This window comes from Pelobates fuscus, chromosome 6 (genome assembly GCF_036172605.1).
Source record: "Pelobates fuscus isolate aPelFus1 chromosome 6, aPelFus1.pri, whole genome shotgun sequence".
In the NCBI taxonomy this organism is placed as follows: Eukaryota; Metazoa; Chordata; class Amphibia; order Anura; family Pelobatidae; genus Pelobates; species Pelobates fuscus.
This window is the reverse complement of record NC_086322.1, coordinates 144178857-144250945: the sequence shown is the minus strand read 5'-3', so window position 1 is coordinate 144250945 and position 72089 is coordinate 144178857.

Genomic DNA, 72089 nt, shown 5'->3' with positions numbered 1-72089 from the left:
AATCTTGAATCGTGCATCAACATGTGACATAAGCATTATATATTATAAATTGAATGCAGAAGCCATACTTTCAATACGCATTCAAATAGTTTTTTTGGGATAGCAATAAAAATTATATATAACATATCTGGAATATGCAATTAGATTTTAGATTTTATATACTAAAAAACCCAACAAGCCATTGTAGATTTATGATGTAATTAAATGTATTTTTTTTTTTTAAATAGAACAACGTTCAAAGATATCTCAAATGTTGCATCATGGATTTAATCACATGCTATTTACAAAATATCTTTATAATACTGCCCTTTAAGTTTTATTAGTTGGCATGCATTAATTGCCGCTGTTACTATGTGCACTAATTGCGATCTTTGTATTGTATTACTGTTGCTGTCTGCATTCTGAGGGTAGGATAACTGCGCAAGTGCACACATAACAGAAGAACGCACCATGCATGTGTCTCTGCACTCACCAGAGGAAGAGGCAGGACAACAACTTATACCACAGTCAAAGACAAAGGAACAATTTGAAAGCCCCTTAGGATTACATCTCAAACACCACTTGCTTTCCCATGTGTTATTATCAATAAACATTTTAAGCAAGATTTATATCACAAACATATAACACAATAACTTTTTCTAATTTAAGCTTTATTGCAGGCTTAGTCATGATATCTGGTATCATCTTGTCGATTGGGAATCTAATCAAGGACCAAGACACCTTCAGTGATAACTGGTAGGATGAATTAATATGTAATATCAATATGCTTGAATCTTTTGCAACTAACTGGATTTATTGGAAGAATTGTTGCTCGTTGATTCTCCCCAAAAAATGTACTGCTTCATATTGATATCGATTGTCCATTCCCCTGATCAAGTGCAACATGTACAAACTTCTTGTGTTGTTGCAGCAAAAAACATGTATTTAGTTTCACATAAAAGCAAAGCTACTGCAGACTGTTTCATAGACTACCATGCAATCATTTGACTCTTCTCTGTAAGACTAAAGCAGTATCCAACCATGTTTCTTCTATCATTCATATCAGAAGCCAAAATAACATCACTTGCTTCCATCATGAAGTCTTGGTAGCATACTTCATGATGTAGCATATCATATAGCTAATGGTATGTTTAACTATTGCTAAAATTTGTTTTGTTGATTACCGTTGGTCCTATAGAACTTCTTTAGGATCATTGGCTTGTTTCTCTCGTTGTTTGTTTTTACTAGATTAGCACTTTAAAGACAATGCCTAAGAAAAAAGTTTAATTCTTCCAAAATCTTTCACCTTGAATATTTTTTTATTACTGGCACTTATAATAAGATCATCTATCCATATTATTTGTATTATTCTTCCATATTCATACTGCTTGGATTGGAAATCTTTTTACTTTTCGACATATTTTTCACAATCATTTAGAACATGTAAATAAGCTGTTGTAGAGAATATTTCTTAGTAACTAACTCTCTTTACCAGATTGTAATGCTTAGCAACACATTGTTAATATTTGTTTCTAATCAATCAGGTTTGTTCACGTCAAACACAGTCTCTCACGTACTAAGGCACTTCCCAATTTCTTTTAGGATAATGTGTACCATTATCATCCTTGATTTGACCATTGTCCTCACTTTCTGAGGTTTGGATCTCTTCTGAATACACTACCGGAGCCTCATTTGTTTTTGGTATAGAAAATGTGAATTATCTTCATCATTCAATAGATCAGTCTGTGTTTGCTTTTTAACAGCTTTCTTTGGAATAAATGTCACAAGCCTGTGTTTGAGAAAAGAGAGGACCACAGGCACTCCAAATTGAAACCGTATGCAGATTTATTAGGAAAAAAATGCAACGCCAAGCAACATTTCGACCAACAAAGGTCTTTTTCAAGCTTTGTAGGTCGAAACGTTGCTTGGCGTTGCATTTTTTTTCCTAATAAATCTGCATACGGTTTCAATTTGGAGTGCCTGTGGTCCTCTCTTTTTTCGTGTATTATTCTGGGATTGCTGGTCCTGATCCGGAGCACCCTTGGCCGTTGGGATTGAGTGCGGTTCCCACCATCTACTTTGCGCAAGCCTGTGTTTGAGAACATTTCTGGTGTCAGGATGACCTATTTCTGTTATCTACTTTGAGCAAATTCTCCTTGACTGCACATATCACAGTTTAAATTTGACTTATTAACTTTACTCCTAATCTTCATCATAATTGCTGAGGTAAATTTTAATGCAAATAAAATTAAATTTAATAACATTTAGTTTTATGTAGGTATTTGCTAATCGAGTCTAAAAACGGCTTAGAACCTTGCCAAATAACTAAAAGGTTATCTATATAATGGCATCAAAGAACCAAGTTTGCTCCAAATGGATTATTCCAAATGTATAGACTCTTCTAATAATACATAAAAATGTTGGCTTAACTTTTGGCAAACATGGTGCCCATGGCCATCCCCCTCAGCTGTATGAAAAAGTATCTGTCAAGAGCAAAAAAAGTTAAATAAAGTTAGTAGCCTACAATAAAAATTTTTTTTTCATCATCTTGAATAGTATTATGCCTTTTTAAATTGTCTACTACTGCTTGCAGCATGGGGGCAGGAAGCTTTTAGCCTTTACCTCTCATTCCCAGGAGGCCTGGGTTTCACAGCATTGCCTGGTTCCACATAGTTCCAGGCTTGCGAGAAGGGCATTCACACAGCAGAGGGGAAGGCTGAAAGCCTCTATACAACCACTGGAATAATAGGAAATGCTAGTCCCCCTCCCAGGCCAAAAGTAAGATGCAAAAAAAGGGAAAACATTTTTGCTTTTTTTTAAATAGCTTCTCATCCTCCACATAACTCAGTCCCTATTCTACTCCACCTTACAAACTTTCTTTCATACATACACTCACAGACATGCACAATTCATCCCTTACACATAGAAAAAACAATGCAACCCTTGCACGCACATTGCATCCCTTAAACATCAATTGCATCCCTTGCACACAAAACACTTTATCCCTCACACACACACACACAGAAACACACATTGTGGGGGCATGGATTGGCCTTAGACTAAGATGGCAGCATAACTTTACAGCTCCAGTCCATCCGTACTAAATCTCGCACTTGCCTGCAGCATCGAGACCCACACAAGTCTCCAAAAGCTCTTACCATGGGCAGCACAGGTCCTGAAGGAAAACAGCCCAGAAAGAAAAGAGTGGAACGGGGTGAAAATCCGATTTCTGTTTCCAAAATGTTTGCGGCCTTGCGAGTGACTCCGGCCTCCCAAGGTGGCCACGCAGCACCCTTTCACCGGCCTCCGCCACTGGCGATGTCGCCGACATTCACCTTGGGATAAACAGCCCAAATCCTGCACAAACTCGCAGAAGTGAAAACTTACCTTGCAGGGGAAATAGCCAAACCTCCTATGAGGTCAAATCGGAGCAGAGGGTGGAAATACGACCTGGAGCAGAGGGTGGAATCTGTGGCACAGGCTCACAACACGGTAGTATCCCACGCCGACTCCATGGCACAGCAGATGGATACCTTGGAAATGTTAGTGGAAGACCTATCCAATCACTCCAGGCAGAACACCCAAAAACGAAGAAACACCAAACGAAGGCCCACTTCCACAGAGAATGGAGGACTTTTTCAAACATCTGATCCCTGATGTTCCGTAAGACCGATGGGCGATTTACAGAGCTCACCATGCTCTACATGCCAGAAGAGCGGAAGGGTCTGTGTCCAGAGACATCATAATTTGTTTCCATTATTATTCTACAATGGAAGCCATTGTCAAATATTGCAGAGACAATACCATGTTTCTGAGCTGACAATATACCAGGACCTCTCATCTGCTACCCTGCAGCGCCAAATTGAATGGAGTCCGGCCATGGAGCTCCTCAAGCGACTTGAGATCCAATATACCTGGGGTCACACATTTAAGTTGGTGGTATTTAAGGTGGGTAAGACCCATACCCTGATGCCGGGCACCAACCCACTCCCTTTCTTCAGAGGACTCAGCATCGAGGTGCCACTGGACTTTATACTGCCTACCCGAGTGAGACCAACGCTGACAGCCCTTGCACGGGACTGGCAGGAGGCTGGGGCCGGACGGGACTATACCTCTTGAATGGGTTGATTTGCTGCCATACACCCTATCTGTACCAGTGCCCCGAAATGTTCTCCCATGGTGCAGTGAGACAGCAAGACCACACACAAGTGCAGCTAAGTGCCAGGGGGGCAGGAGTCTGAGGACTCAGGGACGTTTTGGAACCCTCATGATTGTTTTTAAGTTGAATAGTATTATGTTACAACATTCTCAAACAGAATGTGGGGGTAGTCATGTTTCGGAAATGTTACTTGTTAATAAATAAGCCACCCAGGGTCGACAGGGTCGGGAATCCAATCTTGGCAAGCGGAGGGCCGGCAGCGTAAAGGGGAACACATAGGGAACAAAGTGCCGGACCGGTCCGTCAGGAGCGTTTTACTACCAGCATATAGAGCAGTTACACAGCATAGAGCTACTTACCCTTAGAGGGGCCACACACCCATCCTAGGGAAGGGGGGAGACCAACGATTGTTTTAGCACAGGGACAGGTTTGATGACGCTCTCAGATTGTTTCACACTTTTATACACTGTATACAAAAAAAATACATAACTAAAAATACCACTATATAAAATTCCCAACAAAATATCCCGTTCCCAGTTGCATGCTCCTTTCCCTACCCCTAGAGGTATATGAGGCAACACATGGGGGCGGAGAACCGGCCAAGCCTCCATCTTGATAATCTCTAGGCCATAGTCTACACACCCACCCCAGGACACAGACCCGGGAATGAGGCTACACCAACGCCCCTGTCTGACGATAATCTTTGGCTTATGGCACTACAATTATTAGCGGAGACTCAGTGGAGAGAATGGGACTGAGGGGTAATCCCCTGGAAGTCAAGAGGTGCAAAGGGTGGACAAGGGAGTAAAGACCCAGTGGCTCCAGAATGTTCATTTTAATGAATGTTATGGTGTGTGGGTCTTGCACATCGACGCACAGCGGAATGGGGCTGGGAGCTGCCACCTAGCGCTGAGAAAACTTGCTCTCAGTGCTGGAGTGGCTTGCACCCCCAGGCTGCTCTGGCGATCTGTAAGACCAGGCTTCATTATGTATATACTAAGTTTCAGGTTCTGTTTTATTTCAAGTAGTTTGTATGATGTATTTGCAACACGTTCTTATCAGGGAGGCTTTCTCCTAGGGCGAACGCCCTGGACATCACCTGCAGCATGGGAATAGACACCTGATCTAGTGAGGGCTGGGGTGGAACAGGAGGGGATAATACCCTAAATTGCTGCAGGATGAGATGAATAAAGAGCATGCAAGTTTTTCTTTGTATTAGGATGCAAAAAGGGAGTGGTCAAAATGGCGCTCGTCTGTTTCGTGGGTGTACCCAATGCTTTAAGAGTGTGCCCTGATGTCAAGACTGGGGCGGACCTCTCTAATTCCACCCATCCTATGACTCTCACCTTTCCTATGAACTTTTGTTGTTTAAATGTGAATTAATGTTAAAATATTTTGTTTAAATTAGTGTTGAATTTTTTCTTTTTCTAATTCTATTCTAAGTGTTGATATATGATTACTGTTTATGTTTTATATAGGAATGAAATAGCTAACTGAATCCAAAAATTGTAATACTTTTTATCCATGTTGGGGAAAACAGTCTATGTTATATTTGAAATCTGTGTCTGCAGCTCAGATTGAAAATATGCAATACTTATTTAAATATATATTCTGTAATTGTTGATAAATGTATTTGTTGAAAATCAAATATTTATCAAAATAAAATTAAGGTGAAAACAGAACGCATGCCCAGAAGCATTTTGGGTAGACAAAGAGAGATATTTAGGGTGTGAGTAGATTTAAGGGAGGTGAGGCTAGCTGCTGCATGTTCTGAAAATATTCTAGTAATTTATTAATAATATCTGATGCCACTAAATGAGATTTAGACCAATTTTAAAGCATTTTATAATTACAAACTGATTTTAGACTGTAGAATATAAGAAGATTGCAACTGTGATTTTAGTGTAATGTTAAATAGTTTCAGTACTATCCTGGATTAAGTAAGAGTTTTAATTGATAATTTTAGCATCTTGTTTTCAATTAATAATTGTACATTGATTGCAAAACAAATATTTGAAAATAAACCATTTTGATTCCCTTTTTGTCAGCCCTGCAAGGTTATCTCTCTCCCCGAATTGGTTGTTAAAGGATTTAAATGCTAACAGCACAGGGATGATCAAAAATGAGTTGAGAAATAAACCATCCTCAACTTGCAATAAGCAGGATAGGGGCCAAGATGATGTTCCTTCGAGAGACTTTGATGCCGGATAGAAATTATGTTGTTATTACTAGATGGCTATATGTCCCATTCTCAACCCTTGACCTGATAAATTGCAAATCTAATAACCCCTCATATGCTAAGGACCCTGATAGAATAACTGTTTCATTTTACATGATTCTTTAATCATTTAAACATACATGGAGGGATGTGCAGACTTTAAGTGATTTATAGACTCATCAAATAAAATAAATGCCTCTCTCATATGTAAGAGAGTGTTCCAAGATTAAACATTTTGTAACTTGTAAAGTGTATTGCTTAGTTTGCTGACACTATGAAATTAAGTTGTGAGAACATTCATGATTAGAATTACTATAACCAGAAAAAGGAAAACAAAAACAAAAAAACATAAATTTGCACTGTCTAAGAATAATGATTTTGCACTGTCTAAGAATAAATATGTGATCTAAATCTTTATGTGAGATAGCTTTCGGGTGATCATGTCAAGGTTAATTTGCCCACTGATCCCATGCTGCCCATGAGTGACCAGCAAGCACTTAAGGTGGTTCTCTCCAATGTTTCTAGTAGTACTTGGGCAACTGGCAAAACCCGATTACCCAGAAATGTCATGCCTGTGACTATTATATTGAAATAATCAGCCCAGCCTTATAATAGGCTCAAAGGCTGGAGGCTTACAAAGAATTACAGTTACAGTCTGTGATACAGACTTCTATTACTTAGGGATGTCTGCTACTTTTCAAATGAATTACACCTTTAAGCTGCATGCAGACCTAGACTATTTTTACTACAATGGACTTAAAACACGTTATTTTGTATCCTAGTGGCTATGGAAAGTCAATTGTTATTTGCCTTTAAACAAGTAAAAATAGAACAGACACAGAAGTGCCAGCTTACCTGGCCCAGGCTGCCTCACGGATACACAGAGACTCTATCTATTTTTGGTGGAAACCAGAGCAGAGCACTCTGTACTCACACTACTGCCACTGTGCTGGTCCAGTATATGGATTAATTATTGGTTACCAAACCTATCGGACAAGAAAATAATGAATAAAGTGTTTCACTGCTGTAACTTCTATGCCAGTGTGGATATAAAGGTGTTCAAGAAAATGGGCTATTATTGCCCAGCCACAAGTGGAATTTGTGGGATATGTTTTATGTCAAGGACTTTGCAAACTCACTTCAGAAATGATGGATGCTACCTGTAAAATTCTGCTGGCAAAGAAATAACTGCAACTTTTTTTGAGAGACAGGCATTTCTCAAAAATACTTTATGAATATCTAACACAATGCAGTGGGAAAAGTAAAGCTAGACTTTTAAGAGTTAAAAGCTTCCCTACAGAAAGCATCTGTTGTGGCGGTTTACAACAAGGCCTGTAGACTGAGTGCGCATAAAAAAAACGTACTCAGTTTTGCGGAGACACTAACATATGTACAAGGGTACACTAACATACCAGCAGCAAACTCTCCAAGCACCAAGCAGCGTCAGTGGCTAAAGGGTTGCCAGCATGTGTAATAGCTTTGGCAGTCAATAAGATATGAGATGCTACCCTTGTACAGTCTCTATATGTAATTGCTAACCATACAGTATGTGATATGGTAAATGGAGGAGTGGACAAATGTTAACCCCTGCTAGACTAGCACAGTATGAAGCTGTGCTCCTAGATGCATTTACCTCTATCGGTCCTATCCTGATGACCATAATTCCACCTACCGACCCCTACTGATTTTGTATGCTTGTGCCTAGTTATTCTTTCAAAATAAAAGGAGGGATTGAAAAAAATAATCTCTATTTAGCGAAATCATAAGACTCACAGCCTTGTACATTGCAAGGACATTGCATATGACCATACAAGGACATCACATACGTAGTCTTAGTACATGATCATCTAAGTTCTTTCCTCTCCTATTCTACGAAAACCCCACCTAGCAATGCCCTCTAGATAAACTTAGGATTAATGATTTGTTATATGCTTTTACCATGCTGTTAGTTAATAGTTGTCAATATTTGATTGGAAGAAAATTTAACAGCTTTTAGACTGCCTATATTGCTTTGCCTTAAAACATTTGTTCTGTTTCATAAACATTGGACATTTATTTAATTGACTCCTTTATATGTTCTCTCAAGAGTGTCCTCAAGTACTTGAGGGCGTGGTACGGTCTGGATAGAACTTTAAGGCTATGGCAGGTAATTCTGGCGATGACCAAGGATAGATATTCCAACAACATTCCATAAACATAAACACACACACCCTCTACAATAACACACAATAGATTACCTACAAACATACACTTCCTGTGTGTGGACTTATAGGCAGACTCTGGAGTGGGCCCTGGAGTCCCGGGTCTAGAGCTGTGTAAGGGGTGTCAACATTTTTTATGGCAGCCCTAATAGTCCATCACACTCTCATTGATGCCTTTCTGACGGGATGTTAACTTGGTGTATTTATAACTTGGTATATAAACTGTCTACTCTGGGAATTCCCTTCCCTGCATAGTAATCTCTGAATATCTAAAACACATATATTCCATCATCAATTGCTTCCCCCATTATTACAAAATACTTTTATTGACACATAATTTAACTAGATCAGCATAAACATTTTTATTCATATGTGGTCTTCAGGCTCATCATTTAGGATTGCTTTCTTAAGGTTCAGCAATTGCATGTGTCCTAAGAACTTTGTATGCCATAACTAATAGTTTTTCTCATATTCCTCAAAATATATGTCCAGATCCTATCCTGATAACTAAGTTTGTGTTTTATTTCTTCTTTATGTTACCATGATACCTGCTCTCCACCACTAGTGGCCTCCATAACCACTAACTCTGAAGTCTCTTTCATCATCCTCACCTGCCCAAACTAATGACATTCCTACAAAAGGCTACACCCTGCTCAAGACAGGGCATTTACATTGACGTTGTTGGTTTGCCTGAAATACTTCAGAACCTGGCTCCTGTAATTATACTGATGGACATACCTTCTTTGTTATCTTCCTTTTGATACCAACAAGCTCCATACCAGCCTGAACTACTCAACAATCCAGCTTGATTTCCAGCCTGATTCATAACAGTCTGAACTATGCAACCAATCTGATTTATGTTAGCTGCTTTATACTACTAATCTGCTTTTTCTTGCCATCCTGCTTTATACCTACCTGATCCTGTCACAACCGACCTGCTCTATACCAACCTGCATAACACCAACCTTGACTTTGTTACTAACTAATATTGCAAGGTGTTTTTTTTTTCATAAGTTATCAGTACTCCTTTCAGCAGGGATTTAGTGATTCACTAAAGTCTACTTTACCTGTAATTTCTGAAACCTTTCTGTACTGTTTTATTTTACTTGTTTCTCTAAACTGTCTTACTTTCATCTATAGATTTTCTACTAGTTATTTATATCCTTGTTGTTGTCTATTTCCATTTGTTACTAAGCGCTGACCCATTTGTGTGTTTTTTTTTAATTCTTTATTTTTATTGATGCATTGAGAAAGATACAATCATGCAATCGATATCTGTATACATTGGTTCTCAGAAGTCGTTCTGTTGTTTCAATATCACAAGTATTAAAAATTTAGGTTTACAGAGAGTACAGTCATTGCAGCGTTTCCAATGTGTTGACGATTGTGCATCAATTTCGTATCTTAACGGGTGGGGGTGAACTCGGTGGTTACGTTGAGGGGTCTAGTCAGTTGAGGGAGGGGGTGAGGTAATGTCAGAGTCTGAGGTCTCCTGGTGTTTTGAGTGTCTGTCTGATCGGTCTGATTGTGGGTTGTTGTTCTAGGTTTTCTTTGGATTTGTGGGGGCGTCTAGTCCATAGACGTAGTCTGTCGTGGGTCCTTGGTCTGTGCTGTTGAGGTCATCGGTGCGTTGTGTTTACTGGCTGGTGGCTGCTGGCCGTGAGGCCTGTGACGATGGTATTGGGAATTCTGGTATATGGGTAGGGGTAGGGTGGGGGCTGGGGTGGGCTGGGGTGGGCTGGGGTGGAGGGAAGCGGATAGGCAGAGGGGTAAAGGGGGAGTTAGAGAGAGAGAAGGAAAATAAAAAGGGGGGGGGGAACGAGAAGGGGGGGTGTTCCCCAGTCAAGGGTTGGTGGTATTTAGTATTCATATCATGGTGTGGTGCGCCTATTGTCGAGAGAGAAAGGTTTCGTCCTATTATGCAGAAATTGGAAATTCGTAGAACCATGGGTCCCATATTTTGTGGAATTGTGTAGTCGTGTCATGCACCATCGCGGACAGTTCGTCCATTTTTATTGCATCTGCAATTTTCCTCTTGATGGTCTCTATGGTCGGTATGTCTGGGCTGCCCGATTTTTCTGCTATTGCTCGTCTGGTTGCTAGGGCTATCCTAGCTACTAGCTTGTTTTGTGCTCTGGGTATGTCTGCGTGTGGTTTGGATAGTAGCCATATCCATGGGTTGAGTGGGATATCTGTGTGTAGGATGTCGGAAACCAGGGCTGCGACCTGTTGCCAAATCCGTGTTATGGGGGTGCACTCCCACCATAGGTGGAGGTAAGTCCCCTTGTTGCCGCAGCCTTTCCAGCATGCATCTGATTCCAATCTGCCCATCTGTTTGAGTCTCAGGGGGGTGAGGTACCATCTCATTAGTGTTTTATATGCCTGTTCTTTGTGGGTGACGCATGGAGATTGTGGCTGTGGCCTCCCAGATATCTACCCAGTCTGATGGGTCCTCTACTGGGCCTAGGTCCCTCTCCCAAGCCGACACGTAGGATAGGGCGCCCTCTTTTATGTTCCGAATGATGTGGGAATAAAGCATGGAGATTTGGCCCCTCTGGATTGGTGTTTGCATACATTGTTTTTTAAAGGGGGTTAGTGCGGAGTTGCTTGCTTGTTTGATTGCTGGTGAGTCGAGAAAGCTTCTGATTTGGATATATCTAATGTGGTCGTAGGTTCTGAAGGGTGTTGTTTGTGGTAGGTCCGTGAATGGTATCAAGTGGTTACCGTTGAAGAAGCGGTAAATGCGTGTGAGGTTGTTATCCTCATATCGTGAGAAGTCTCTGGGTGTCATCCCTGGCGGGAATTGTGTGTTATGGAGCAATGGAGTTAATGGGGATAATGGGTTTGTGAGGCCACTTTTGTGCACTGCCTTATCCCAAACTTTGATGGTGTTAGTTAATGCTGGGGTCGTCCTGGGCATGGGTGGTCTGGCCTCTTTTGGTAGCCAGATGTATAGGGAGGGGAAGTCGTTCCCGAACATGTCGTGTTCCAGGTCTACCCATCGTTTGACCCCGTGTGGGGCGTGCAGGTTTTGGGCTTGCGCGATTTGTGCTGCCTGATAATAATAGGTGAGGTGTGGTAGGCCCAGTCCCCCTGCTCTGTTGGGGTCGTACAGGGTTTGCCTCTTTATCTGTGTGCGCCTATTTGACCATATGAACTTATCAATAGAGGTCTGTAGCTTTTTGAAGTCCGGTACCGAGATGGGAATTGGCAGCACTTGAAATAGGTATAATAGTCTGGGCAGGATATTCATTTTGACCGAGGCCAGCCTGCCCAGCCAGGATATCGGCATGTTTTGCCATGTTTGTATATCTCGGGTGAGTTTGTGTATGATCGGCGTATAGTTTAGTGTGTAGCATTGTGTTAAATCCGCCGGTAAGTTGACTCCCAGGTAGGGGTACTGTCGTTGAAGCGTTTCTAGTGTGTGGGCGTCTATGTGTAGGGGTATAGCTTCTGTCTTTTCGATGTTGAGTTTGTACCCAGATATGTGGGTATAGTTTTCTAACGCCTGTAGGAGCGGAGGTAGGGAGTCGGTTGGTTCTGTGATAGTTATGAGCAGGTCATCTGCGTACGCTGCTGTTTTGTATTCTTCCTCCCTGATTTTAAGGCCTTTTATGTCTGGGTTGCGTCTCAAGTTTTGGAGAAGCGGCTCCAGGGATAGGGCGAATAGGATTGGGGATAGGGGACATCCTTGGCGCGTGCCATTATGGATTGTGAAAGCCGGTGGTTGTGTAAGTGGCAGTAAGAGGTTAGCCTGTGGTGTGGCATACAGTGTTTTTAGTGCACCTATGAAGCCCGCGGGGAAGCTAAATTTTTCGAGTGTAGCGAACAGGTAGGGCCAGAGCAGTCTGTCGAAAGCCTTTTCAGCATCAAGGGAAAGTATGAGGGTTGGGATGCGTCTTGTGTGTGCGTGCCAAATGAGGTCGTATGTTCTCCGGGTGTTGTCGCTTGCCTGTCTTGTGGGGATGAAGCCCACTTGGTCGGGGTGGATGAGTCGGGGAAGGTGGGGGCAGAGCCGGTCTGCTAGGAGTTTGGTGAATAATTTTATGTCGACGTTTAGGAGGGAGATGGGCCGATAATGTCCAGGTTCTAAGTGGGTTTTATTGGGTTTGGGGAGGAGGCAAACGGTGGCCTGTAGCATTTCCTTGGGTCGGGGGTTTCCCTGCAGGATGGCGTTGTATAAGTTGCATAAGTGGGGGGCTAATGTGGGGGCGAATGTTTTATAGTATAGGCCGGTGAAACCGTCTGGGCCCGGGCTTTTGTTTGGTTTTAAGGATTTAATTATGCCTGCAAGCTCTTCCGGTGTTACTGGTTCGATCAGCCGTAGTGCTGCTTCCTTAGTTAGGGAGGGCAGTGGAGTCTGGGTCAGATAGTGGTGTATCCATGCGTCGTGTGCCAGGGGGTTCTGGCGTGTTTCGGCATCATGGTCGTATAGATTCGAGAAGTAGTTTTGGAACACCTCTGCTATTTTGTCCGGGTCTTCCGTGATTGATCCGTTCGGGGTGGTTATTTTGTCTATCAGTTTTTGGGTCGTTCATTGTCTGAGTTTTCGCGCTAGGAGGGTGTCGGCTTTATTAGCCTTGTCATAAAAGAGCTGTTTTGACCACAACAGGGCTTTGGTGGAGTCTTTCGCCATGTATTCTTTGATGTCTGCCTGGCATTGTTTGATTTGTTCGATTATAGCTTGTGTGGGCTCTATTTTGAGCTTGGTTTCTAAGGTTCGTAGTGTCGCTAATGTTTGTTCCAGGTGCGCTGTTTTTTGTTTTTTTTAGTATAGTCGCTTGGTTTATTATGGTGCCCCTGAGAACGGCTTTGTGAGTTGCCCAGAGGGTACATTTGGACTCTACCGAGTCTGCATTTAGGGTGAAATATTCCGTCATGGTCTCGGCAATTTTCTCTCTGATCTGTGGGTTATGGAGGAGGGTGGGGTTGAGCCGCCAGGACCATGGGCGTGCAGTATTTGGGATGTTGAAGGTTAGTGTGGTGTCTGCATGGTCCGACCAGGTGATCTGGTCAATGTTCGTGGATTTTAGCATGGGTGCCATGGCTGGGGAGATCAGGAGAAGGTCTATGTGGGAGTGCGATTGATGTGGGTGCAAGTAGAAGGTATAATCTAGATCTGTGGGGTGTTGGGATCTCCAAGAGTTTATCTGCTTTTGCCGTCGGTTGGTGGCGGCGTGTGTGTGTCCGTGAGCGGTGTCTGTCTACTGCCGGTGATGGGGTGGCATTAAAATCCCCTCCAATCACCGAGTGGTGGGATGGGAAGGTCGTCAAGTGGGCTCTGAGGGTGGTCCAGAATGAGCTGGTTGGTGTGTTGGGTGCATACACTGATGTGAACGCGTAGTGTTGGGGGCCAATTCTACCGGTGATCGGGAGGTATCATTTGTGTGGTTTTTATCTGTTTTATAACCTGTCTGGGGCATATTGCCTAAACCTCTTTTTCTATAATTTTACCTTCTCGCCTATAACTCCGTTTATAGGTTCTCTTATTTTCCTTCTTCCTATAATTTCATTTATAAGATTTCCTGTTATTCTATTATGTATTAACTGAGCAATAAAGAACCTAATGTTAACTCTGGCCAAAGTCTCATATCTGACCTTCTCAAGATCATGACAATATAGCTCCATAGATTTCCATTATCCATTCTGGGTCCATATCCTGTTGCAATCCTCGTTCCGAGGGTAGGATATCCAGGCAAGTGCAGACAATAATGGAGGAACAAACCACACGCGTGTTTAAGGCTTCACTGCTCCAAACTCAACAGAGGAAGAGGCGGTCAACAATTGTATTGTGTAACAGAGAAAGGAACATATTAGAATCACATCTCAGACAATTATATTTGCAGTATAATGTTTTCCTGTTTATCTTTTTTTTATCTGTGGTACAATTCTGCTTTTGCAAACCTTGCTAAATATTGATTGTCTTAAAAAACCCTTTATATTCATGTACCATATCAAAACTTTAATGGGAATTATGTAACAATAATTCAAACATAGAGACTCAAATAGCAAGGTATTACATAAATTCAAACAATTAGCAACCTAGAGTTCAGAGGTACAGACTGATCAAGTGATGTTGCCAAAACAGGAATCCAAATCTTATTTACTGAACATTTTCAGTGCCCACAAAGAATAGGAGTACACACTTTAACTAAACAAATGTATATTCATTGTGGACCACACACAAATATTCATACAGCATTTTATACCCAGAGGCCTAGAATTCAGATAATGTTTACACAGCTTTCCCAAAGTAAAACCTACACAACACAATTGACTCATAAGGATTCACTTTAAAGTACAGTATTTGCTCAGAACTGGTATCAGTATTATAATAGCTAACTTTATTTTACTCTTTCTTGTGTGAACAAACATGGAGCATGCATAACAAGCAAGCCTGATATATTGACAGTATGCGAATACATCCCATGTGAGTCTGCATGAGTAGAGAAAGAAACATTAAAAGAGTTTGAAGCGAGGGGCGGGGCCGGACCGCCGAGCTGGACGGCCGCAGGCTGGAGCAGCTCCTGCGCCAAACTAAAGAATTGACTGCTAAAACACAGCTTTTCTCACCCAAAAGCAGAAAGACAGCGAGGATGCTTCTGGCAAGGGGACTGTTGGATCCAGGGAGAGGCTGGCTCATCGAGCTTCAGTCCCCTGGCGGAGAGACTCTCGGTGTCCTGACTGAGGCCATCTCCGGCGGTGAGTGGGGCGGATGGCCGCTGCCCCACTATCCTGCTTCACGGACCCCGACCAGAGACGCAAACCCGGACGGTCCCGGCTCTGTTCCCCCCCCTATGGACCGGGGGGGTGATCCCGGTCCTCACCCGGTGGCCTGCATCGAGATACCACAAGCGGGGCCGGAGGGCCCGAGCACTGCACTCAAGATGGCGGATGCCACGTGCGCGAGAGGCCGGGGGAAACCCTGCTCCCTCCCCGCGCTTCCAGACCATAACGCGGCTCCGGTCCTCCAGCCCGACAACACAATGAGGCGGAATAACCCTCACCTGCACCAGCAGCAACCCGGGCCAAAGGCGAGCTATGCAGGCGGCCTCAGCAAGTGGACAACGGCGGCGGCACTGAGGGGAAGGAATGCTGTGCAAAGACCACCCCCGCCTGAAATAACCAAGCCAGCCATCAAGCAACAACGGAGAGGCAAACAAACAGCTTACCCATACAGGGCGACGAAACATCGACCACAATCAAGACGCGACATGGGCATACCTCAGGCTCCCTCTACTACAAGGGAAACTCTACCCCAGCCTACTGACTCACCCAAGCGACATCCATCACGTCCAAAGTCCCACCGCTGAGACAGAAGAGGCAACCGTGGAAGATACCAACACAACCCCAACGAGGCATCAGCTGAAGAATCTGAAGAACACTACATACCTGGGCCCACGACCAAAAGGCCGGCCGCAGCATGCTACACCTCACCGGGAAAACGACCAGCTTTCTGCAGGCAATCCTAAAGACGGACTTAAGCCTGTAACATGCAAGTACCTCTCATGCATAATGTATAACGCATTGCTACAGGCTATAGCACGCTAAAGGAGGAACAATAGCTAAAGATACGCGAGGCTACACTGTTAATTTCAATGTCCCACATTGCTTTGCACTGTGTAATAATTGTTACCCCTTATTCAGTTTATGTTTTAAGCCATTGGTTTGCAAGCCCTGATTTTATTTATTTAGCATGCATACTCTTCACAACAAGCGAGATTAAGCGAGTAAATTTAACTGTAATGCGTAACCAATAGTAATCTATGCTCTGTTCATGCTTTTCAAAAAAAATTGTGCACTGTTCAAATGCCATAAATGTAACATCAATGTGAAATATCTATGCTCACTAACGCTATTGTGGCAGAGCGAGCTGTCTTGTCTAACCATGCACTCAAAAATAAAGAATTTAAAAAAATAAATAAATAAAAAAAAAAAAAAGAGTTTGAAGCGGTCATATTTTGCCAAAAAAAAAACAACAGAAGCACTGTCCGTGTTATTCACTTAAGTGAGAATTCAATAAATTAAAAATCAATGTATGGGTTTATCATAATGATGGATGGCAGCCACCAACATATTGTGTTGGAATTTCATTGAAATTCTAAAAAGCTGAAAGGTGCACAAAGTCAAAGTGGTTATGCTCTCCATTTGTTTTCCATATGTTCCTCTGATTCCTTATCTACATCTGCTCTCATATGTACAAATAAGGCACTATAAGATTCTATCTCACATCACAGATACATTTCCACAGAGAAAAAAATGCACTATATGCAAACCAGTTTCACCCCATATATTTATTCTGTATTTTAAAGGTTTTATAATTGCACATCTCCACTCAACAGTTGTTACAAGTCCCTGTAGCTATACAATTGTTGTACATACTTAATAACTGGTTGGAGCAAACTACAGACCATTCATATAAATAACTACCTGCCCCTTGCCCCTCCTAGGTTTAATATCATTATTTGATCTAAATATATTTCTCCACCTCCTAGTTGCAGCATACTCTTACCTTCATCTAGTTACACCTGGCCTCCCCACCATTTCCCTTTTCTCTAGAGTCTGTGATCTTGTCCCAAATGACCAATACCTCCTTATTCAGACTCTCTCCTGTTTCATTCCCTTCCACTCTTTCTACCATACCTTTTATCCTCTACCATATCAACCTCTAATTCAATTCTATTTTTTATCCAAATTGGCTTCCATCCTTCCTATTAACCATAAATCCTACTCCTCTTAGTATCTTTGCTAAAGCATCATATTACAGGGTCTACTCCAATCTAATTTTCCTTGAACGATCAGCTGGGTTTAAAACAGCCTATTTCAAAAATCCATTCACATTACCTACCCCTTGTACTGTAGCTTGTATTAAAATCAACAAAGCTTGGCTGAAGTCCAACCTGATTTGTTTTTTATCTGTGTGCTATCTCTTCACCTCTTCCTCTACCCCATTCATTCTTCACTCACAGTTTGCAAACACATGTTAATTTCTGTCTCCACCTTCCCTTTCAACAAACAATGTGAAACAACATGATTATGGATGTTCTTTGCTGAAAAAATCTTGTTCATGCCGTGATTTGTTTGTTTTTGCGAGTTTGACTACACCAATTAATACCTCCTAAGCATACCTCAACACTTTATAATTCAACTTTAGTTAAAATCCCTTGGTGCTTTCCTTTTACATTCACTCCCACTCTAAATGCACTAGAACTGGAATAAACACACTCACATTCAGTAAGATTCCTTTCTCCTAACACAATATTCTGGGTACATACCTATTCATAAAGCTTTCTTTTACTCATCGTAAATTACAATAAATCAATCCCTTTATTGTACTTCAATACAACTGACCATGTCCCTTTTTCAATTATTCCTAATTCCTAACTACAGTACTTACCCTAAAACTTACCATTTGTAAATCCCAACTTACTGTATGAAAATATTTTATTATATAGATTTTATACGCTTTGCTTATTTTTATTGTGGTATAATACTTCATGGCCTGTTTGTAGTATCGGTTTACTTGTATTATTTCTTAACTATGTGAAGCATTCTTGATATGGGTGTTATATAAGGATTGTTTAATAAATAGCTTATACCTCAACTTTTATGACAAACAAAACACCCATTTGGCTCTAGCCCAAGAACTAGCTGGAAGGAAAATTAGATGTATCTGTCCATTGTATTTTAAATGTATTACATTTATAGGCATGCAGCCATTCCCATAGTAAGCTAAAACCTTGATGGGCAATCACTGTAAAAAAACAGTGATCATCTAATTAAGTATCTTACATTACAGGATTAACCAAGGGTCTGACTGAGATTTCAATCAAGAAATCAATGTGATGTTCAAGACCATGATGGCAAGAGACACCTCTCTCCATGCTTGCCAGGTACACAGGTGCATGATCAGTGTTGGCTAATACATTTTTCATTTTAAATGGTGATGTCAATGTACATATTTGTGGCATACACTTCCTTGTCTCTTTAGGTTAACCCTGTCCAGCTTTTCAGAGTATGACAATCGAAAAGACAAGATAGCTTGTAAGTAATGATTTGCAATTTATTTGAAATGTCAGATGACAAACTTGAACATAAAACAAGGAGAAATTAACTCCATAGCGTGCTTAGATTTCTTTTAAAAGACACCCAAAAATGAATATTAGCTTCCTTTACAGAATGTATTTGTATTTAGTTATTCAAGCTATATTGTTCTGACGTACAAGGACTAAGTGGTTATAAAGTGTTATAGATTCCATGGAATAACTTTCCTCGCAGGCCTAACAGCAGCCCAGAAGGTTAAATATCAATTTCAGAACAGTAGGTGTGACCGTTTAATAGCTTAAAAGATGTCCCAATGTTTAATATGGTATGGTGAGTGATTTAGACTCTTTTAGATCTGCAATGTTCCATATTTCTATACATAAATAAGATGGCAGTCTATACCTTTATTCAAACAATGTGTGTTCAGTGCTGAATTTTAATTATACTAGTGGGCTGTAGGACCTGATCCCAGAGAGCCTGAATTTTAACAGTTGATGTAGAAGGCTGGACAATATTAGTGTTTTTTATTTTTGAATTTACATTAGGCAGCTGCTTCTCCAAGCAGCTTCCTACTATAGAAAGTAATATACTGGCCTGTCGGGGTAATTAGCAGGGCAGGGTGGTGCCCCCCAAGTGACTGTCAAAGGGGGTGTTGGGGAACAGAATTTTGTTGCACACCCCTCTATTAGTTATGTAGAGTGGAGTTATATTGAATAGTTGACTATGCATTTTGTACTTGTTTATGCTTTTATAGAGTTCATGGAGAGCATCAACAGCACTCTTCCTTGTGGAGAGAAGAAGACATGACATAAAAAGTAGGAAATCTCAAGACATGTGTACACCTCCCTCTGAGTGTTGGAGTCCTTGAGTTTTCCATTGGGGTCAAGCCCCAGGTGTTTCTAAAAATCTAGCAACACCCCTGTATAGCACTCATAATAAAGTCCTTAAAATACTGAGTTTCCGCGCTAAGCACTTTGTGGAAACGGCACTGACCAAAGTATCCAATGATCTACTCTTCTGGTGCTCCTCCTACCTCTCCCAGCACTCTTTCAGTGTTTTTTTCTCTGGCTCGGCTTCTTCTCCCCAACTCTTCTCTGTTCGTGTCCCCCAAGGTTCAGTCCTTGGTCCCCTACTGTTCTCTATCTATACTGCCTCCTTTGGTAAACTCATTAGCTCCTTTGGCTTCCAATATCATTTCTATGCGGATGACATGCAAATCTACCTGTCCTCTCCTGATCTCTCCCCGTCCCTCTTGACTAGTGTCTCTGACTGTCTCTCTGCTATTACTAACAGGATGACTGCCCACTTCCTTAAACTCAACTTGACCAAAACAGAAATTCTGGTCTTTCCTACCTCAAGTGTTGCTACTTCTGTGTCTGTCTCCCTCCAAGTCAACGGTGCTACCATCAGCTCCACCACGCAAGCTCGCTGCCTAGATGTTCTCTTTGACTCCGACCTCTACTTCACACCTCATGTTCAGTCTATCACCAAATCCTGTCGTTTCCATCTCAAAAACATTGCGCGCATCCGACCCTATTTAATGCCAGGTGAAGCATGCAAGGTGTGGCTAAAACAGAAAAAAAAATTGAATTTGTGTTGAAGCGCTGCTAAAATACTGAAGAATAGAAGAGGTACACAAAATATAAATAACATGTTTTAATAGTAGAATAGATATTTAGAGTAAGTATAAAATATGAAGACACAACACCAATACGTACATGCAAGTGATATAAAATATATGTAAGACTGTGCTTCCTGTACTAAATCTAGATGCACTTTGATGTTTTCTGGTTACAAAGTCCACCCAGTATTGGGTAAATTCTCCTTTATCGTTCCTTATGTATTTAGTTGAATGCATGTAAATACCAAAGGGGAGGAGGAGACAGAGGACAAGGCTCATAGGGTAATATTGTTTAAAACTAGTAAAATGTATTACTGTAAGAAATTATGACCCTCTTACAAGGTTATTCTTTAGGGAACATGTGACAAACAAGACACAAATACAAGTGTATAAAAATGTATTGTCAATATTGACTTAGGCTACTGTTATAGATTGTCAAAGAATATATACAGTACACATTGTAAAATCAATAATCATAAACACATAAAAAGACAATATATGGAAATTTAAAAGAAGAACTTCTTGCACATTCATCTCCCCAAGACGATCCTCCTTGGCTGATTCTTGCAGTCCTTAACTAAATATCCCACAATCCCTTATACCTCACAAAAAAGGTTTATCCAACCCATTTGTCCAGAGAGTTTCAGCAAAGCCTTTATCACTCAGTTGTGAAAGAGACAGTCTATAAGAAAACTGTTAGTACATAAACACTGGAAAGACTTGTTCCCAAAATCTAAAGAAGCCATCTATGTTGTACCCTTTGATGACAACATCTTTTGATAGGTAAATGACATTCCATTGTGAAACCAGAGACCGTATCCAGAGACCTTATCTTACCTTACCATAGTTTATTATAAACCAAACCTTCACAAAAACATATGTCCATATATTAAAAATAAAATAAACATTTCAAGGGCATATATTACAGTCCCCACCTAGATATTAGTTACTTTGACATTCTGATCTCCTGAGAACATGCATGGAAAACTGGTTGGCAGGAGAACTGCAGGAGGGATATAAGCGTTTGTTGTTTTACATGGGTGCCGAAAAATGCAACTGAAAGATTTAATAATTAGCACATTTTTATTAAAGGGACACTGTACTCACTATAATCATTTCATCTCTTTGAATTGCTTATGATGCCTGGAATCTCCTGGCACTGTCTCTCCATACAATGTTAAACCATTTTAGAGCAGTTCAACACTAAATAAGGGATCAAGGCCACCCACAGTCCGGCCTCTTTTAAAGGTGTGGCCAAGGCAGAGATTACACACTTCCTTGAAGTCATACCCTTCATACAGTTAGTTTGAGCTCTGATAGGTTAAAAACAGACAGCTGACACTCTCAGCCAATCATAGCTGCCCATTGTTGCTCATGCTAGTACTTCCTCATTTTCCGAAGCAGCACATAGGAAGGGGGCTGCTGGGGACTCTAATTTAGCATTGAAACATAAAAATATGAAAAACTGTTTAATGCTGAATGACGTTATGGAACTTGAGAACTCTGGACACTGTAATCAGTTTAATGAAATTAAGCAGATACAGTGCCTACAGTGTCCCTTTAAGTGGATAACCCTAAGTTGTAAAACCAGTCACATACCCAGAAAGATGTATACAATATTGCAGTGTCTTGCATATCGTTTTCTTACAGTACTACATATATAATAAAAAGCAAGTTGGACATGTTGCTAGGATTTTACCAGCATAACTGTGCCAAAGAGAGCTCCCATTTGCAGTCCCCATATGCCCTGCATCTCATCAGTCTCTGGGTAATGGGAGTTGTTCATGTATAATAAAGCCCGGTCACTGATCCCTCATTTCAGTTAAAGTTCAAACTATGCTGTTAAAAGACATTGCTCCAAACGCGTTTCACCACTCAAGGTTTTATCAATTATACAAAGTTACTTACTTTCCATGGTTACCCATATTTTTAAGGTTTGGTGGTCAAGACTACTCAAAAGTGCTTCCAATTTGTCTGCATCTAATACATTTGATTTAACTTTATTAAACTTTATTAAACAGTCAATGTTCTTACCCTGGAGCATGTTCTCCTCATCCAGATGAACAATTTCACTGAACAGTGCCCTTCTAAATTGTATAGAACCGAACGCAGGCGATGATGGAAGTCCAGCAGTGTTCAGGAGTTTCTGTGTCTAATTTTAGTTCCATGAGATTCATGCCCCAACACCGCTGCCTGCGTTCATGCAAACAAGATGGCCGCCACCTCGTGGTTGTCCATAGGAATTGCGGCCACCCAGACGAACAATTAGAACACTGCGGTGAGAACCAATCCAAGGTGTTAATAGGTGTTAACAAGCTCCCAGGTAGTCCCTGGTTCGTGCAGTTGTTCGGTAGTCAAACGGGACAATGTTAGAATAGAAATGCAATCTACCGAACAGAATAGAAAAAAGGCATGAACAAGGTCTTTATGCCTTTTTGCATGGCCCATAGTCCTGAGTCAGGAGGCTGGCAAACAGGCCCCTCCAAGAACCAGTGGCGAGGTTACTTTCGCCACATCATGTATACCAAGAAGTACAGCGTGACTGCACTCCGATTGATCAGGAACTGCAGGTATCATGACTCCAGTCATCAAGTTCGCAGGGTCTTTTTATATACAATTTTTTTTTATGTTCACTAAGCTTTTGAGCTTCTTTTGTTTTTAAGTTTGGCTATTCAATATGAATAATATTATTATTTTGCTCGTCATACTACTAGTTGTGTGGGGGGAAAGACTGCTTAGGCAACAAGAGCTAAACCTACAGAGAATACTAACAGGGCAGTTCACTAAAGGGAGAATTCAAAGTGAATTTCAAGTGAATTTAACATTTCAGGTAAAAATATCCAAACTGGAATAATTCTCTAAGTCAAGCTATGTTTTTAATTCAGCTACACTGGCTTTAAAAAAAAACTATAGTTTCAGGAATACAAACATTGGATCTGGGGTGGCTGTTTTGGTGACTGGCCCCTCTCCAAATGCCCTGAAAAGGTTCATTTACTAACCTTTTCTCCCACGCTGGTCTCACCGCAGTTAACCCTCCTCCAAGGCTGGGATCATCAGTCTTGATGATCTTAGCCAATCCAATGCTTTCCTATAGACTATTGCGCTTGTACAGCAAAATGCTGCATTGTGCCAATCACAGAGATGCATTGAAAGAATGCATCTCTATGGAAAACTTTCAGCGTTTTCATGCAGAATGTGGAGAAGCTGAAAGTAGGTGCTGCACACTGACCTAGTAGACTAGAAAAAACTTCTAGTGACTGACTGAGAGACTGCTACTAGAGATGCTACTAGGCCTAATGTAAACAATGCATTTTCTCTAAAAAGGCAGCGTTTACATTAAAAAACACCTGCAAAGACCGGCTATGGACACCAGAACTACTACATTAAGTTGTAGTTTTTAAATTCACTTTAAATTCTAACTTTAGTGAATAACCTATGAGTAAGAGAAGAATCGGGGCCCGGGGACCTCTGTTTCATTCTTTATTTGCTTATTTATTAGGTGACCATTTGGGAATTGTTTAGGATTTAGTCCCTGAGCAATTCCTGAGATATATAGCAGGTACATTTTGGATAGATTTGAATAGGTTCCAAATCCGAACTTAGGTGATTTTAACATTTTTGGAGACTGTTAAATCCTTCATTGATTTACCTCCGAACTACCTCAAAATGTACAATTTTTGACAAGTTTTGAAAGAAAAATTGAAGCTTGCTGAACTGTATTGTACTGAAAAAATCATAACAGGACTGCAATACATTTCAAATGTTTTTTTTTCTAATAAAAAAAGATATGACATTGATAACGATTATTGTTTAATGAATAATTGATGTCTCTGTTCAGTTTGAATACTGAATTAGAAATTGTATTGCTAAACCTTTGAGATTTTACTGTGATGTGTAGTGTGTGATGTAATTAAGTGATTGAATAAACAATATTTGATGCCTATGTATTTGATTACCTAAAACAAAGTTATTGCATAAAATGTAGGAAACGCCAGCAGAAAATGTTATTTGTAAAAACATTTGTATTGGTAGCTTTAAAATGATATACATGTATCACATTGTTTTTCTTCCACTTATTAACATATATGGATGTATATATTAAGAAGTGAATTGTAGCAATTGAAGAATAAATAGTAGCTTTTGCATAAAATAATCTGAGATGAAAAGAATCTTAATTTTGCAGTTTTGTTTTCAAATCAGCATAACTCACGTGATGGTTAAAGCAGTGTTTCTCAACATTTTCCAGAGAGGTACCCCTGCATGTAATAAAAAAAAAAAAAGTATATGAACTAGTAATCTGAAGTATAAAATTCACAAATTGAAAATATAAACAACACATTATAGTTACAGACAGAGGGCACTGACACACACACACACACACACACACACATTTACATAGTTACACACATAGGACTCTAAAACACACACACACACATATCCACACAGAGGACACACAAAGGAAACTGACACACGAACATATAGCTTTGGGGCAAGATATAGAATACTAAATCAGAAAACAGAGCCTCATTTTTTATGTATTTGAAAATAAAACAAATCCTTAATTGCGTGAGTACTTGGTATTCCTGCACAGTTAATGATACCTTGTATAAACCTACATTCCATCACCACTGCTCAAGCTACCCTATTATCCCTTCATTAGGGTCAAAAATCAATAACATGATATGTCACCAAGCACCAGTGAGGTGCTGTGGATACCATCTGCAGTAAACAAACCCAATGTTTGCGGATTGCCTAAATTATTTGGTTTGATTATTACTTACTGTATTTTAGACACCCTGAACTCAATTTGCCCCTGTATATGCAAATATTGGCTGGCAGTTGGAAAGCTGAGCCCTTCTTATTGCATCTAAAGCCAACCAAGATCAGTGTGAGGCTGGCCTCTCCAATCAAACTCATCCTTCTCAACCTCCCACGACCCAATGCATTGTCGGCCTCAGAAGATGACATCATCTCGCCAGCCACTGCCAAGGAGAGCTTGGAATGGGGCAATGCACACACCTGTTAACCGAGAGGTAAGCAGGCTATCCAATTTGGTGAATTTGGGGTCAATTAGAGACTGCCTAACTCGCCTAGACACCCACCTACGCACTAGCATGAATAATGGCAGGACAAGTCTGAGACTATTTTGAGCCAAAGCTCCATCTGCTCCTGGCATACCCTCTGCCTATTGTGCATGTACTCCCTGGTGTACACATACCATAGGTTGAGTAATTGTTGTAATAGTCACCCTTTTTATCTATGATAAGAACCCAAAATCAGGTTCTTAGGTCCTTATCTAGCATTTTGAAATAGGCTCTTTTCATGCATTTGAGTTAAAAATAAATACATTTTAAAACATTGATAATCCCTTGCGTTCAATCACTGTGTCAGCAAAAACAGGATGTAACACCATGCTTATCTTAGTAAATAAGGCCATCTCATGCAGAGCACATGAAAGACAAAGTTTAGGGACCTTTTCCCTTCCTCATTGTACAATGACTGGGTCAAACTGGAGACAATACAACTAAATAATACTTGAAAAATAAGGAGAGAAAAACAAGTAGCAAGAGAGGCGAGAATGGTCAACAGCTCAATTAGCTAGCCCTTCAGTGGGTCCCCGCTCAGATCTCAAGCTGGTTTAAGCTTATCTTGTGCCATTACAGAGAGAACATACCTGAAACATATCAGACTAGTCCCACCCATACGGACAGTCCCGAAATGCCAGCAAGTTCCCTCTGCACGAGAAATACAGCAATCCCATTTCAACCTTGTATCATCAGTGAGGTATCAGTGTATCATCAAGATATCATCAGTGAGGTATAGCCAATATCCCTCAAGGCACCGTGAGCAAGGGGTCTACGTCTGGATTACCCTTTACACTTAAGGAGATAAAAATAAGTAGCAAGAGAGGTGAGAATTAGCCTGCGCTTCGGTGAGTCCCCGCTCAGATCTCAAGCAGGTTTTAGCTCAACTTGTGCCGTTACAGAGAGAACATATCTGAAGCATATCAGACTGCATGAATACATGAAAAAGTTAAACACATTCTAAATGCATTTGCCCTTTAAAGATATACCCCAAAAATACTACATTATAAAACAATTAAGCCTTATAAATAACTTAAATACATTTCTAATTTCTACTCTAAAATGTAATTTGAGTAATATAAATATAGATTTTTAAATTCCAGATATTAACTTCATTAGGTAACTTGCACCAGAGCTCTATGGCTGTTTAAAATATAAGCAACTAATTTAGAGCCAGCAAATTATTATATAGAACCAACAAGTTCCATATATAGAGAAAGAAAGAAAAAGATAGAGGGAGAGAGAGACAGAGACACAGAGACAGATATTCTCACATAAACAAATGAGAAATTAGTGCAGGTGAGAGGATTATAGATTATGTGATGAAAAGTAAATGTATGTTACATATTGAGAAATGTTATGTATTTACAACACTGTTTTCTTATCTGTAATTTCATGAAATGGCAAATTGGTAAATTTGTCAAACTGCTAAAATGTTGTTTTTTTATATTCTATTAAATAATGTGCCATATATGCATTCTGAAACAAAACAAAAAAATACATTTCAAAATTACTTTACATAACATCCAAAATACTTGGATTCTGAGGATTTTATTTTGTAGCCCTCTTGGTAGTGAAGGTGTATTAAGTTCAAAATCTATCCAATACACTAAAGTTGTATAGGTGCCAGAGTGTTCATTTGACTTTATCCAAACTGCATTGTTTTAAATTGCTCTTTGAACACACTTTAGTGTCACTCCTAAAAACATTTGTATATAACATAAACTCTTGACTTTGAGCTTTTTTTCTGTAATGAGAATCTTTAAAATTACTTTATATATTATATGGAGTTGGAGAACTATCTTTAAGTACCTAAACCTTTATTTTAAAAGCATTGTCTGATGTTATCTTAAACAACTTTTTGATATTTTCATTGTACTTTACAAAATAAAACTATAAAACAACTCTTTGCTTCTAATTTATTTTACAATTTCTCTGAAAACAGTAATAAATCTAGACATTTCAAGAGAGGTGACAGATATCCCAGAGGGATAAGAATTAATTTATTCAAATGAGCTATTTAGAAATGAAAGCTAATTAAAACCAAAATGACTTTTAATATAAATGCCTCTATAATTTTTACAGTTGACAAATGTAACCCCAAAGAGTCAAAAGACAAAAGATTGTAGATGACCATGTGAAAAATACCATTCAGGTTTTGCAGAATCAAATAGAGTCTGATAGTCTTACCGAACACTTTTCATATATACAGACAGTAAGTTATTTATCTTATTTATTATCTATGTCTGTTACAAAATCTACTGTATAACAGGCCAGTTGACAGAACTGTAACCCACCAATGGGGGAGGATTTTGTTTCAAACATGATTCTTGTTGGTTGCTGTAATATAGAACATATATATTTAAAAACAATGTATCACTCATTCAATGTTTCTTTTTTTCCCCCATTGATTATGAATTTTGACTTTATGGTTTAATTTCCACCTATTAACCAATGGCCCCAATTAAATATTTCCCCCTATGTATCTAATGCCTCGTTTCCACTGAGAGGAACGGTTCGGGTTGGTTCGGTACGGTACACTAATTTGAGTGATTCCATTATGAAAGTGGCCCATACAACCAAACCGAACCGCACCATTCCTGGTCCCCCTTCAGATGAAGGTCCATAGGAAATGGTACGGTTCAGTTAGGGCGTAGCTACTAGCGTCACACTATACAATCCATTGATTGGCAGACAGGAAAACGTCAATGCTCACCACAAATGACACGCTAGGCATTTGGTCTAAACCCCACATGGCCCCTGGCGGTCTCACTTGCAGTGGAAACGCTCACCTGAATAGGCTGGACCATTCTAACCCTTCCAAACTGTACCGACCCGAACCGTCCGCTCAGTGGAAACGAAGCATAACTGATTTAGAACACAAAACAAATTTTAACGACTGTAGGGACATTTGGAAATCCAACTCCTCAATTTCATGAAAAACAAATATCTTGGATTCCTATTTAGGTAATATCTCCTTCCCTCCTTCATAAACTGCACTATATACATAAATAATAATTAATTGCTCACAAGTGGCAATTATGTGGAGACAAAAGTACCTACCTCCTTTTGGTGGTCATGTTCTAAGCTGGTTCTGCCATGGTGGATCTCATCTCTTGTTAGCATATCATAAGTTCCCAGCACTAGACCCAAAAATAAACTCACAGCTAGAATAGACCTGTGGATCACGGGAAAGAGCATTCATAAAACTACACAACATGTCAAATCTGGCATCTTGACTTATTAATTTTAGGATACCCAAAAAATCTGTACAGAATATGAGATCCTTGGCTGTCTTATAACATTGTTTCACTCATTTCATTTTTACTTCTACCTTTGTGGCATTGACGCAATTAAGGAAAGAGGAGAACTCACCATTAATTTTAACACATTTTTTTCTTTACTTCTAAACTAGGCTATTGTTTTTTTTTCTATAACACAGCGGTCTAATTTTTTTCTGAAGACATGATTGGTCGTTTTTAGTAGGGGTTGTACTTTAACTGCTTCAAGAAGCAAGCACTGTTATATTTTATTGACGTCTAGTCGTGCAAATACTTTCAAAAGATGAAAATGTCCTACTTTGTAAGTAGTACATGATAGATAGATAGATAGATAGATAGATAGATAGATAGATAGATAGATAGATAGATAGATACAAGCTTCTGTCTTATGTATATGAAATTAAAAAAGCAAAAACAAATAAATAAAACAGAAAATATAACATTTTCTTTTCAAGCCTTAAAAGACCTCTGTGTGGGAAAGTAGTCGTACTTGTTATAAGCACCAAGTAACAGATTGTTATTTTTCGGGAGGAATTAATTGACCATACTTTTTGTCTTCTCTCCTTTACAAGCTTGATAGAAATGAGTTTGTACCTGACCAGTCTATTCGTTTTGATGACACTCATAGTATTCTGATCTTTTGTCTTGATTGTTCCATTATTTAGCATTGGGTTAAACAATTTCCCCAGCCCATAGTTATTCTATCTGTAATATGTCTTACATGGTCTACTACTAAACATACATGGGATCGACTAATACCAGTTAAACATGATATATTTAATAAGAAAACATTTGAGAAAAAGAAAAAAAAAACTGCCCAAGTATATTCCACCTAAAAATTATCTTTAACATTTTAGTGATTATTCAATGTAGTTGTGTGGAATTGTTTTACCAGCATCTGAAGTAATGATAACATGTATGTATCTTTTTAATGTCAAATCATGACTAAATGTCTGCAAGTTCACCTTTACGAGGGTGTCACAATTAACAGATGTCTTCTAATTCTATTTCTGCAGCCCAGCAGAACTTATAATTATATGCAACAAATTACAATAATTGTCAGCCATGTTCAGGTCTAATGCTTTCTAATTAAATAGTAATATAGTTATGCACTTGTACTGCTTCCATTTATATTGCTTGAATATAAAGCATTTATTTATACATGGAAAATGCACTAAAAAGGTTAGGTATATGCTTTTCAAGCTGCTGTCAGTTATTAAGCTCTTAACTGACATATGCCAACTATGGCCACGATATAGTAAGCTTTCCAAATGATTCAATTCTATTAGAAATAGTTATCTACAACAAAAAAACATATATTTTAATGGTGACTTCTGTAGATGTACATTTGAAATGTTTTCCTAACTGTATTGAATTATTTGGAGAATGTTTTAAATTGAGGCTCAAGTGTTCTGATGTGCTTTTATGATGTTAAGAATTTTGCAAATTGTTTTCAAATATAAATGTGATTTAATGAGAAAACTGTAAGGGGTCTGTATAAACAATGGCTATATTTTTTGCAGAGAAAATACGTTGTATTAAAGGGACACTATAAGCACTCAGGCCATGTCATCTCAATTAAGTGGTTTGGCTGCCATATATCCCCAGTTTAACCCCTCAACTGAAAATGTTCTTTGCAGGGTTGACTTACCTCTAGTGACTGACAGGCACTAGAGGCACTTCCATAAAATAGTGGATCTCAGAGAGACCATCTGACTAGTGCACGAGACTCCCAATAATTTCCTGTGCGAAAGCATTGTATTGTTTGAGATTATGCATCTCGATGATCTTAGCTACCGAGGCGGGACCAGTTGCAGACAAAGCAGCATGGCAGGGATGCAAGGTAAGTTAACTATTGAGGAATTAAGATTTAACCCAAACGGTGAAGAGCAGTCACTTAAATGGTGACTAAAACACTATATCTTTAGGAATACTCATTTTGCATTCCAAACATTATAGGGTTTCTTTATTGAAGCTGCGACTGTCTTTTTTAACTCAATGCTAGGTGTTAGGATGGTGGGAATCAGCAGGTCTCCAGTCTTTATTCACAAAGTTGGAACAATGTTTCGGTAAGACAATGGTCAAGGTACAAAGAAGATGCATGAATTTGTAATAAGAACAGTTTCACAATTTACCTGGAGTACGTTCCTCTGTCCCCATGAGCTCCTGCACTGAGCTAATCCCACAGGTGCAGCAAGGTACTGGTTGCCTGAGAGTGCTCAGCGGGACTTAGTTCTGTGGAGGATACAGCAAGATCTTCCAACTATAGAGGACGCAATGGGGGCATCCTGAGGACCCCAGAAAGTTTGTCGAGCAGGCTATAGGGGTTATGGTGCTTGGAGCATTCCTTTAAGAACAAACCAATTAGTCCCAATTTATAACAGCAGGCCAATGACTCACCTTTAGAAGAAAATCACAGACAAATTGTTTAGCTAGATACGTAAGGGGAAGTCCTTTTGTCTATTCCATGGATAGAGGTGTGCTGGTTAAGTTAAATACTGAGCAGATGTGCCGATGAGCAGTTTGTCTATGAACACATTTCCCTTTCTCATTCATTGGGATTAGGACTATTCAATCAATTTGAATTTCTCACAAACCTACCGTCATGCATGAACGACCTGTTCAATATCTCCTTGTGCTCACACCCAACGTGCAAAAGAGGTTAGATCTCTATTTTAGGGGTCCCACAGATCTCCTATCAGCAAGGCAGGAACTGAGTGAGACATTAAATATATAAAATAGGATGCTTGAACCCTAATAACAATGTTCTCCTATTTCCATTTTTCCTGTTTGCACTAGAGGTGTGTTTAGGCTTACAATGTAAACATTACCATATCTCCATACACTAAAAAAATTAGGGAATGTGCATGAATGTAATATCATGAAATTCCTGTCCTTTTTAATCTTTATTTTTCACAGTTTTAACAGTAGGCATTCACTATGTATGTAATAAAAAGCATCAATCTCAGAATATGTCGCATAATTAGTGTTTGTATCACTAATACAAAGTCATCTTGCAGCAATAAAAGTCAGCTGATCAAAACTGAAAAGGAAGGAAGAACAATTGAAAAAAAAAGGAGAAAAGACAAATAAAAGACGGTGTGAACCTGTCACCTATTAATCTGCACATAAAAATGTGGTTAATGGCATTTACTATCCTGACAGGAAATGTTGTGCCAAGCAACATTACCGTCCTGCCAGGAAAAGTTGTGCCAAGCAGCAATAAGGCATATCGAAACCTGGTACTTACTTTGGGGTCAAAGGCCGGCCATGGCCAACCTAAAGATGAGGTTATTTAATCGCCTTCCCTACTCCTTGAACTCAATCAATTCTTAGATATTTATGTAAAATAAATAATATTCATCTAAAATATTAATAATATGAGCACTACCCAACTGCATATAATTATGTTGCATCTACAATATAAAACCTTTGCATGGTAGGTAGCATCTGTTTAGTATCTATGGTAAAGATTATTATTTGTTTTATCAATAACTTCATTTTATGTAATAGAAATGTTATAGAATTCCTATTCCTGTTTGTCTGCAAGGAAAAATAAGCTAAAAATGTTCAATAAGTAGAATTTATAAGGTATGTGTTATAAATGATTTATTACCACTCATCTCCTCTGACCCTGGATAAACCGCTTGGGGCTCAGTAATGCTTTTCCACTCTTAGGCTACCCAAGGTCACAGAGAGCATGTGAAAATAAATTGTGCGCTGGGTAACACTGGTCTACTATATATACCTTATAGAGCAAAGAAATGAATTTTAATATGCCCATTTCTGTCTAGCTTTCTAATTACATTTTACAGAGAGTATACGTATTCTACAGACAATATATTTTTGTGTCTACATGTTTAAAACATAAAGATGCCTTTTGCTTAAGTAAACGAAGGACAACATGTCTGCAAAGATGCAAAAAGCAGTAACAATGATAAACAGAATAAATATATATATATATATATATATATATATATATATCCAGGTCTTAAAATATAAAGTCCTACGCTACGAGCCAGATCTTAACCGTTTTTCTAATTGCAAGCAATGCCGTACCCACTCTTAGTGAGTGAAAATTCTGAACCCTGTATATATATATATATATATATATATATATATATATATATCTGTTTTACATAATGAACCCCTTGATAGCACTCAAATTTAAGATTCAGAAACTCTTTAGAATAACATCTGAAAGATAGATCCTTGCCCCAATGTTCATACCGGCAGACAAAAATGGCTGCAAAAAAATCAGCACCCACATTCTTTGTCCTTCAGTCATCCAAAAGCCTCAACACAATATATATAATTGGGAAGTCAATTATTATATTGGACTTTTATCATGAATCTGTGAAGACTAAGGACATTTATGAACAATAAACACAAGAGATTTAAATGATGATGTTACAACCATGAAGATGCAAATGTAAAGGCCCAAGCAGAAAACCATATCCTTTGGTTGCAAACGTGACAGGGTCTTATCCTTGTCCTCTATAATACCTGCTTCTCCAATTTATTAGATATTACAATGGATAACTGGTCGGTATACAATGGATAACTTCAGTTCATCTACCTTTAAATAAACACCCATGATTGCATACTAGATATATTCCAACCTGAGAGAATACTTTTATAAAATAAATGATATTCACCACTGCCAAAGAGCCATATGAATATTGGCATGGTATTCCATCACCCTCACATGGGCAAAATATACAGGATCCATGAAGCATCTTTAAAAATCATTCAAGTTATTGAATGAGAGGACAATCTTAAACAACAACGGGTTGGCCCATTTCCAAAACATACAGGGAAATTAGTCTCAATGAAAATGCATCGTGTTCTAGAATCTTTTTTTCTCCTCTGGCATTTTACAATGCCTTGTTAGGATTTAGCATACCATAAGCCAGGGACAAAATAAACACATATTGTAAGAAAATGATCATAGGATGTGGCATTGTGTTGACTATACAAATCTAAAAGCATTGAGACAGTAATGTAGTGAACTATGATCAATAGAACTAAAAATGTTTTAGATACACAATTTTCCTTAGTCATTTGGAAGCCCCATATTCCTGTGAGAAAATAAGCTGCTATTTCCCCCATGTTACAGGATTATGAAAGCATTATCTAAAAGAAACAGTATGGACAGTAACATTTATCCCCTTGTGTTAAAATGTATTGCACACAAATGGTTAAACTTAGAAGCAAAGCCTCCATATTTTGTTTAAGCTGCCTTGAGGCAGTGCTATTAATTCCTTACCTTTATCATCCCTCACTGTAGGAACTGATCCCTGTGTGTCTGGGGACTTCTGGAACAAGCCAGAGAGTATTGGGTTTATAATGCATATATCTTTCTGGACTGTGCCTGAGGCAGGAGGATGTGAAAAGCACATTATATTACTATAAGCATCTCCAGAAAAGCCCTTTTTTCTGTTGAAATAAAAAAAAAAGCAAAACCATACGCATTTGGAATGAAACACAAAGGATGTTTTGGTAAAGCCAGAGCTTGTGTGTATCATTAAACTCCTCCTTGGCCATCACTCTCCAAACGATGATCTTCCACCTCTATTTTACTACTTGTAATACAGGTTTCATTACTTAGCCCTCTGTCTTAACCCCCTGCTGTGTAATCACATTAGAGCAAAATAAAATCTAAGATATTTATGAGTTTCCTATTCCCAGATGCTTTGCTATGACATTAATTACATGGATTCCTTTACTGCTGTGAATATGCATTAAAACTAAGGATGTTTGAATTACACAGAAGAGATAGATTTGCTCCCGAAAAATAACTCTGACACAAAAGGGGGAAAAAATCAACCAAAGGTACATAAAAACACTTGTAATGCTGAATTCTATTGAAATAATTTATAGATTAAAGATGCTTATTCCTGGACAAAATATATACCTAGTACTCATGTTAGGCAACTAAAATTAAATTATCATTCCAAGCACTATAACCATTAGTGCTTGCAGGACTTAGATCATTGGCTGAGAGCAATCAGCTGACACTCTCCGCCAATAAGTTTGCTCAGGAGAGTTAAAGGAAGCTCCTGCTTAGGAAGTAGTTGAAGTTCTTTTTAATTGAGCATGAAGATATCAAGGGCTGTATTTTAGTTTTGACAGACCTTTTTTATTTTTACAAGAGGGGAGTTTAGATCGGGGCAGCCACTTCTAATTACACTGGGGAAGGGATAGTTATGCAATGGAAAGGGAATGATATTGAATGATTAGTTGATGAAGAGATTGTGCCATTCAAGACACAGCAATATATTTTTGCGGGGTTTACCTCTTGGGATCTCTTCATCAACTCAGGGAAACAGGTGACCTCTGGGTATTTATCCTTAAATAAATGATCAGTGGTGCTCAAAGACTCTTTAGTCCACCATTAAACTCCCATCCTATATCAGTGGGAAAGAGGAAAAGATATTTCCATTCTCTTCAAGGTATATTTACCTTCACCATACTGAACTCCGAAGGCCATATGCCCCCCATGTTATGGAGTCATGCTGACTTGTGTTCCTGATGCTATAGTGTTCCTTTAAGGATACCAAATTAGGAGGATATCTACTTAACAGTTGAAAGAACAAAATAAATGTTTTGGTAAGTAACTCCCTAACTTGCTACCCTTATCAAAAGTAATAGATCCAAAATAAATTAATCCTTTTATTTTAATTTTCATCACAGATCCATTCATTTTCATTTTGTGATGTGGCGATTCGGAAATTTGGGTGGTTTCGAATTGCTCAGTTGGCCAAACCGCAGACAAAATTTGGTTCGTTCTGAAATAAATTACACAAGTCTATAAATATCTTACAACTTATTAAGCAAAACACACATGGGAAAATGTGTTTTGTTCATGCTTTGGGTTATCAAAAATAATAGGAATGGCAGCATGTTAGAATTGATACCTGTTTGTGATAGATAAAAGGTTATACATATTGAATGGGGTTTTGGAACGATAATGTTATAATGCTTAACATCTTGCTAGACATCTCAGCCACATTGCAATTGTTATTGTGTTAACTTGTTCTCTCAACTTGATGTTCTGTTCTAACTATAGGTTCATGTGCCTTCGGACACAACAACGATTGTATTGAACTCATACGTTTCATAACCTCTTTGATTATCTGTGATCACTAAACTCAGATTGATCTCCTATGTTGCTTGATCTAATTTCCATCTAGACGACTCAAGTGAATTATTCTGAACTGTATGTTTAGGGGATATTTGGTTATCAGGTTAGACTTCTAACATGACATCCCTGTAAAGATAACATTTTATATTCCACTCTACACCTCCCACACTGACTGTTTTTTTTTTTTTTTCACCTGGCAACTCAGATTTTCTAACTTGTATGCTACACAAACCCCCGTCTTTACCTCTTGGATGGATTACTTACCTTATGTGGTGTATCACTAATGCTGTATTTCAGTTCAAAAGTATTCTATTCAGCAGAGTAAGTGAAACACCACCTTTAGAGCTTTAAATCACTGCAACAAGCATAAATCCTTTTAGAAGGAACAAAACACTGAAACAAAATATTCCATGTTATAATATTTTGGTCTATTGGTTGTGACACTTACAAAAATAGACCAATAAAATAATTTAATGGCTTTACAGCTAATATTTCAGTGAGACGAAGAAGAAAAAATTCTTATCATGAATACAGATTTTGATAATAAGGGTTGCCAGGCCAATCTAATCCCTTCCTCTAGTGCTGCTACTGCAATATGAATCATTTTCACGCTGTTTCCAAGCTGTGAAAGGGAGTTTAGAATTCTGTTTAGACCTGATGCAGTTTCGTGTTCATGTGTTTCATGAGCCAAATGAAAAATATGGCGCCATGTTTTCCTACATTTAACAGTGTCATTGGCCTGACTAGAGTTACTGATCCTCTTCCAATAGCATTATTTCCTCCTTCTATAAGAGACACGGATTAATATTTTAGGTTTATATGATATTCAAATGCTGTTGCATTACATACTAGGATGCAAAAATCGGTTCTACTCTTACTCGTATGTAACTTCCAGCATTCCAGATGGACAAAGAGGGACACTTTAATTTTAGCAGTGTGGCAAGGGTCAGGGTTGATCTGAGATTTTTCAGGTGACTTACTAATCACATTTATACAATTAAAATTGAATTTAGACCAAGAAGAACGTATCTTATTTACACAGACTGATTTCTAAACACATTTTAGTTTATAGATCCTTTACTGTGAGGATTTTTGCTGTGGTGCTCTGCTATACACTCAGAAACAGAAACAATATGGAGGTCCTAGAAAAAGGGACATTAGGATAGACAAAATGAACAGGGCGGGTCTGGGTTCAAAATAGGGACTGTTCCTTCTAAATAGCGACACATTGAGGGTATGCACTGATGAGACACAAAAAGAAAAATAGATATATTTGTTGGACAGATATATTTGCTTCCATATTTCAAACCTATGCTTTACAATAAGATGTGTATATATTAGACATTGTTTAAAGGGGCTCGTAATTATGGTTAAATCTAAACAGTGACATGCTTTGTGTGTGTTTACTTGCCTTTTACTATTTGCCATTTGTTTGTTCAGGTTTTAAAGTGTGTATGGACATTTTTCTTTTTTTTTTTTTTTTTTTATTGTGGGAGCCTCCTCCATGTATTGGTAAGTTGGAGTAGGTTTTAGATTTGATACCGATATACATGCTTAGTTAGCTTGACCGGACAGACTGAACACCATAACAACTGCAGCTTACTATTTTTATGTTGCTAGAAAAATGGCCCCGCAAACTCATACTTTAAATGCAAACTTCATCATTCCGTATACATATTTCAGACGTAGGAGAAGCCCTGCGAGAGCACACAAATCTATGCTCCTTGTCTGCCAGAAAACACTTGTTTCATCAAATGATGTCAAAAAGAAGGAGGGGGTGGAGACTGTCAGGTAATTCATAGAAAATAAAGTAAATATAAATATCATTCATATTATGGGACAAAGGGATTGGGCATCACTTGCTACCCTTTGGCAGTAAAATGGCAGGAGACTGGCCATCTTCAGGCCAATTTTGGCACTAAAGAGGTTATTCCCTTAGGGCCTGGAAACTGGACATTAAAGGCCCAATCTGGCTTTCTCCTGATCTCCATGTGAATACTCTTAACCCTGCAGCCCATGGGATGAAAGACGTGTTTATCATTTCATTAATAAAGAGAACCAATCAGCTCAGTTTGAGAATGACAATTGGCTCTCTCTATATAGGATACATAGATATTGGTATTGTTAACTTGATATTGTCTCTTTACACCAAGCAGCAGCAGGATATATATCTGGAAGCTAGCAATAGCACATAGAAGAGAGCAACTTCTCTCGCGTCAGGCAGGAATTATGAGTAACTAATAGTAGGATTTCTCAGTACTGAAAGAGGAACCACTCACTAGCGTTTGCGATTAGCCATTTTAGCAATAACCAACTTGTCAGTGAAAGCTACTGACAACATTGGAAACCAGTCTTGTCTGATTAGCAACCCAATGATATACATTAAGTCCACAAGTTAAACCATTTGCATTTCAAAAATATGTAGTTGTGTAGACTATTTTAAATAATCTAGAATCTAGATTCTAAACTACAGCCTAAGAAATATGCCAAAGAAATTCTTGCAATGTGCAGGTTTCATTAGCATCTGATAATTGTCCGTGATGGCCAATGGATCTACCTACCTTGGGTCTTTGACTAGAGTTTAATCGTATGGAAAATTTTATTTTGGCAATATATGGTCGGTCATGTTATGGTCTGTTTCTGACAATTTTAAAAATGGATTTCATCAGTAATATTCATATCCTGCATCCTAAAGTAGGTATCTTGTTGTGCTCTACCTCTGTAATGTGTGGTCAAATGATATGAGATCAGGTCAGCAAGAACTTAACTCTTCTAGCAATATTTAAAGCAACTTACTGAATTAATGTCTTGAATAATTAAATTTATAGGCAAAGGAAAATTAAGGCAAAATGGGATCCTACTTGGTACACAAATTTATCACAGTCTATGTTATTAGCCAAACTCGGGAGGCTTTAAGGTTTACTCCAGCCTTTCCATCACCGAGGCCAAGTTCTCCCGGCAACTCGATCCTCCTCTGTCAGGCACAGGGGAGTTGTGCCACCATTTTATGCCTGTCATCTGCATTTTGTGCTTGTTCCGGGCTGGCCATAATGACATTACCGATGGTAGAGTTACACTTTCAGCATTAAAGTGGTTAAATTATGTATTTGCAGGGTGTTCTAGCTAAACACTGCAAATATAGACTCCAAGCACCATGACAACTTCAAATCACTGAAGTGATCATTGCGCTTAGAGAAACTCCTCAATACAAGCTCAGATTTTACTTTAAAAGTCAAATATATGAAGTATATGAATTATTCATTAAGAGCATTACAAAATGTGAGAATAGAATCATAACTATTGACTTTTCATTGTTCTCCATCACATAGCTATTGACATTTTGCGCTCTTAGAAACCCTAATAATTTAATAGAGCGCAATGATGTTTGAGAACAATACTGTCTCGTCACCACTTAGATAATAAAAGAGGAGAGTAAGAATATATTTATGTGGAGAGCGAGATGACATGGAAAAGGGGTTAAGCATCTGCTGGAACTTAATATCGATCAGCAAACCAGTTATCTGACGTTAGCGCATACAGACCATTACATTTAATACATGCATCTATGTTTCAATCAAATTCCAATCCCTCTTTAATGCACAGGGGAAATTGGTTCTGCTTACATCAGAATAACAGAGGTATGGATATTTGTGAATGAATGAAAGAGTACAAAGAGTGCACGGCATATGGCAGGTTTAGCTGCTAACTCTGTGCACTCTCTATGTTTTCCACTTTCTAGCAACATCCTAGTGCAAATAAGTGCACCAAGAATCTTTCCAATTATATGTAAACATATGCAGGGATGGTTATTTACTAAAGTGAGAATTCTAAGTGAATTCCAAATTTAAGAACAAAACTGGAAACATTCTCGATGTCAATAATGCATTTATTGACGTTTTGCAATGTTTCAGAACGGGTCTAAAGTGTTAGCATAAAGACAAGGCACACAGGCTTGCCAAAAGAGGAATTTATTCCCACAAAGTCAATAGGCCTATATGCCGGATTGTCTGTATAGTATAACTATGTAGCATTGCACTGCTCTCACCTGAATATGCATAAGTAGTTTTTATTGTATAAATTGGCTCCCTACTTATGTTCAGGTGAGTGCAGCCAGCCCCCTGTTTTCTCATGTATATATTTGGGGGTCTAGCCAACTCCTTGGCTTTGCACCCCTCCCAGTCACAGGTGCCTCATCCCAAGACCCTATTTAGCCCTGTACTGCAGAGAACTGATGGCATTTTTTTCCCCAGGTAAGTAGCTCATGAAGAAGACACTAGGCTGGTAGTGTAGGACCTGCCAAAGAAGGGGTACAATGACGTTGTGGCAGGCTTATGCAATGTATGATCACATAATGTAACTAAACCCCCATTATTTTTTGCCTGGATTAGGTTTTTGTTTTTTTAAACTAAAAAAAACGAACTAAATCTTTCAACACTGAAGTTGCTGTTTAGGGAATAATGGAGTGCGCTGGATTTTCTGTTTTTATTGTATAAATTGGCTCCCAGCAGCATCCTACTTATGCATATTCAGGTGAGTGCAGCCAGCACCCTGTTTTCTCAATTCACAAATGTGAGCACCAATCTCCTTTGTAAATATACATATAAAGGAAGGTCCTATAGGAACACTCCAGGCACCATAACAACTTCATCTCAGTGAAGTTTGTATGGTGTCTAGAGGTCCTGGATACCATCTTACCTTATGAGGTTTAATAACGTATAAACAGTTTAGCACAAAAGTTGTAAAGAGGAGCCCGTCAGCTCATCCCTCCTGTCTTTTGGCAAAGTCTGAGGCTTTCAGTATATCACAAGCTCCCCACTCAGAAAACTTTGCAAGAAAGGTATGTATGGGTAAAGCCAGAAAGTCAGATTGGGAGCAATGCAAAAGATAATTGGGACTGTATCTGTTAACGTTGTTTTTGCTGTTGTAGCATGCAAAGAATCCCTGTAGTGTGTTAATTGTCCTCAAAACCCTCACTCTCCATGAAGCATTAAATGTCTTTACTGTTAGTGAAGTGGGAGAGGACATCATTTAAATAGCCTCTGCACAGATGCAGAAAGATAGAATAGAGCTCTAACATATAATACATATATCTCCCGAGTGAAAACAAGGACTGTAGAAAATAGTTCACCTTGGATATTCACTAAAGGGGAATTCAAAGTAAATTTCAACTTTCAGGGAACAATAGCAGAACTGGAGACAGTCTGCTGTACTTCCAGTTTGGCCTTAAATTTAAATTCATTTTGAATTTTTGATTTACTGAATAACCCTGTGTGCCTATAGTTTTTGAAGTACAAAATACAAATGATCTCCTGTATACGTGGAATTAGAAGGAAAGGGTTCTGTCTCACCAATAAGGTTGATATCTTTGTTAATGTTTTAATTATTTAGCCTACTTAACTAACTATTACTGAATACTAAATGTTAGCGTTTCCAATTAAAACCAATTTATTGAAACTACAGTCCAAATCAGTGAATAATGTAGTTACTTTAGCTGATGAAACACTGTGTTCTCCAGCATTTGCTCTGGAATATATATTTTTTTACCCTTAGTCTTAGTTTACCCACAGTCTTTTCCGAAACGTTCACAAATATGAATAGTGAGAATTTTTAGATTAATACATTTGATTATTTTTCTAGAGGAAAGTAATTAGTTATGTGTGGCGAACCACCTGGTACCCCAACTGGGTACCTCCACCAAACACCTTCCTAGCCGGGACACCATCAGCACTAGTGATGTCGCAAGCACAACATTTTCGGTTCGCGAACGGCGGACGCAAACTTCCGCAAATGTTCGCGAACCAGCAAACCGGGCGAACCGAGATTGACTTCAATGGGCAGGCGAATTTTAAAACCCACAGGGACTCTTTCTGGCCACAATAGTGATGGAAAAGTTGTTTCAAGGGGACTAACACCTGGACTGTGGCATGCCGGAGGGGGATCCATGGCAAAACTCCCATGGAAAATTACACAGTTGATGCAGAGTCTGGTTTTAATCCATAACGGGCATAAATCACCTAACATTCCTAAATCACAATGGATATGGATTGACACCTGCCATATGACATATTGACACCGTGACATATGGATTGACACCTGTCCTCAGAGCCCCTGATACACACTGACACAGAGCAGAATAGGGACTGTTCCCCCTACATAGGGTCACTTGGCAGATATGGATTGACACCTGTCCTCAGAGACCCTGATACACACTGACACAGAGCAGAATAGGGACTGCTCCCCCTACATAGGGTCACTTGGCATATATGGATTGACACCTGTCCTCAGGGACCCTGATACACACTGACACAGAGCAGAATAGGGACTGTTCCCCCTACATAGGGTCACTTGGCAGATATGGATTGACACCTATCCTAATGATCCCTGATACACACTGACACAGAGCAGAATAGGGACTGCTCCCCCTACATAGGGTCACTTGGCATATATGGATTGACACCTGTCCTCAGGGACCCTGATACACACTGACACAGAGCAGAATAGGGACTGTTCCCCCTACATAGGGTCACTTGGCAGATATGGATTGACACCTGTCCTCAGAGACCATGATACACACTGACACAGAGCAGAATAGGGACTGTTCCCCCTACATAGGGTCACTTGGCAGATATGGATTGACACCTGTCCTCAGGGACCCTGATACACACTGACACAGAGCATAATAGGGACTGTTCCCCCTACATAGGGTCACTTGGCACATATGGATTGACACCTGTCCTCAGAGACCATGATACACACTGACACAGAGCAGAATAGAGACTGTTCCCCCTACATAGGGTCACTTGGCAGATATGGATTGACACCTGTCCTCAGAGACCATGATACACACTGACACAGAGCAGAATAGAGAATGTTCACCCTACATAGGGTCACTTGGCAGATATGGATTGACACCTGTCCTCAGAGCCCCTGATACACACTGACACAGAGCAGAATAGGGACTGTTCCCCCTACATAGGGTCACTTCGCAGATATGGATTGACACCTGTCCTCAGAGACCCTGATACACACTGACACAGAGCAGAATAGGGAATATTCACTAAATGCAAAACATTGTTATACAGGGGAATATTCAGTAAATAAGGATAAGGGGGGGGGGCCTACTGTCCTCCCCCCCCCCCCCCCCCGCCGGCCTCCACCCCTGCACGGTGGGTGGGGGCCATAAATCACAATACTGTCCTCCCGCCCCCACCCGTGAGCGGTGGGTGGGGCCATAAAAATAATGAGGGGGGGGACCTACTGTATGATGTTGTATCGATCAGGTAGTGTAAGGGTTACGCCGCTTCACAGTGACAGACCAAACTCCCCGTTTAACGCACCGCAAACAACCGCAAACAGTCCATTTGCACAACCGCAAACTCCCCATTTACACAAGGTTGGATACCAAGCTAGCCATGTCCGTTCCTTGTCCTCACTGATGTCATTGAAGGTCTCTTCCTCCACCCAGCCACGTACAACACCAAGGGTCCCCGAAAGTATGCTAATAAACTGAAAAAATAAAAAATCTCCCAAGAAGGAGATCTAAAACTGGCATAGGAAAAGTTTAGACAACTATAATAAAGTGATACCTACAAATCCTAGTGAGCATAGGTGTATAATAGAGGGAGAAAGGGAAAGCAGAGTAATGCTTCCTAATACCGTGGTTAGTACCCTTTGTTAAAGTAAATTGAGTAATGGACAAAAGTCTTTATTGTATCATTTATAAATAACAAAGGGATACTATACTCATTCCCCTATAGTGGCTAATTGTGTAATAATGGCAATACTATTACCTATTATATAATATTGGCAGGGGCAAGGAAATTCCCTCTAAATAGATGGGTATAGGCAGAGAGTATGGAGACCGGAGTGATGAAGTGTCAATAAGGTGATATAAAGTTAAATGTATCACAGACACACAGACACCCTTTCTCTTAGCTAGTTTCCAGAAATACTGGATAGGTAGAAGGGCTATAAAGACTCAGAGAGGTCTAAGAAGAATCCTCTAAACTAGCCCTAATCTCCTTAAACACCTTCAAGGGTGTTCTAAGCTAAAGCTCAATCTAAATGTTTAGATGACCGCCTGATTTCCCATCACAGATGCTGGCTAGGAATAACACTGTGCAAGACAAAGAGTGGGTCTAAGTGCCCATAGTGCAGTAAAGTGTCCCTAGTGAAGTGAAAAAGAGAATAACGAGCTGGCGCCCAAGAGAATAACGAGCTGGCGCCCTATCAGGGGACGTGTATATGGCATCGTTTTTAGGAAGCGGGAGATGGAAAAAAATGCTTGGTCGGTCCTCCTACTTCAAATTTGGGGCACTGCGTGTGCAATCTAATATGCCACCAGATAGGAATGGTGTGTTAAGTAGTACTATTCCTATCAGTTTAATCCCTGTTATGTGCCTTTCTTTTGGTTTGGTTTTTGAAGCCACAGTGCAGCACCAGAGGCCCGAAAAATTAGGCATGTACACATGCCTGAAAAATTAGGTATTGTTGCAGCCGCTGCTATAGCAGCGGCCAGAAAATTGATGTTTGTTTCCCAGGCAGAAAGTGCCCTAAAACATTGCGGCTTGAACCCTAGTTGGTGGCGGATAAGTCATGCAAGTCAACCGGCATTCAGAGCTAAAATACAGCAGCGTGTGGACCATTTTTAGCCCAAGGCAGCTCATCTCATCAGGCCTTTTTTAGTCGAATGTATCGCCCACTGTCAGTCCCTTCGGGATCCATCCCTCATTCATCTTAATAAAGGTGAGGTAATCTAGACTTTTTTGACCTAGGCGACTTCTCTTCCCAGTGACAATACCTCCTGCTGCACTGAAGGTCCTTTCTGATAGGACACTTGAAGCGTGGCAGGCCAGAAGTTCTATCGCAAATTTGGATAGCTCAGGCCACAGGTCAAGCCTGCACACCCAGTAGTCAAGGGGTTCATCGCTCCTCAGAATGTCGATATCTGCAGTTAAGGCGAGGTAGTCTGCTACCTGTCGGTCGAGTCGTTCTCCTTGGGTGGATCCCGAAGGGCTGTGGCGATGCGTAGGACTTAAAAAGCTGTGCATGTCCTCCATCAACAACACATCTTTAAAGCGTCCTGTCCTTGCCGGCGTGGTCGTGGGAGGAGGAGGATGACTTTCACCTCTTCCCCTGTTAGATTCCCGTTGTGCTGTGACATCACCCTTATACGCTGTGTAAAGCATACTTTGTAATTTATTTTGCAAATGCTGCATCCTTTCCGACTTGTTGTAATTCGGTAACATTTCCGCCACCTTCTGCTTATACCGGGGGTCTAGTAGCGTGGACACCCAGAACAGGTCGTTCTCCTTCAGCCTTTTTATACGAGGGTCCCTCAACAGGCACGGCAGCATGAAAGACCCCATTTGCACAAGGTTGAATGCCGAGCTATTCATTTCCCGTTCCTCCTCCTCAGTGATCCCAATTAAGGTATGTTCTTCCCCCCAGCCACGTACAACACCACGGGTACCAGATAGGTGACAACGAGCACCCTGGGATGCCTGTTGTGGTTGGTCTTCCTCCTCCTCCTCAAAGCCATATTCCTCCTCTGACTCCTCTTCCTCACAATCCTCTTCCAGCGTTGCCGCAGGTCCAGCAAGCGATGCTGATAAGGCTGTTTCTGGTAGTGATGGTGACCACAACTCTTCCTCTTCCTCTTCACGCTCATCTACGGCCTGATCCAGCACTCTTCGCAGGGCATGCTGCAGGAAGAAAACAAATGGTATGATGTCGCTGATGGTGCCTTCGGTGCGACTGACTAGGTTTGTCACCTCCTTTAAAAGGACGCATGAGTGTACAGGCATTGTGCATGAGCCTCCAGTAACGTGGCAAAAAAATTACCAGCTCCCCAGAGGCTGTCCTAGCACCCCAGTCATACAAATATCCATTAACGTCTTTTTCTTGTTGGAGCAGGCGGTCGAATATTAGGAGTGTTGAATTCCAACGTGTCGGGCTGTCGCAAATTAAGCGCCTCACTGGCATGTTGTTTTGCCGCTGGATATCTGAAAAGTGCGCCATGGCCGTGTAGGAACGCCTAAAATGGCCACACACCATCCTGGCCTGCTTCAGGATGTCCTGTAAGCCTGGGTACTTATGCACAAAGCGTTGTACGATCAGATTACACACATGTGCCATGCACGGCACATGTGTCAACTTGCCCAACTTCAATGCCGCCAACAAATTTGTTCCGTTGTCACAAACCACTTGTCACGACAGTGACCCCTTCACGCAGAGTGCAACCTAACTATAGAACGTATACCGGACCTTAGAATGGCCGGGCTCACGTTAGAGTAGTCAAATGGGATAGCCAGAGGTCAAGGGATAACAGAAGACGGAATAACGATTAACAAGCCAAAGTACAGGGAACCAGAGAGTAGAATAGTCAAATAGAGTAGCCAAAAGTCAAATACCAGGAGGGAATACCAATATTACATAAAGAGCACTATGGGAACCAGCAAGAACCACACTAGGGCGTCTTACTGCTGTCAAGACAGCCCTTTTATAGTGTGGTGTGTTTTGCTTTAAAACCACGCCCCCAAAAGGTACGGGTGCGTGGTTGCGTCATGATCTTGTCGGCTTCCAGCCGACGGCAGTGGCGCGCATGCGCCGAACTTAGAAATTCCGCTCTGAGTGAGCGGCCGGCGTCAGAGGTGCCGTGCCGCTCAGTGAAGGAGGATGCTGTACTGCGTGGGTCCGAGGATGACAGGTAAGGTATCGTGACAGTACCCCCCCACAAGGACCGCCCCCAGGGCGGTTAGAACGCCTCCTTTTAAATAAGCGAATCAGGCGGGGGGCGTGCACATCAGAAGCGTCCACCCACAAACGATCCTCAGGACCATAACCCTTCCAGTCTAAAAGGTATTGAAGTTTACCCCTAGAAAAACGAGAATCCAAAATAGACCTCACCTCATATTCGTTTTGTCCCTCCACAACTTCAGGAAGAGGAGGAGGGGTATTACGAGTAAACCGATTACAAATTAATGGTTTGAGAAGTGAGACATGGAACGAATTCGGTATTTTCATATTAGAGGGCAAACGAAGACTGTAAACAGGGTTGATACGTTTGAGAACCTGAAATGGACCAATGAATCTGGGAGCGAATTTCATAGATGGGACCTTAAGTCTAATGTTACGGGTACTTAACCACACTTTATCCCCGATCATGAACGTGGGAGCAGGTTTCCGATGCCTATCCGCATTGGCTTTGTACACACTAGCCCTTTGAGTCAATATTTGTTTAACCCCTAACCAAGTCTCCCTCATGTTCCTAACGGTGTCATCTACACTTGGCACTCCGGTAGAATGAATGGAACTCGGTAAAGTTGTAGGATTAAACCCATAATTTATAAAAAACGGGCTGTGTAAAGTGGATTCATGGACATGATGATTGTGAGCAAATTCTGCCCATGGTAACAAGTCCGCCCAGTCATCTTGATGAACCGAAGTGAAACAACGGATGTATTGTTCCAGGCATTGGTTCATCCTTTCTGTAACCCCATTAGATTGGGGATGATAAGAAGAGGAAAGGTTAAGGTTGATACCTAACTGTCCACAAAATGATTTCCAGAAACGAGAAATAAATTGAGGCCCTCTATCAGAGACAATATCATGGGGTACCCCATGTAAACGGACCACTTCTCTTATAAATATATACGCCAGTTCAGATGATGTAGGTAATTTATAAAGAGGAACCAAATGAGACATCTTGGAGAATCTGTCAATTATCGTTAATACGACAGTGTAGTTCTTAGAAGGGGGTAGGTCTACTACGAAATCCATAGCAATACTTGACCATGGAGTCTCTGGAATAGGTAAGGGCATGAGGAGTCCTATAGGACGACCCTTAGGCGATTTTGTAGTGGAACAAATATTACAAGCAAGGACAAACTCACGCACATCCTTCTTGTAGGAAGGCCACCAGAACCGTTCCGCCAGCAATGATGTGGTTTTATGTATCCCTTGATGCCCTGCCATTTTGGAGTCATGCATGAGGGATAGTACTCTATTCCGATAGGTTAATGGCACATATAGTTTTCCTTGTGGAACAGTCAAGGTAGTACGATCTTGGAATGTAGAGATCTCCTCTATTAATCCCGATGAGACTTTTGCATAGACAGTTGCTACAATACGATTATGAGGGATTAAAGAGGACATAACTTCATTGGAGGAAGTAACAGGTTCATATTGGCGGGATAGAGCATCAGCCTTAGTATTTTTTGACCCTGGCCTGTATGTAACAACATAATTGAAACGATTGAGGTATAAAGACCAACGTACTTGTCTGTCAGACATTTTCTTGGCTTCACTGAAGTAACAGAGGTTTTTATGATCTGTAAAAATGGTAACAGGGATGGGTGACCCTTCAAGCAAGTATCGCCATTCTTTAAGGGCAGAAATAATTGCCAACAACTCTCTCTCCCCTATATCGTATCTCTTCTCAGTTTCCGTTAATTTTTTAGAAAAAAACCCACAAGGATGCAATGGTTGATCATCCGAAGGTCTTTGAGATAGTATTGCTCCTATCCCTGACTCGGATGCATCTACTTCCAGTATGAAAGGACGAGAAGGATCAGGGTGTCTTAATACTGGTGCTGAGGAAAAGGCTTCTTTCAATAAATCAAAAGCTCTTTTAGCTTCAGTACACCATTCCCTGTGATTTCTTCCCTTCTTAGTCATAGCAGTAATAGGGGCTGTTATTGAAGAGAATCCTTTTATGAATTTTCTACAGTAATTGGCAAACCCCAAGAAGCGTTGGATTGCTTTAAGTCCAACTGGTAAGGGCCATTGCTGAATGGCTTCTAACTTTTTCGGCTCCATTTGGAAACCCGTACTAGAAATGATATATCCCAGGAAATGCACTTCTTCCTTGTGGAACAAACATTTCTCCAATTTACAATAGAGACCATTCTCTAATAACCTTGAAAGAACCAATCTGACATGTTCATAGTGTTCGTTCATGTTTTTAGAGTAAATCAGGATATCATCCAAATATACGATTACAAACATTTGTAAAAAGTCTCGCAACACATCAATAATGAAGTCCTGAAAGACTGCTGGGGCGTTGCATAAGCCGAAGGGCATAACTCGATACTCATAATGACCATAACGAGTATTAAAAGCAGTCTTCCATTCATGCCCTTCTTTTATTCTGATTAAATTATATGCTCCCCGCAAATCTAGTTTAGAAAAGACAGTAGCTCCTTTTAACCTGTCAAATAGTTCAGTCACTAAGGGAATAGGATAAGCATTACGGATAGTAATCTTATTCAAACCTCTGTAATCAATACAGGGTCTTAAATCCCCTTCTTTCTTAGATACAAAGAAAAACCCAGCACCCGCGGGCGATGAAGATTTAGTGATAAACCCTTTCTTTAAATTCTCGGCACTGTACTCCTCTAATACTTTATTCTCGGCCATCGACAGGGGATAAACCGTACCTCGTGGAGGCATAGTACCAGGCAACAATTCAATAGGACAATCATAGGGACGATGGGGAGGTAATTTTTCTGCCTCTTTAGGTTCAAAGACATCTTTAAGATCAATATATTGGTTGGGTATTTGGGTGGTCAATGGTTCCATAGTAGGTATATTGATTAAGCCTACTGGTTTAATCGGAGTAATGCATTTACTGTGACAAGAATCTCCCCACTTAATGATCTCCTTCTTTTCCCAGTCAATCAACGGATTATGCTGGACTAACCAAGGAAACCCAAGTATTACAGGAAAAATAGGAGATGTTATCTGTTGCAGAATGATAACCTCCCTATGAAGAAGACCTGTAGATAATACTAGAGGAATGGTCTCCTGGGTAATAAGAGGTATCGATAATGGTCTACCATCTATGGCCTCAACGGCCAAGGGTGCCGATCTTTTTTGGAATGGAAGGTTATTTTTCTGCCCGAATGAGAGATCTACAAAATTCTCAGCAGCCCCAGAATCAATTAAAGCAAGGGTGGATACTTTCTTTCCCTCCCATTCTAAAGTAATAGGTAGAAGAAGCCGGAGATCTTTTTTATCATTGAAGGAGGACATACACATAACACCCAAGGCCTGTCCCCCTTGTGAACTTAGGTGCAAGAGTTTTCCGGCCGGTTAGGACAATTCACTCGTGTATGTCCCTTCCTGCCACAATACAAACATAAACCTTCCCTCCTACGGTATTGTCTCTCTGTCTCAGACAATCTTGTAGCCCCTAATTGCATGGGTTCTGGAGGGGTTTCGGACGAGGGATAGGTTAGAGCAAGACGTTCCGGTACTCTCCTAGGTCTCTCTCTGGTATTCTGCCTATACCTAAGACGTTCATCAATATGAGCTAAATATGTTATTAGCTCCTCTAGAGTATCTGGTAAATCTCTTGTGGCCACTTCATCTAGGATTCTATCAGATACTCCATTCAGGAACACATCTACGAATGCTTGTTCGTTCCATCTGACTTCTGCAGCTAAAGTACGGAATTCCAAGGCATAATCTACTAGAGAACGGGTATTTTGTCTTAGACGCAATAAGGATTTGGCAGCGTTAGTCTTTCTGCCTGGGGTATCAAAAGTTCTCCTGAAAGCTGCAACAAAGTTAGTGTAATTAAAGACTATGGGGTTGTCATTCTCCCACAAGGGATTAGCCCAGGTTAAAGCCTTATCTACTAACAGGGTGATAATATACCCAATCTTAGCTCTATCGGTAGGGTAAGCTCTAGGATGGAGTTCAAAATATATGCTTATCTGATTTAGGAACCCCCTGCATCCGTTAGGATCACCCCCATACCTGAGAGGTGCTGTAGCCTGATTGGAAGTGCCTGTAGGTAGCACTTCCATGGGATGTTCTTGGGGTCTCAGACTAGGAGTCTGCTCCTCCAGCTGGAGATAAGCAGTGCGGTTGATTAATGTCTGTACGGCGAGGGCGATCTGGTCCATACGATGGTCCAGCTCCTCAAACCTATTGTCCGCACCAAGCCCAAGAGGGTTAACACCTGCAGGGTCCATGGCCCTAGTGTAATGTCACGACAGTGACCCCTTCACGCAGAGTGCAACCTAACTATAGAACGTATACCGGACCTTAGAATGGCCGGGCTCACGTTAGAGTAGTCAAATGGGATAGCCAGAGGTCAAGGGATAACAGAAGACGGAATAACGATTAACAAGCCAAAGTACAGGGAACCAGAGAGTAGAATAGTCAAATAGAGTAGCCAAAAGTCAAATACCAGGAGGGAATACCAATATTACATAAAGAGCACTATGGGAACCAGCAAGAACCACACTAGGGCGTCTTACTGCTGTCAAGACAGCCCTTTTATAGTGTGGTGTGTTTTGCTTTAAAACCACACCCCCAAAAGGTCCGGGTGCGTGGTTGCGTCATGATCTTGTCGGCTTCCAGCCGACGGCAGTGGCGCGCATGCGCCGAACTTAGAAATTCCGCTCTGAGTGAGCGGCCGGCGTCAGAGGTGTCGTGCCGCTCAGTGAAGGAGGATGCTGTACTGCGTGGGTCCGAGGATGACAGGTAAGGTATCGTGACACCACTTTGCCGATATCCAGTTGCTGCGGAGTCAGACATTTTTCCACCTGTGCGTTCAGGGCAGACAGGAGTGCTTGTCCGGTGTGACTCTCTGCTTTCAAGCAAGTCAAACCCAAGACGGCGTGACACTGCCGTATCCGGGATGTGGAATAGTACCTGGGGAGCTGAGGGGGTGCCGTTGATGTGGCGCAAGACGCAGCAGCAGAAGAGGACTCAGCCGAGGAGGTTATGGAAGAGGATGGAGTAGGAGGAGTAGAGGAGGTGGCAGCAGGCCTGCCTGCAAGTCGTGGCGGTGTCATCAACTCCTCTGCAGAGCCACGCATTCCATGCTTGGCAGCCGTCAGCAGGTTTACCCAATGCGCAGTGTAGGTGATATACCTGCCCTGACCATGCTTTGCAGACCAGGTATCAGTGGTCAGATGGACCCTTGCCCTAACACTGTTTGCCAGACATGCCATTACTTCCTTTTGCACAATCGAGTACAGGTTGGGGATTGCCTTTTGTGAAAAGAAATTTCGTCCGGGTACCTTCCACTGCGGTGTCCCAATAGCTACAAATTTTTTGAACACCTCAGACTCCACCAGCTTGTATGGTAAAATCTGGCGGGCTAATAGTTCGGACAAGCCAGCTGTCAGACGCTGGGCAAGGGGGTGACTTTCTGACATTGGCTTCTTACGCTCAAACATGTCCTTGACACTTGACTGTGGGCAGATGAGCGGGAACTGCTCAAGGCGAGAGACGGAGTGGCGGATGGTTGAGAGGGGGCAAGGAGGACAGCAGTGGTTGACATGGCTGAAGATGCTGGACCAGGAGGAGGATGGCGGCTTTGAGTTTGCGTGCTGCTTGTACTCATGTGTTTGTGATGTGCGATCATGTGCCTACGCAAAGCAGTTGTACCTAGGTGGGTGTTGGACTTCCCACGACTCAGTTTCTTTTGGCACAGGTTGCAAATGGCATCGCTGTTGTCAGAGGCAGACACACAAAAAGAAATGCCTTACTGCTGAGCTCTGCAATGACGGCATTCTGATGGTGGACACAGCATGCGTTGATTGGCGTGCTGTCGGGCTGACCCCGGGTGCCCATGCATGCTGTCTGACTGTGCCACTAGCTCCTTGCGATGACCTCCCCCTGCTTCCAACTCGTCTCCTCCTCCTCCTCTCTGTCTCCCCATCTGAACTTTCATCCTGTTCTTCTTGCCGAGCAGGCACCCACGTGACATCCATGGACGCATCGTCATCATCAACCGCTTCAACTCAGCAAAGGAAGCAGCAGTGGGTACAACATCATCATCATCACGCCGTACGTCCATGTGTGTAATGCTGCCTGCCTGAGACATATCCCTGTTATCTACATCCTCTGGCAATAATGGTTGCGCATCACTCATTTCTTCAAACGGATGTGTGAATAGCTCCTCTGACATACCAAGTGAAGCGGCTGTGGTGCTAGTGTTGGTGGTGGCGGCAGGCGGGTGAGTGGTATCTTGAGAGGTGCCCGAAGCTAAGCTGGTGGAGGATAGTGCGTCAAGGTTCCGAGCGGAAGCTGTAGAAGATTGGGTGTCCTGTGTTAGCCAGTCAACTATGTCCTCAGAACTTTTCAAGTTCAGGGTACGTGGCCTCTGAAAACTGGGCATTATTCTAGGGCCAAAGGGAATCACAGCACCACGACCACGATGGCCCCTGCGGGGTGGCCTGCCTCTGCCTGTCATTTTTTGGGGGATTAGTGGTACTATGCGTGCAAGCTACTGTGAGACCAGATATGAGTGGCACTGTGCAGTGGCAGAGGTTGGCAGAGTACACGCTGTAGGACTGACACACCCGCTTGAAGACAACTAACTGCTATTCAATCTATAACAGTGAAAAAAGTTTTTTGTTTTTAAATGCACGCTATTGTGACACCAGATATGAGTGGCAATGTGCACTGGCAGAGGTTGGCAGAGTACACGCTGCTGGCCTGACACACCCGCTTGAAGACAAGTAACTGCTATTCAATCTATAACCGTGAAAAAAGTTTTTTGTTTTTAAATGCACGCTACTGTGACACCAGATAAGAGTGGCAATGTGCACTGGCAGAGGTTGGCAGAGTAGACGCTGAAGGACTGACACTTGCTTGAAGGACACTGACTGCTATTAGCTTACAGTAAAAAACGTTTTTTCTTATTAAAGGCATGCTATAGTCACACCAGATATGAGTGGCAAAGTGCACTTGCAGAGGTTGGCAGAGTACACGCTGTAGGCCTGACACACCGCTTGAAGACAACTAACTGCTATTCAATCTATAACAGTGGAAACACTTTTTTTTGTTTTTAAAGGCACGCTATTGTCACACCTGATATGAGTGGCAAAGTGGACTGGCAGAGGTTGGCAGAGTACACGCTGCTGGCCTGACACACCCGCTTGAAGACACGTAACTGCTATTCAATCTATAACCGTGAAAAAAGCTTTTTGTTTTTAAAGGCACGCTATTGTCACACCTGATATGAGTGGCAAAGTGGACTGGCAGAGGTTGGCAGAGTACACGCTGTAGGCCTGACACCCGCTTGAAGACAACTAACTGCTATTCAATCTACAACAGTGAAAAAAGTTTTCTTCTTTTTAAAGGCACGCTATTGTCACACCAGATATGAGTGGTAAAGTGGACTGGCAGAGGTTGGCAGAGTACACGCTGAAGGCCTGACACACCAGCTTGAAGGACACTGACTGCTATTAGCTTACAGTGAAAAAAACTTTTTTTCTTTTTAAAGGCACGCTATAGTCACACCAGATATGAGTGGCAAAGTGCACTTGCAGAGGTTGGCAGAGTACACGCTGTAGGCCTGACACCCGCTTGAAGACAACTAACAGCTATTCATTCTACAACAGTGAAAAAAACTTTTTTTCTTTTTAAAGGCACGCTATTGTCACACCAGATATGAGTGGCAAAGTGGACTTGCAAAGGTTGGCAGAGTACACGCTGAAGGCCTGACACAATAGCTTGAAGGACACTGACTGCTATTAGCTTACAGTGAAAAACGCTTTTTCTTTTTAAAGGCACGCTATTGTCACACCAGATATGAGTGGCAAAGTGCACTTGCAGAGGTTGGCAGAGTACACTCTGTAGGCCTGACACCCACTTGAAGACAACTAACTGCTATTCAATCTACAACAGTGGAAAAACTTTTTTCTTTTTAAAGGCACGCTATTGTCACACCTGATATGAGCGGCAACGTGGACTGGCAGAGGTTGGCAGAGTACACGCTGAAGGTCTGACACCCGCTTTAAGGACACTGACTGCTATTAGCTTACAGTGAAAAAAACTTTTTTTCTTTTTAAAGGCACGCTATTGTCACACCAGATATGAGTGGCAAAGTGGACTTGCAAAGGTTGGCAGAGTACACGCTGAAGGCCTGACACACCAGCTTGAAGGACACTGACTGCTATTAGCTTACAGTGATTTTTTTTTTCTTTTTAAAGGCACGCTATAGTCACACCAGATATGAGTGGCAAAGTGCACTTGCAGAGGTTGGCAGAGTACACGCTGTAGGCCTGACACCCGCTTGAAGACAACTAACTGCTATTCAATCTACAACAGTGAAAAAAGTTTTCTTCTTTTTAAAGGCACGCTATTGTCACACCAGATATGAGTGGTAAAGTGGACTGGCAGAGGTTGGCAGAGTACACGCTGAAGGCCTGACACACCAGCTTGAAGGACACTGACTGCTATTAGCTTACAGTGAAAAAACCTTTTTTTCTTTTTAAAGGCACGCTATTGTCACACCAGATATGAGTGGTAAAGTGGACTGGCAGAGGTTGGCAGAGTACACGCTGTAGGCCTGACACACCGCTTGAAGACAACTAACTGCTATTCAATCTATAACAGTGGAAAAACTTTTTTTCTTTTTAAAGGCACGCTATAGTCACACCAGATATGAGTGGCAAAGTACACTTGCAGAGGTTGGCAGAGTACACGCTGTAGGCCTGACACACCGCTTGAAGACAACTAACTGCTATTCAATCTATAACAGTGGAAACACTTTTTTTTGTTTTTAAAGGCACGCTATTGTCACACCTGATATGAGTGGCAAAGTGCACTTGCAGAGGTTGGCAGAGTACACTCTGTAGGCCTGACACCCACTTGAAGACAACTAACTGCTATTCAATCTATAACAGTGGAAAAACTTTTTTCTTTTTAAAGGCACGCTATTGTCACACCTGATATGAGCGGCAACGTGGACTGGCAGAGGTTGGCAGAGTACACGCTGAAGGTCTGACAGCCGCTTTAAGGACACTGACTGCTATTAGCTTACAGTGAAAAACTTTTTTCTTTTAAAAGGCACGCTATTGTCACACCTGATATGAGTGGCAAACTGAACTGGCAGAGGTTGGCAGAGTACACGCTGAAGGTCTGACACCCGCTTGAAGACAACTAACTGCTATTCAATCTATAACAGTGGAAAAACTTTTTTCTTTTTAAAGGCACGCTATTGTTACACCAGATATGAGTGGCAAAGTGCACTTGCAGAGGTTGGCAGAGTAGACGCTGTAGGCGTGACACCCGATTGAAGACAACTAACTGCTATTCAATCTATAACAGTGGAAAAACTTTTTTTCTTTTTAAAGGCACGCTATTGTCACACCTGATATGAGTGGCAAAGTGGACTTGCAGAGGTTGGAAGAGTACACGCTGAAGGTCTGACACCCGCTTTAAGGACACTGACTGCTATTAGCTTACAGTGAAAAAAACTTTTTTTCTTTTTAAAGGCACGCTATTGTCACACCAGATATGAGTGGCAAAGTGGACTTGCAAAGGTTGGCAGAGTACACGCTGAAGGCCTGACACACCAGCTTGAAGGACACTGACTACTATTAGCTTACAGTGAAAAACTTTTTTGCTTTTTAAAGGCACGCTATAGTCACACCAGATATGAGTGGCAAAGTGCACTTGCAGAGGTTGGCAGAGTACACGCTGAAGGCCTGACACCCAGACGCTTGCAGACAACTGTGTAATTGATAGGATATTTTGGGATACTGCTAGTGTAACTACAATAGAGGACAAAACATGATAACCTTATAACAAGACTGTGTAATTGATAGGATATTTTGGGATACTGCTAGTGTACCTACAATAGAGGACAAAACATAGTGCAAATATTGCTAGACACTTTAAAACACCTGGTGATTAATATGCACTCACATATTCCACATTAATTGCACTCACAAACTGCAGCCAAAGGAATTTGTTGATCTTCTTGCTGACCTGGATACCCTATTGGCTATCACTTGAGGAGGGATAATTACAACCCCCCATTTACATCGAGGGGCGGCACCCATAATATGCTTTACCTTTTTGGAATATGTGAGTGCATATTAATCACCAGGTGTTTTAAAGTGTCTAGCAATATTTTGTCCTCTATTGTAGGTACACTAGCAGTATCCCAAAATATCCTATCAATTACACAGTCTTGTTATAAGGTTATCAGCTGGGAAATAACCTTGGGAAGCAGTGTACCAATCAGTTAAGTTTTTGTGTTTTATCACTTGCAGACAACTAACTGCTATTCAATGTATTACAGTGAAAAACATTTTTTTGTTTTTAAATGCAAGCTTAAGCTATTGTGACACCAGATATGAGTGGTGGCACTGGGCAAGTGGGCACAGTATCCACTGTGAGCCTGACACAGAAGCTGGCAGACAACTAACTGCTATACTATCTATTACAGTGAAAAAAAAATGTTTCTTTTTAAATGTCAAGCTTAAGCTATTGTGACACCAGATATGAGTGGTGGCACTGGGCAAGTGGGCACAGTATCCACTGTGAGCCTGACACAGAAGCTGGCAGGCAGACAACTGCAATTACATTACACAGAAGAAGAAAAAAGCAGACTGATGTTCTAGCCCTAAAAAGGGCTTTTTGGGGTGCTGTCCTTACAGCAGAGATCGGATGAGTCCTTCAGGACTGTAGTGGACACTGGATACCCTAGCCTAGCTATCAATTTCCCTATCAAATGAGCAGCAGCTACACTTTCCCTCCTCTATCTAAGAATGCAGCTTCAGAATGAATCTAAAATGGATGCTGTACAGGAGGTGGGAGGGTCTGGAAGGGAGGGTCTGCTGCTAATTTGCTGGAATATGTCTGCTGACCGTGAGGCACAGGGTCCAAATTTGCTCAATGATGACGAATAGGGGGCGGATCGAACCGCGCATGTGTTCGCCCGACGCGGCGAACGCAAACACGCTATGTTCGCCTGGAACTATTCGCCAGCGAACAGTTCGGTACATCACTAGTAGTCAACCATAGTTTTTTTTAAAATGGTTAGTATTTTTTTACATGAAAGTTAATACAGTTATAAGTGAAGATACTACTGGCATCAACCAGTTGTTCTTAATCATTTAAATAGGATTGTAGATTTTTATGAAAGAGCTACAGTTACCTTTAAATAGTTAATTTTACTTTAATATGAACATATTAGCTTCAAATCAGACACTGAGTGGTTGGTGCCTTTTCTGTAACACACACACTATTGTGCTTCTATAATTAGGGTTATTACTTAGCTCCATGACTCTCTGACCATCGCAACCCTCCATAGAGAACAGACAAAAGACTCCCTTTCTGTGGATGTCATATTAAGTTTAAAAGGCACAGACTTTACATTTTGAAGTAATTTGCTTTTCATTAGTGATTTTTGATTAACATAACCCTCCCCTTAGAATTAACATTTCCTAAAATTAGGTCTGCAAGCATCAAAAGAGGAACTGTTGATATATCTGTGGCTCCATAATCATGTAACACTATGTGCTTATAAAACACATAGACAACATGCATCTTTGTTAAAAAGCAGTACAAGTGCTATCAAACTAGTTAACCTTTTCCCTTCATTTCCCCCATGTATGCACAGACTAGGTTTTATTTTGCATTTGCATGTTAACCCCTTCAGGACGGCGTCAATAGTGCACGTTCTGATCAAAACAAAACGTAAACTAAAACTGGAATTTGCGCTATATGTCTGTTCAACCGTAATTCACCGCTGTCACATTAAGTGCACCCACACTTATTATATATCATTTTGTTCCGGAGAAACAGGGCTTTAATTTGTCAATAACTATTCATATATGGAACATAATTTATTATGAATACAATTAAAAAAATGTGAGAAAATAAGATTTTTTTTTAAAATTGTATTTCCGTCTGACATTTTAGCTGTGAATGTCATAATACTGTTAGGTTTTACTGCAAAAAAATGCACATATTTGTAATCAGCGATGTCTCACGAGTACAACAGTACCCCCCATTAACAGGTTTTATGGTGTTTTGGAAAGTTACAGGGTCAAATATAGAACGTTCCATTTTTAAATTGAAATTTGCCAGATTAGGAATGTTACCTTTGAGACGGTGTGGTAGCCCAGGAATGAGAATTACCCCCATAATGGCATACCATTTGAAAAAGTAGACAAGCCAAGGTATTGAAAGTGGGGTATGTTTAGTCTTTTTTAGTAGCCAATTAGTCACAAACACTGTCCGAAGTTAGCGTTCATATTTGTTTTTGTGTGAAAAAAGCAAAAAATGAATATTTGGCCAGTGTTTGTGACTAAGTGGCTACTAAGAAAGACTAAGAAAGACTGGACATACCTCACTTGCAATACCTCGGGTTGTCTACTTTTGCAAATGGTATGCCATCATAATTCTCATTCCTGGGCTACCATACGCTCTCAAAGGCAACATAACCAGTCTGGCAAATTTCAATGTGAAAAAAATGAAATGCAAGCCTTATATGTGACTCTCTAACGTTCCAAAACACCATAAAACCTGTACATGGGGGGTACTGTTATTCTCGGGAGACTTCACTAAACACAAATATTAGTGTTAAAACAGTAAAACATATTACAACAATAATATAGTCCATAAAAGTGCAGTTCGTTTGTAAAAAATGCAAAAAACTTAACTTTTACTTAAAATATCATCGTTGTAATACAATTTACCAGTTTGAAAAACTAATATTTGAGTTCAGCAAAGTCTCCCGCGTAAAACAGTACCCCCTATGTACAGGTTTTATGGTTTCTTGGAGAGTTACAGGGTCAAATATAGTGGTGCGAATTAAATTATCTGCACTTTCTCCCTGTGTTGTCAGGCATGTCAATCAAATTTTAATTAATCAAATCACATAATTATGTTAAAAGATTACTTAAATATACATGTAGAATTTTAATATATATACATATATATGTATTTAAATTCTACGTGTATACTAATGTAATCTTTTATGTAATTATATGTATTTATCTATATATATATTTGCGGTTATTTGTATTTTATATATAGATATATATAGAATGTCATGCTAAGTGTATTTTGTTACCTATATATATATATATTAATAACGAAATACAGTTAGAATGAAATTACATATGGATATATAATTTATATTAAATTTTGTTTCAATATTTTATTTATTTATTTTATTTTATTTATTATTTTAATTATACGTATATATATATATATAATATATATATATATATATATATATATATGTAGATCTATTATATATATAATATATATACATATTATATATATGTAACGTCATTCTAAGTGTATTTTAATACTAATATATATACTTATATTAATATTAAAATATAATTTATATGACGTTACATATATATAATATGTATATATATTATATACATAATATATATACATATTATATATATATATATATATATATATATATATATAAAAATACTTTTGAATTATTTTATAACATGTTTAATTTTTTTTTTATACTTCCCACCAGCAGGGGGACTGTCTGACATTTTAAACCAGCCCCCCTGCTGGCAGATCCACAGCCAGCTATAGGGGGCCATGTGATCGCTCTTTGAGAGCGATCACATGGCCCCCGGGGGCCTCATTTGCCGTGGGAGGGCTGCCTGGGCTGTCATGCAGTCCTCCCGAAGAGGATCGCGGCAGAGGTGAGCACCGCCGAGGTCCTGGGGGCTGCAGCCGTTACGGCGTCCATGCCGCCGCAACGGCTTTAAAGCCCATTTAAAGCGGGACGGCATGGAACACCGTAACGGCGTTAAGGGGTTAAGGAACACTATTCCTGACATTATATTGTTAAACCATTAGATCGCATTGAAAAGATAAGTTTACTTACTTTTTCTCCCATGCTGCGCCCGTCTCCCAATGCATCTCTCTGGGGAACTTTCAGCACCTCCATACACACTTACTTTTTCTCCCATGCTGCGCCAGTCTCCCAATGCATCTCTCTGGGGAACTTTCAGCACCTCCATACACAGGCTGGAAATGCTGAACGTCAGTGCTGCATAGTGTGCAGAACTGATGCAGGAAGCATCTCTAGTGGCTGTCTGAGTGACTGTCACTAGAGGTGTTACCAGGGCCAGATTCCCACCAGCAGGGGGCCTCATTTGCCGTGGGAGGCTGCCTGGGCTGTCAGGCAGTCCTCCCGAAGAGGATCGCGGCAGAGGTGGGCCTGGTGCTGACAATTATGATGGGGGCCTAATTACAAAATCCTATCGACCAAAAACACTAAAACAGTTATGCCTCCCAAGTGTCATGTATCTGATGGAGATGGTGTTGGAGGAAACTCAAAGGATGCAGCTATAAGAATACACATACTCTATGCTAATCTCTCTCTAATTTATGCTTTCATCTTTCAAGTAAATCCATACCCCGTAACTGCAGTGTCCAGTGAAGCAGGAAGTCAATGGGCGGGTAAAAGGGTGGGCCAATGACGCAAATCACGTGACCAGAACTGCCAAAAGGGGCGAACATGCCCAAAAAGGGGGCATGTCTGTCCAAAGAATTGGATGCCCAGTCCCCTAGTCTTCCAGTGTCTCAGTGTCCTCATTTCTACCCGTGTCCCCATGTCTCAGTGTTTCCCTTGTCACTAGGATACTAGGGGACACAGAGACATGTGGATACAGTGAGACATGTGCACACAGTGAGACATGGGGACACTGAGACACCAGGGGACACTGAAACACTTGGGGACAATGAGACACTTGGGGAGAATGAGAGACATGGGGGCACTTGTGGATACAGACATGGGGACACTGGGAGACTCGGAGACATGGGGACACAGACACTAGGGACACAGACACTGGGAGACATGGGGACACAGACACTGGGAGACTAGGGGACACTGGGAGACATGGGGACACTGAGACACTAGGGACACTGGATGGGAGGCATGGGAACACTGAGACACTTGGGGACACTGTGAGACATGGGGGCACTTGTGGACACAGACATGGAGACAATGGGAAACATGGGGACAATGAGACACTAGGGACACTGGCTGGGAGACATATGGACACTGGGAGAAAGATATTTTGGGACACTGGGAGACATGGGGACACTGAGACACTAGGGACACTGGCTGGGAGACATGTGGACACTGGGAGACAGATATTTGGGGACACTGGGACACATGGGGACAATGAGACTCTAGGGACACAGAGACATGGGATCACATACACACATACACATATCACATACACTGGGGGACTAGGGGACACTGGGAGATGTGGTGACACTGAGGCACTAGGGACATTGGCTAGGAGACATGGGGACACTGGGAGACATGGAGACACTGTGTCCCTAGTGTCTCCCAATGCCCCTATGTCTCACAGTGTCCTCTAGTGTCTCAGTGTCCCCAAGTGTCTCAGTGTCCCCTAGTGTCTCAGTGTCCCCTAGTGTCTCAGTGTTCCCATGTTTCCCTGCTGCCTTCCCCCCCCCCCCCCCCCCCCCCCCCATCCTTCACTTCCCTGAGCTGTTGTCTGTCTGCAGACTGGGAGCTGCTGTCTGAACTCTCTGTGCTGTGTAGCTGCTCCCCCGTGGATCAGTGAGTAGAGAGAGGCAGGGAGGGATATGCTGTAACTTCCTGTTCCTGCCTCTCTCCATACACAGTGACCCCTACTGGCTGGTGCTGGTATTGCAGAGTACTCTCCAAATAGCTGCATTTGTATTGCCAGTATTACTGCAATACCAGCAAGGCCAAGCAATCCCAAATACCGGCTGTGCTGGTAAAATACCAGTCAGGTGGCAAACCCAAGAGTAGTGTGTAAAAAAATGTTTACTTTTTTTTTAATGGGCCTATTCCCTATGTTAATCCGGCCCTGGATGTTACTTGGTACCAATGTAAATATTGCCTTTTCTCTGAAAAGACAGCATTTACATTGAAAAGCCTGCAAGGGCATTCTACAGACAATCTAATACTGCTTTTTAAAATAAGATCTAATTATGAGACTCCTGCACAAACAAATCAAAACTATTTTAATCTATGCCCCAATCAATCTATCTGTCTGGGATTTACCCATGGAGTCTTATTGCATGAACTTGAAACTCTACAAAAATGATTAGCTATCTTCATTGGTAATCACCCTGACAGCCGCTTGAGGCGTGTATAAGACAAAACATAAGCATTGCCATACACATTGCTAGAGAAAAGGGAAAGAGTCTTTGAACCAACATTACTTATAATTCGGATGAAGTGTTTTTGTGCTCAGAATGTTTTTTAACTTTGTTTTCAAAGGGACCCAAATTACATACGCAACATGTTAACCCATTCTTCACGTAAAATTAACTTCCTCAACAAGTATAGTATGATGAACATTAAAATTAATTTAGCTAAACCCTTTAGTTACACTCTTCTTAATGTTATTGGTATCTCTATAGTACTTTGGATCATGCTACAGTAAGTCTCTTGCCAAAATACCCTGCACCAACTGAAATAACATGCGGACCCAAACTGACCCTAAACTAGGGGTTAAGTTTAAAGTTAAAGTTTAATGTAGGAATGAAAAGAAAGCATAGGCCAAGCCTGTGTTTCAACATAATGAGTCATAAAAAAATAAGCCATGTAACCCTGTGTAGACATTAAACAGACTGTTAAATCAACAGTAGAATCAAGTTTTCACACCACAGAGACTATTAAACAAGTCAACAGGTCAACATTCTACATTAAAGGTGTTTACACATACATTTTCAGTAGTTACCACAGCAAAAATATCTGTTTCAATCCACTCTCAGAGATATGGATGACAATAATGCAACATTTACAGCTCCACAGTCTATTGACACTTTGAGTGACGTTCGTTCATGCACACCAAAACTATCACTATGGTAACAAGTAAAGCATCTATCTATACCGGAAGTACGAAAACATAAGAGCACTGTAATCAGCGAGATGGTTGCCATGGTAGTAAGGTAAAGTAAACATTATCTCATGAGAAACTGAAGATACGGCTAAACTAATGGGTAAGAGGGGGAAAAAAAGCATGCAAGAGCTTAAGTGTTATTTTCGCAACAGACTGACAAGAATCATAGCTTCATTGACATTGATAACTAACACTATCGGTAAGCATAGTAACTTTTTATATCACACAAACACATCTCAAGGCAAGAAAACAAATAAAATATTGTCCATACTATTGCATTGTATATATTGTTTTAGCATTCTAAAATTGCTCTACGTAGTCAAATAAAAAAACTGCATTTGTGCAGATGTAAATGACATTTAAAATTGAAGGTGTATTAAAACATGATTTTATTCCATATATAATATATATACAACATTATTCTTTGTGACGAAAGCCACTTCGCAACTGGGCTTTGGAGAGGACTACTTGCCAGCCTTTTACCCTGTGACTATGGCCCCTTTAATTTATTTTGGCTGAGAGACCCTAATTGTGCCTATTGGGTCTTTAAACATTGGTTGTTCGAACTCCCGAACAGTCGAAGTGACCGCCATTCGACATTCAAAAACGTGGTGGCGGCTATCTTGTTCGCATGGGCTAAAACCGCAAATAGAGTTCAGGGGGACTTAGCCGCGAATGCCCTGGAACTATATTCAGCATGAAAACCTCGTGGTTCCCGGTTGGTCCTTCAGCAGCACTTAGCCGCAATTCTATGGAACTGTTTTGGGCATGAAATCCTGTGTTCGCCTAGGCAAAATTATGACTTTCATAGAATTTCTGAACCCCTGATTTGATCTGGGTGATTTTTGGATATGTTGTTTGCCCAGATCAGGGCTACCAGGGGATGTATTTTTGGGGTTTTATAAAAATGTGTGTTTTTTTCTGCCTGTGGATAATTAAGTTAATGCATTAACCCCTTCAAGACCGGCCTGTTTTTGCGATGTTTGTACGTTAAGGACCAGAGCAGTTTTAACACTTTTGTGGTGTTTGTGTTTAGCTGTAATTTTCCGCTCTCTCATTTACGGTTCCCATACAAGTTATATATTGTTTTTTTCACGACAAGAAGGGCTTTCTTTACATACCAGTATTTATATTATGTCATATATTGTATTTAAAAAAAAAAAAAAAATATGGTGAAAAAAAAAAAAAAACATGTTTTTGGACTTTTACTTGAAAAATCTTTTACTTATCTACAAAAGCTAATGAAAAAAACTGCTAAATAGATTCAAAATTTTGTCCCGAGTTTAAAAACACCCAGTGTTTACATGCTTTATTGCTTTTTTTTGCAAGTTATAGGCCTATAAATACAAGTAGGAAATTGCTGTTTCAATATATATATATATTTTAAATGTATCAATAGTGACATTGTTACACCGTTATCTGTCATAAATCCCCGAAACACACCTAACATGTACATATTTTTTAAAGTAGACAACCCAGGGTATTTAAAATGGGGTATGTCCAGTCTTTTTTAGTAGCCACCTAGTCACAAACACTGGCCAAAGTTAGCATTTATATTTGTTTGTGTGTTAAAAATGCAAAAAACGCTAACTTTGGCCGGTGTTTGTGACTAAGTGGCTACTAAAAAAGGCTGAACATACCCCATTTGCAATACCTTGGGTTGTCTTCTTTTGCAAATGGTATGCCATCATGGGGCTAATTCTCATTCCTTGGCTACCATACGCTCTCAAAGGCAACCTAACCAATCTGACAAATTTCAATAAAAAAAAAAAGTAAAATCAAGCCTTATATTTGACCCTGTAACTTTCACAAACACTATAAAACCTCTACATGTGGGGTACTGTTATACTCAGGAGACTTCGCTGAACACAAATATTAGTGTATCAGAACAGTAAAATATATCACAGCAATAATATCCTCAGTGAAAGAGCTGTTTGTGTGTGAAAAATGCAAAAAACTTCACTTTCACTGACAATATCATCGCTGTGATATGTTTTACTGTTTTGAAACACTAATATTTGTGTTCAGCGAAGTCTCCCGAGTAAAACAGTACCCCCATGTACAGGATTTAGGGTGTCATAGAAAGTTACAGGGTTAAGCACAGTGCTAGCAAATTAAATTATCTGGACTTTTGGCCTGGGTTGGCAGGCAGGTCCCTCAAATTGCAATCATTAAAATTACTTAATTAGGTAAAAATATTACATAAATATGCACGTAGAATTTTAATATGTATACATATTTATATATTTGACGTCTACGTGTATATTTATGAAATTATTAATGTAATTTTGTATGTGGACATATGTATATTTCGTATTATTTTTATTTATTTATTTATACATAGATATATATATCATTACATTCTAAGTGTATTTTGATATAAATATATATATATCAATATCAAAATACTGTTAGAATAAAATTGAATATATATATATAATTTTTTTTTAATTATTAAAAATTATTTTTATTTTTTGTTATTTATTTTTATTAACATATTATTTGTATTTTATAATAATATATATATACCATATATATAGTTATTATATATATTGTATATATTCGTGTGTAATTTAAATATAAGTGTATTTTTATATTAATATACGTATATATAAATATAAAAATACACTTAGTGTGACATTATATATATGATATATATACATATATTATATATAGGTATATATAGATATAATACATGTATATATAGCATATATATATATACACATATTATTATTTTTTTACACAGATTTTTTTTTTACACTTTATTTTTGATTTTACAGATGCAGGGAGACTGCCTGTCAGCACAGACAGTCCCCCTGCAGGCAGATACAAAGACCCCTATTGCGGTCATGTGATCGAGTGATCACATGGCCGTGGGGTCCTGATCTGCCGAGGGGGGACTGCCCGGGCAGACAGGCAGTCCCCCTGGACCGGGAGGAGAGCTGATCGCCGCCGTGGGACCGACGGCGATCAGGTAAGTTGCCCAAAACCGTTATGACGGTTCAGGACCGTCAGCGGTCCAAACGCACGTTTTGCCGCTGACGGTCCTGAACCGTCAGCGGTCCTTAAGGGGTTAACTACATTAATTATATCACAGGCAGATGGGAGGGGTTGTTTACTGTATGTGGGAGTGTGGTACTGTTAATTACAGTTTTCATTGGTTTACGTCCCTTGTGTCCCTGTCCTCCATCAGGTCCAGTGTGTGTGCCTCTGGCCTGAAAAACTGTATAAAAATCCAACCTGTACCATTAAAATCTCAGACCTTCTTACCCTCAACTCGCAGCCTCGTCTTGGAACTGCTATATCACTACAAGGGATTGCTATGATCATCATACTCCCTTGGATAATCACTGTTCCTGCTACGCTCTCTGAAGGAAGAGAGGTTCACCCATTGGAGCCTGGAGCCTTGTCGTAGGTCCAGGGTGGGTAGGAGACGGCTAAACTGTAACCAAGCTGCGGCGGTTCGTGGGGTCTGCAGTGCTATGGTGTCTGGTACAGTGCTGATGGTCCTTGGTGAGCACTAGGAGCATCGTTTGAGTGAGGGTCTGTCACATTCTTCAATAACATTTATTTTACATTTCGCATGGTTGATGATAACTAAAATTCTTTTACTCTGTCACAATATGAATAGACTAGCTATGTTTTACTTTGATGTAATTGTGACCATTTACGCTTTGTGTCAGACCATAATTTTTTTTGTATTAAAGGGAAGCTATAGGCACCAGACCACTTTATGTCATTGAATTGGTCTAAGTTCATTGTCCCTGCCCCCTTACTCTGGCAATGTAAAACATTGCAGTTTTTTTGGCTGCTTTAGGCTGAAGTTTTGCCCCAGTCCTCTTTGTAGGCATGTATGGGACTATTTCAGTGCAGTGAACATGCCCTCTTTGGTGATACTTGTCATCACTGAAGTTCATCACTGAAGTTCCAGCACATCACTGCAGAGGTACTTCAACAGGTACTTCAACAGGTACTTCAACTTCAACAGGTCTCCCTGCCCGGATAGCTGTGCAAATGCGACTTGGGGCTAACAATTGGACAGCAAATTGGATTGCAAATTCACACCCATGGCTTTCCAGGAGCCCACTTGGGTCAGCCTAGAGCCAGCCTCCACCATTAATTTAAGGACAAGTCTTACCAAGATTAGTGGGAGTTACACGTCACTGCTGCAGCTGCTATTTGTTGGGGCCACTGTTAATTACACTCATGATAACTGCAGCTGCCATCTTGGCAACTAATATAATTAGTCCTATCCAAATTTAGGATCCCCTTACTGCACAATGGAAGAAACGGCACATTTGATGTCACCATCCATGGAATACAAAATTTGATAATTTGCCTGTATAATATAAGAAGCAGGAAACATGAAGTTGCAAAAAAATATTAAATAAGTACTACAAAAAGAATTATATTTATTGAAATGACAAATATACATAAGAACATGGATCTAGCTGTCAGGATGATTGTTTTGCTAACTTGTTGCTAACATGAAAGGTAAAGTTTAACAAAGTAGGAGAGAGCATATTTTATGTCCAATCTACTGAATACGTATTATATTACTGATGTTATTGTATATTAACAAAAGGCCTCCCAATTAAGATGGTTGTGGCTTACGAGAGACAGATCAATTGAGATAGAAGATCAATGAGCAAAAATGTTCTGATGACATCAACCAAATAGGAGGTTTGGTTTATTTGGTCAAAACACTCTTACTGACAATCAATTTTAATTTCTTATCTTCTTTAAGTTTATCTATGCATACACACACATCTTGGAGTGCCTAGTCAATATGTTTTGTATTGTGTTGCTGTATTCTAACCAATTAGAGAATCACACCGACGGGATGAAAGTTAATGCTCTGGAAATGGAAACAAAGAAAGAAGCCCACAAAGATCACCTTTAACCCAGCTGCCATTTTTGATAGACAGGAAGGTAATTTAAAATCTTTCAATATAATGCAATTTCAACACGGTCTCTTAAATGGATATGAAATGGAAGAAAAGATAAATATCGAGGCACACCTGAGGTTTCTTCTAAAACAATATTTTTTTTAGGAACAAAAAAGTGGAGACAACGTTTGGACTCCTCTCTGAGCCTTTATCAAGTCTCTTAAATGGATATGATTCGAAATATATATAAACAAAAAAAAAAAGGTTTTAAAATGATGAAAGTTGTTTCGAAAGACATATATCTTTCAGAATCCAAAAACAGAAACAGGTGAATAAAATATGTTACATGGCTCTGAAAAACAAGTACTCAGACAGAATGTGAACTTCTATTTCACTTCTTCATATCAATCTTGCTTATTTCAAAGATGTCTGTTCATGTGTTGCCTATATTTGCAGAGATTTTTCTAATGAGGAAATGGATTGCACAAAACTCTATAAATAGAAATAAAATTATTGCTTGCTTGACAGACTCATAGGCCATTCCACCCTTTAATCCCTCTGCTCACCTTTCACGACTCTTCCTATAGCAGACAATGCTTTTCTTTCCCTATTGCACATTGCTATTCACTCTCGATTGCTATTGAAATCTATTCCTCTAGTTAGATGTGTCATGTAAACCATCCCATCTCTATCACAACCATATCAACTCGCTCAAGCTTCTTTTATGCTAATTTCCTAGTCCCCACTTTTTCTTGGCCCCTCCAGCTCTATTCCTTATGATATTTCTAATTACCAAGGTGGGATATTGCTATTACAACACAGAATTGTATGTGCACATACAGAAATATAAGGAGGAAACATAGATACAGAGATATACAGATAAATGGGGAAAGGTCATAAGAGACCTAAAACATAGCTTCCCCCAATATTATAGGACTTTTGTAGAGGTATTTCACTTAGCCCCAAACATGCCTTTCAATTTCTGATTTAGTGATGGTGATATTGTTTGTGCTCTTTGCATGTGCAATGCTGGTTATGTTTTTGCCAGTTTATGTATCAGCATCCCACACAAATACCCTTTTCAAGCCATGGTACCCATTCTCTTGAATTAGCCAATCCCCATGTAAGAAGATATACTACAGGCAGAATAAATGAAATGATAATGTGTGGGTCATGTTTTTGAGATACCTTTGTAAATATAAATGTAATTATAATGAAAAGTTAATAGACACACAATAAAACTATTATTAACAAATTTAACATATTTAAAGAATATTTTCTTTCTATCATGATGTTGGATTTTTCAGCCTAGTATATTATAATACACAATCAGTAATTAAACTAAACTAAAGACAAATATTCCAGCTTGGTCCATATAGGAGATCCGGTGGTAACTCACAAAGTTGGAGTAAAAAACGGGGGTCTACCTATCAATTCTTCAACACAATTTATTGGGTTATAGTATTAATTGACATATACTCTACTCAGTATTGTGTTGTGTTAAACACCCTGGGTCTGCTTCTTTTCCAATTACTATGAGTATTAGTCCTCGGATCCTGTAAATCCAGAAGGAATTCGTTGCAGGTCTCTGTAACGTTAAAGGAATTCTCACTGAGAGTATAGCATTAAATGCTTGCATTTACCCATCCTGGTAATAAGCGGACTAGTGTGACACTGTTCACTGCCCTTTACTATATTATGGTATGGGTTAAAAAAGAGGAACTCATATCAATGCTTTTTTCCATCTTATTCTGAGCGTTCTTAAACACAAGAACACATTAGTAATATGAGCAAATATTTCTAAAATATAGTGTATATTAGGAAGATTTGACCTGCCCTCTCTACATATATTGGCATTTATTTTATATGTACACATTGAACTGAACCTGCGATATCTGTATACTGTGTGCATTGGTGTTGTTAATAAATATTCAATGCTGACTTGTGCACTGGAAAATAATTAACTATTTCACTACAAATTAAATAATCCTTTGGATAGTTTTTCATTATCTGGTCATAAAATAGGTAGATACACTTTTAGTGTATGTATATGTATGAAGTGTATTTTGCTTCAGTGTGGGCATATATGTGGACACGTATGTATTCATGTGTGTAGGTTTAAATGTAAGTGTGCATTGCACGTGCATGTGAGGACATACACACATATCACATCATGCTTCTTTGTATTAATGTATGTGCTGTAAAATGTTAAGGATATAAGATATCGATAAAATGGGAAATTATGTAATAATAAATTAATGTTAATCAGTATTGATATCGGGTTTGCATGTAGCCACCAAGGCCCATTAACAAATTGGAAATGTAATGTTACCCTGTATCACATGCTCAGAAGTCTGTCTTGGCATAAGCATGCATTCAACAGAGAGATTTGACAATTGTTTGGCTTTATTATAGAGGAGCCAGCACTGGCATTTCAGACACCACCCACCTAAGAATCATAATTTGAAAAGGATGTTGATGGATTATAGAAGATCCCTCTGTCTGCTCCAATTAGGATCAACATTTTCTCTGCTTGTTCACTGAACATTATTTTTGTGGAATAGCTGAAAAAAGGTTGCCCCCTGCTGGACTGCTATGAAAATATAGCTGCATATGCAAAGCATGTTTTGCTATCTTTCTTAAAAAAAGGGTCTTGGAATTATTGCAAAATGTTCTTTAAAAACATACTTCTATTATTCATTAAATCTATAGTTTATATTCTGTATTAAAATATCAGATTTTTCAATGTAACAGTTATATTACTAATAAAGATTTTTGAAATAAATGCAATATTTTTTTAACATGCAAACCCTGTACTTCATTGCTTTACTTTTACTTGATCATAATAATGTTATCTGATATCTGCAAGTGTCTGCTACTATACATGATTATCTTTGCTCCTGCACTCACCCAAATAACCAGAAATGTGGACAGATTATAAAGAGCTGCATGATAAATCTTGTGCTGGTTCATGTGACATAGCTGTGAAGAGACATGCGTCCATCAAGTTCAGCCTCTCTCACATCTGTTTTTGCTGTTGATCCAAGAGAAGGCAGAAAACCCAGTTTGAAGAGCTTTTGAATTTTTGCAACAAACTAGGGAAAAAATCCCTCTTGACTCCAGAATGGCAGTCTAATCTCTCCTTGGATTAAGAAGCTACCACCTCATAAATTAAAAATTATATCCCTGAATATTATATTTTTGCAAGTGTTCACCCAGTTGCTTTTTAAGCATCTGTACGGACTCTTATAAAACCAACACCGCAGCCAGAGCATTCCACATCTTTCCATTATTGGTTCTTTGCATCTTATTTGGGGTGCCTCTGATTTGTTCGATTTAAATGCCCTTCTTATTTTTTTATTGGTTTACTTTCGCAGTCACCCACATTGGTTTCAATTTGTTTATTATATTTATTACCCAATGGTACACACTGAGAATTATTCCAAACATCCCCTGTTTGGATGTTTTTCAAAAGTCCAACATTGTTTGCTATGACCAGATCCAGACAAGCATCCTTTCCAGTTGGTGCTTGTACCAGTTGTACCATGAAGTTGTCATTTAACAGGTTCAGAAATCTGATTCCCCTTGCTGAACTACTAGTACTCTAACCCAATTTATGCCTGGGTAATTAAAATCTCCAATTAATTACCCAGATGTGCAGCTTTCAAAATGTGCTTTAAAAGCTGCTCTTCCTCACCAATATTAACAACCGATAATTGATTTCCATTATTTTTCCCCAAGCAGATATCCACCAATAAAGCTTCCACACTTTCCTCTTCATATTCCACTTGCTTAACATTAGGCTTTAAC